The sequence below is a fragment of the Necator americanus genome, chromosome X, assembly GCF_031761385.1.
Source record: "Necator americanus strain Aroian chromosome X, whole genome shotgun sequence".
NCBI lineage: Eukaryota > Metazoa > Nematoda > Chromadorea > Rhabditida > Ancylostomatidae > Necator > Necator americanus.
The window spans coordinates 27,298,761-27,360,150 of NC_087376.1; the positions used below are offsets into that span (position 1 = coordinate 27,298,761).

The 61,390-nt window shown below is 36.4% G+C and overlaps 2 protein-coding genes across 4 annotated transcripts; both read left to right on the forward strand.

Moving 5' to 3' along the window:
- Positions 1–30,841: 30,841 nt before the first annotated feature.
- On the forward strand, positions 30,842–41,074 carry RB195_025677 (uncharacterized protein; the record flags this gene model as incomplete). The annotated part of the gene is made up of 6 exons (XM_064213920.1): positions 30,842–30,943; positions 38,104–38,178; positions 38,265–38,430; positions 40,523–40,659; positions 40,761–40,896; positions 40,962–41,074. The coding sequence occupies 6 exons, from the start codon at positions 30,842–30,844 to the stop codon at positions 41,072–41,074; spliced, it is 729 nt and encodes a 242-aa protein (XP_064069801.1).
- Positions 41,075–42,756: 1,682 nt separating this feature from the next.
- Positions 42,757–56,220, forward strand: RB195_025678 (uncharacterized protein; the record flags this gene model as incomplete). Of its 3 annotated transcripts, XM_064213923.1 has the most annotated exons (21): positions 42,757–42,901; positions 43,148–43,290; positions 44,858–44,920; positions 46,625–46,756; positions 47,566–47,667; positions 47,771–47,896; positions 48,025–48,196; positions 48,984–49,136; positions 49,198–49,325; positions 49,412–49,538; positions 52,842–52,987; positions 53,047–53,144; positions 53,201–53,336; positions 54,467–54,558; positions 54,623–54,747; positions 55,169–55,256; positions 55,332–55,407; positions 55,475–55,624; positions 55,678–55,788; positions 55,957–56,042; positions 56,106–56,220. In XM_064213923.1, 21 exons carry the CDS (start codon positions 42,757–42,759, stop codon positions 56,218–56,220), a joined length of 2,514 nt encoding a protein of 837 aa, XP_064069802.1. The 3 variants fall into 3 exon arrangements, with proteins under 3 accessions (XP_064069802.1, XP_064069803.1, XP_064069804.1); XM_064213922.1 differs by lacking the exons at positions 42,757–42,901; positions 43,148–43,290; positions 44,858–44,920; positions 49,412–49,538; positions 52,842–52,987 and adding exons at positions 45,311–45,455; positions 46,197–46,284; positions 46,402–46,510; XM_064213921.1 differs by lacking the exons at positions 46,625–46,756; positions 47,566–47,667; positions 47,771–47,896; ... (13 more) ...; positions 55,957–56,042; positions 56,106–56,220 and having other exon boundaries at positions 44,858–44,980.
- Between the last annotated feature and the right edge of the window lie 5,170 nt (positions 56,221–61,390).

Genomic DNA, 61,390 nt, shown 5'->3' on the forward strand with positions numbered 1-61,390 from the left:
TCCAGAAGGATTAAGAAAAACCACTTTACATCGTTCGTTTCTGTTAACCTCCAATGGTGTAAAGAGCTGCTTCGTTGGGTGAACTGTCCCTCTAAACAGTTTGGAGCCTCTGATCTATCGATTTCTCAAGAGTACTCCGAGTTTAGCTTTTGTATCTGAAAACTTCGTCCCGGATCCTAACTACTACCAAGGAGAACCTAAAATTAGGGTTTTTTCAAGCGCTGCCCTTAAAAAAAACTTTTCGCCGCTACTTTTGAGATGCGCTTCGTTTTCAAATTTAATTCAGTCAAGAAACCACACGAATCATATCCTTAAGTTTTGGTGGAGGAGCGAAGTTTTCCCAAAAGAAAACTTTTTACGTTGAACTCATATGCTCTTATGATTTCCTAACAATTATTTTTACGCCCAGAAAAGTTTTTTTTTCAAATTATTTCCAGCTATAACAGATTGTCAATAGAGGAAATGTTAAGGCAAGCACTAGCGCGAAGCGATTAGCAGTAGAGTTTCGATCTCTCCGGAATTAAAACTAAAATTAGTGCGAAAAAATACAGTACACCAGTCCTCGCCTGACGCCATAACTTACATAACTACCTCCTACATCATTCACATGTGTTTTAACGTTTGCTGCTGTTGTTAAAGTGCATAGTGGCAGAATGGCGGAACATGATATCCTCAACAAATCCATGGAAAATTACTACGTATCCACGAAGCTCGGTAGTGTGAGTTCGAAATAACCCGTGCACTTCCTTCATAGGAAAATATTAGTGATTTCGAACCTACATTTATTTTCAAAGGCAGGAGACTCCAATAAAAGTAATTATTAGTCTTTTGTTGGTTTGAGCAATCTTAAAAATATATGGACCCAATCCTGCAGAAATTATAAGCGGCAAAATGGGCCTTTTTAGAAATAAAAAAAAATAAAAGGAAAGAGTCTTACAATGAAGAAGCGAAGAGAAGCATACGTGCAAAAAAAAAATCAGGAGTGTTATTAAAAGAAAATATTTGAAAACGAAATGGGTGGATTTGTTCAATCGGATAACCATTAAGCCAAGGCGGAGAGAAAAGGAGGTGCGCGTCATGCGGACAAAGAACATGCGTTGTAAAAAAACGTCGCGTAAATTTCGTTGAACAGTCAGCTAGGTTTTTATTTTAGTCTGCAGAAAAAAAAGAAATCGAGAGTTCATTAATTGATTAAAGTTCGAATTTAACAGATACATAACGCAAATAATCTCATCTGATTAAAGTTCCGAAAAAAAAACATGGATCTGGAATGATTAAAAGGCTGACGGTAACGTGGGAGGAAAGGGAAATATCAAATTCTCTCCAATTCCTACTCATTAACTCGAACGTCGCTCCTCTAATCACATCATGACGGGCACCAATTAAAAATCTCACGTGGTTTCCCCGTTTTCGAACTAAATGGCGCCTAAAGGTGTACAGTATAGTGGGAATAGTGGGAAATAAAAAACTTCGAAAATTGAGAATCCACAGACAAATTCAAGAGAATGTCGGAGAATTTTGTAAAGCAAGCAAGAAAGTAAATGATGATGAATTTACCTTCTCGCAAAGTTCGTATTCAGAATTCTGGACCTGAAATCTAAAAATCCTTTCATGTCTTTGATTCCGTAATGAAGTCGGATGAATAACAACAAACAGAAGAAAAGAAATATAGATCACTGTTCCGCTCAAGGAATAGAATTTTTGACTACAAGCTATCAACTTTCCTCAGTACTTGTGTGTATACAATACTACTTTTTTCATTAAGAAATGTGCTTATCTATGCACACTTGAAATCTGAAAACTGCACTTTGCCATCCGGAAATCCATAATAACTGCAGTGCACTTCATTAAAAAAGCTATAAGCCATATGAAGAATTGCCATGTCTAACATGAAGGCGTGCGGTTAATTGCAGACAATACCTCATCAATCTTGCTAGGACCTTCAATTTCCATAATGTAAAAGGCAGCATAGAACAAAACAGACGATCACGAAAAGATAGGGGGTCTCAACAGTAAAAGATAGGGTTGCAAGTACAGATCACCAAAACAAGCGCCATCACGCTCAGTTCCTCTTTCTTGCCCTGAAGAAAAGCGACGTGGGAAACGGGCTTGATGATAAAAGTTCCCTGCGAGGCACTTAGCAACGCGTCACGTCTACAAACGCAGTCCCACGCGCCTCATTGGCGCGTTCAAAGTGTCTCGTATGGAAATTCGATAGCCAAAGTTGTTTTCCACGTCGTTTCTCAGGATACTTAGGGGGAACTGAGCGTTGCAACGCCAACCTCAGCCCATCTTTTTTGGAGAGATCCCAACACAGTCAATTTTGTGACGTGCTGTCTTTAATGAAAACTGTACGTGGATATATTCCATGGAACTTTTTTTGCTGACTCAGTGAAAACCTCTTCAGGTCATACATATATAATCTATAAGCAGATAGAAGGTAAAGTGTCTGGCGTTAGTCAGTCGCCTACGCGTTCACTCCAGTTGGGTTGGCTGACCCCAAGCGATTTCGAACAATCGAGTGAAGGTGCTCTCGCAACAGAACCGCTTACCAACTGCTCTACAGCCGTCCCTCCAAAATCTAGAGTTACGTAAAATGTATGTGAAAAAGCCGATGAAAACTTACCAATAAAAGCAGAGAGGCCGAGTTTATTTTGAAATATAAGGGAGTCTTATTTATCCAAATATTTAAGTGATTGCATAGGCCAACACGCGTTCCAAAACCTCATCGATTACGAATTCCAGTAAAAAGCGTTGGCGCATCCCAAGCGGATTGATACACCAGTGACGTTATCTTTTATCCTTTTATTTATCCAAATGAGTTAGTTTCGCAAATCTATTTCAAGTAATAGTAAATTCACCTCAATTGCAGACAAAAATCGAAAATACGATGTTTCTTTGAATGGTGTTCAACAGAACTTTTCAGTTTTTGTTCTTACAAAGTGTTAATAGACACCTGATAACTATGAAATTCAAGTTAGATTTGAAACAAACAAATATCTGTCAAAGTTCTAGAATAAATTACAGAAAATCAGGTTCGTAACTTCGTAATGCTCACGGCGATTTTAGTATGACTTTCTCAGTTAATTGCGAAAAGCAACAAAGAAATATGGATAAATAAGTGACACAGACATCCTGTGTCTATGCCTTTGAAAGAAGACTTTCCGGGATGAGAGCGAACAGATTTTCGCATTCATCTTTCTTTTTCAGCACGTCGTACAACAATTCCCTTGTTTTTCTCATTTAATTGCAGGAATTTTTTTCCTGATAATTGCATGTAATCGCTGCGCTTGAGGATTTGCAATATACTATTCGTAGTACATATTTAACATCATTTTTGACAAACGTAGTGAAGGCAGAATAGTATAGAAACATTTCTGTAGGACTTCAACAAAACTAGAGTATAAAGACCAACAAATAATGTATAAATGAGCTTTCGGGACCACGTATTCAAAGCTGATTGTCAACTGTTCGTGTTGGCCCTGCTTTCGCTGAACGCAATCAGGCATTTGAGTGAACCTGAAAAGTCAACTGCCTGAGAGGAGCATAGAATCTTTGACAATAACCATTCGTTTTGTCCTGTTGAACTTCCGAACACTGTCGAGTGAACTCCAAAAAAAAACCGCCTTGCCTGAGATTCTACGGTATCTCTGTGTGCCGTTTGCTGCGCTGTTGTGCAAACACACATCAGTAATCGGCTCGGTAGTATTGAGGACTACACTACGCACTGTGGCGATGCTGGTGAAAAGGCCTTAGGAGGCTACGCGGTAGCTGCGAGGAACGACTACAAGAAGTTCGTGGAGGGATTGGGCTCAACTTTGTCTGGAAATCTTTTTGTACGACTGTAAGATCGCAAAAGATGTAAACTCTGTGTCGTGAGTGCCCATGCACCTACAGAAACCGCGGAGGACAACAATAAGGACACCTTCCATGGTGAGCTCAATACTGATGTCGGAAATACTTAACGAGCAGGTGGTCATTGTCCGAATCGACGTGAATGCAAAGATGGGACTTGAACAATAATCCGATGTGATGGGAAAACGGTGTTATTCAGCGAAGCGCATGTCAGATAACGGTGACTCTTCCGGTTAACTCACGTGAATGGACGGGCCTCTTTGTCGCTTCCACTTTTAAAAGCACCATCCCGCAAACCTGAGGTGGTGCAGATTTCAGGTGGAGTATTTTCATAAGGGATAGTAGATTATGGAGAGGGGGATGATTCCGTCCATTTCTTCTTAATTGTCGTAAAAAACGGCCCGGAAGATGCGGCGCCGCACAAGGCTGTCGCGCTCCAGTCGAACTCCCTGTAGAAAATAGTGTGCCAGAACGCCTGAAGCCGTATCTTCCGGACCGTTTTTTTTACGGCAACTAAGAAGAAATGGACGGAATCACTCTCCTCCCCATAATCTACCAAGTCGTATACGAATACTCCACCTGAAATCTGTACCAACTCAGATTCGTGGAGTGATGCCTTTAAGGAGAATTATCGACGCCGTCAGCCTACGTGGCAAGGGTCAAACCCTTTGACGCCAGCAGAGCAGCGCAAGCGGAAGATGAAGAATCTCAAACTTCAGGTCGTCCACATTCTGACGAGGAGTGCTCCTCAGTCAGACACCCAAAAATCTAGAGCTGTTTGGGGCGCCGCGTTCGACACCATTCAGTTCTTCTCGGTTCAAGAAGCGGTTCCACAGGAAAACGGAGAAAAAATCCTGCTCAATCCAAAGTCGACATGGCAGATTTGGAAGGCGAAAATTGCAGAACGAAATTTCGCCAAGGTGTTATGTGTCTGTTTATGTTAGAGTAAATAGCAGGAAGGAAATTTGCGATGCTGATTCTTTCACAAAGTGCATCCAGGACGCTGCAGAGGAAACGTTCTCGGTTCAAGTGCCACGGAAGTAGCCTTTGCATCTACGGAAACAAAGTCCACATATAGCTCTGTATGTGCCACCCGCAGTACTGGCGATTTCAACCATGAAAGGTGTCTTAGAGCGAATTCAGTTTTCGGTTGCAGAAAGACAGCGAACACGAATGGATTTCAAGAACGAAGGAGTTTGAAAAAAACGTGGGAGGTCAGTAACCCAGAGAGGGCCTATGCCGTAGTAAAGCAGTATAGCTGGAGGCCAAAACGAAACGTTGCTCTCTTCAGCACTGCTAATGGAGTGGATGTCGGTGACTCCTTAACGGAATGCTTCTGGTCGACCTTCATCACCAAAGAAGTCATGCGGCGAGTCTTCTTATCCGGAATTCGCCCCACCATGATGTGCGCATAGGAGAGTTGGCAGCACCGTCTGCGGTGATGTAGAGGCTTGTTTGGACCGGAAGGAAGCTGTATTGATCTGACTGGCTACTTTTGGCCTGTGATATTCCACAATGAAGTCACAATGAACTTCACGCGGAAATCGTTGTGCTGCACCGACGGATGATATGTGGAAGGTACCAACACCTTGTATCATCATCGAGAGTAGTTACAGAAAATCGTCTTCGCCTTTTGTCGTATACTGAGAATACCAGTAGTCCGCCTTGTTTAACGTATCCTGAGAAGTTTATCAGGTCTAAACTGCCATCTGGCCGATAACGGAAGTTCTGAACTGTGGTTGTGAAAGAGGACCTGAGGATACTCAGCGTGGATAGGCAGTTTAGGCGAGACGTAAGATTTCGGGGGATGTAGAACAGCGACGAATGCCTTAATTCTATATCCCCTCCTACTGAAGAACGAGAAGGGTGGCTAGTGTTATGTCCAAGGACGGCAGACCTCAGCGAAAATGCGGGGATCACGACAAGGGATAGTATTATATCAGCCGCCGATAAAGTCAAGTAACTCAAATGAGCATCTAGTATAGAATTTCAAAAGTCAAATGTAGCCCAGAAATTCTGGAAAAATTCGAACTGGATGTTGGCAAAGCACAGTAATTCGTTTATCTTCGAAGGGCGTGCGTAGTTCAGTCGATAAAACGAGCTGTGACTGCACGATCGATGGTTCGAAACCGCCCATGTCTCGTCCAGGCCTTCCATCCCGCTGAGACCAACCTGGTACCAGGGTTGTGTGGAAGAACAATAACACTGATTTGATACATCGGCTAACCTCCACAAATTATTGTATATTCTACACGCGCATTTGTAAACTTGCAAATATTCTCAGTTGAAGTCAAACGGCGAACTTTAACAAAATAATAACTTTAACAGAATTTTAACAAAATAAGAATAATTGATAATTGCCTTATTGTTAGCGCTTGAACAAATTTATATTAGGCGGCTAATCTCTATAGGGATTGAGTGACGCCTTCCACTTTACTTATGTACACGCTTTATCTTTAAACTAAAGAACAGTTCATCAATAAAAGTGTCAGTTAATCGCGGTTCTCTCCTAATACATGGAGTACTCATTTACCCAGCTAATCTAAAGAACGTAAGCAATTAACCCTCTAGACACGACTTATTTGCTTACGCGTTCGAAAGAGTACTCAAAATAATTGGGGGAGTGTATTTTTGTTTTATTGTTCTACTAATTCTGGCTCTGATTCAAATTTATTATCAAATTTATCTATTTATTCATCAAATTAATTTGTTAATTTATATTTATCGTACCCCTAGTATAAGACAAAGAAGTACTGCTCTAAATGTTAAATGAGTGAAAATGAGCACAATGACCGAGGTAGCAGTGAGGTGAGCTCCAGTAGTTCGGAGTGATTTGAAAAAAAAAAGCATTTTTTGCACATCTACGTATTTATACACTTGACGCACAATGAGACATATTTGACGTTCATGGCGCGAGCCAGCTGCAACAAGACAACTGACAAAAATCGTTACGGTTCTATATATGGCATGAACTATTTCCAGAAACCAAAACATGAAAAAGATGTGACCAATAAAGATGATCTCCGGAATTACGAGAGAGAAATACATCCTGAATATTCAAAAATTTAGTGAATGGGAATTATCGTGGATAAGTTCAGGATTTTCACCTCAATCCATCAATTCAGAATTCAAACTCGCTACAATCATAACTCGTTTATCCCCTGCCAGGATTTTCCTCCCTGCGCACAAACAAAGCGCACGTCAAACAGTGGCGATCATTTCGAAAATGTTGTGCGCCATGTGATCTCTGAAAAGTTAACGTTTAATTTGTGATCGCACTGATCGTCCGGGTAGGGTACTGTAAGGTTAAAAGATTACTGTGGCCTCGGCGGTTGTCGATGGTTAAAACCCGCTCGAAATCATTTCGTTTTTCACCGTGCAGACGTTGGGAAGTTGACACTAGATTTATCCGAGTGGAGAAAAACACTGAACTGACACATCGGACGGATCCCATAAGTCATTTTATAGGTCAGATACGTGTATATTTACCGCTACAATTACAATTTTTGCAGTCGAATAATTTGGTGACTTCCGAGGCGAATGATCTACCCCAACCATTTCCCTTTTTTCCATTATTTTAGGAACTTTTAGTATCTTAGGCCCATTGACCTACTTACATCCTTTTTATCTTTTGCCCTTCATGTTAGGCTATCATTCGTAGTGCGTAGAAAAAGTGATGGGACCTCATTGGGTATCTAGCAGCGGCACTAGAGTTCTCCTACTCTCAAAGGATTATAATACCATCATGTCCACCTCAATTTAAAAAGGCAAGTACTAAGTCGTCACCACGCCGAGGTTCATTGGTAGTCTAAATGGAGGCTTTTGGGATCGTTGTAGATTCCCTTGCCTCCGTTAATTTTAGACTCCAGAGATCCCAAAAACGTTTATCTATATTTTAGCGCATTCTACTATTATGCAGTATTGGGAGGGTACACTTTTCATGTTTTTCATGTTGTAAGTCAAGGAGTTTTCTTATATACGACTATTTCTGAGATATGATTTTTTGTTATACTCTCTTAAAAGACAATTTTTATGTCTCTAACACGGATTTACAAGATTTTTGCGAACTTTTTTTTGAATAAAACTCATAGAATTAACTAAGCTCATATATTTTTTCTAAATTTTTGTTTTGTAAGTTTTTAATATTTATTTGAACAGATTTCACCACACATTATTAGACATTGATGATCGTATGAAATGTGAAATATAGTCCTGCTTTTTAGAGTAGGTGAAAAAAAGTGAACAAGTTTAGTTCAGCAAATGACCACGCTTGGTTTAATTGTAACTTACGGTAACGAACTCTTCCATTATTTCTTATTTTTTCGTATTAAAAGACAGTAGATCATAAATTAAAATAATTATTTGCGAGAATGTGTTGATATGACAGATATATGGAGCTCTCCATAAGCATATTGACATATTAGAACATACTTTCTAATCAATAAATTTTAGCATCTGAAAAAAGTGTACTCTACGCAATTCGAGAACGAATAGAGGCAAAGACGTCAGAAACCTCGCATTCCTGAAAGTTGTAGGAAAAAAACGACCATGCAACAATGTATCCGTATGTAAATGCAACGAATAGAATGCGAATAGATATTCCGTCTTAGTAATCAGATTTTGCGGGGAAGATGAGGATGTGGACGCGTTAAATATCTCCAATCTGATTACGAAAAAAAAGTGTTTTGGTCACGTAAAAAGAAATCCCCGGATTCATATTCCTCTAATTATTCGTATGAAATTATTCATCTTAGCCCCGTATTAATGCTATATATATGGAAGGATTCAGAGCCATAAAACTTCAATTACGCCTTAGAACATCTATGTAAAAAAGGTGTATGGAAATCTTATCTTTCGGGGGAAAAACTTTACCTCCATCTTGAAGGTAACACGAGTACGCTCCACAAACCTCTGCATAGGGTCAATTCAAGAATTCTCATTAGATTTTTAAAACAATAGAATAAAATAGCAAAATATTCCAAATGCTCTTTGTTCTCGTGAAGTGAGAAAGCACAAATAAAATGTTCAAAGTTATCAATTTTTCCTGAGAGTGTTTTGAAAAAAATTGCTTCAAAATTTTACAACTTTCAATAGATCGAGTAGTCCTATACGTTACTTGGGTATTACTAGTGATATTTCTATTTCTGAAAAAATAACATATGAAAACTGATCTCTCATATAACTCCAAGAAAATTGATCGTCAAATGATGTAACAATGACTAATCATTTAAATAAACGCTTACTATGATGGAAAACCGTTTAAAGGCATCACCCCACGAATCTGAGGTGGTACGGATTTCAGGTGGAGTATTCGTATACGGGATAGTAGATTACGGAGCGGGGTGTGAATCCGTCCATTCCTTCCTAATTGCCGTAAAAAAAAAACGGCCCGGAAGATGCGGCACCGCACAGGGCTGGCGTGCTCCGATCGAACCCCTTGAAGAAAATTGTGCGCCGGAACGCTTGAAGCCGTATCTCTCAGGCCGTTTTCTACGGCAATTGGGAAGAGATGAACGGAATCACCCTCCCTCGATAATCTGCGATCCCGTATACGATCCCTTATATTCACCTGAAATCAGTACCACTCCAGAGTCATGGGGTAATGCCTTTAAGTTACAGTATCAAAGAAAAACTCTTCAACTAAGGTTGTTTAGAAAGCCATAAAACCTACAGTAATTATATTTTTATTATATGTTTTGTAACATGCTTTTATAATACTTTTTACTAGTTATTACTATATTACTTGTGTTAAAAGCATAGCGATCAAGCAAGTATTAATTTCTTGATTATTTGTGCTATAGCTCCTCCATGATTCAGGAGCCACCGTCGGAATTCACTAAATTGAAGAAAGTTCGACATCTATAATTTTGGTATCTTTTATGGATAAAGCATCCACACTTGAAATGTAATAGATCTATGATTGTATAGAGGTCGAATTTCCTACGCCAATAAAAGAATCTAAGAGTTTCCCGCATAAAAACCGAATGGAAAATTAATAGGACGTCAAAAAAAGAGGTAGACTATTTCTAAATTCTCACGGGCATTTTATGAGAATTAGCTTAGCCAATTTTCTTAAAATACTTTCAGTACGGAAGCCCTTAAGAACGAAATAGTAGCCGGCAGCGAATAAAGCCGCATTCAGAAGGTTTTTTTTTTTCGTTTGCAGTGCGCTGTGCCATTAATAACACTTAAGTACGGTCAATTCTTTATGGGAATTCTGCATTTGCTGTGCCATTAATGTTCTGAACATATTTCAGCTTTTTTCATATCCTTTAGTAGGAGTCTGCTAAGCACTATTTTAATGATACCATGAACAAGCGTCAGCTGCAGCTTAAAATCAAATATCTAGCATTTTCCAAGAAAATTTATTCAACAAAAAAAGTTGGATTCCATGAAAATAACATTTCATAGACTATTTTGCAGCGAATTCATTTTCTATTCCAGTAAATCTCTTTTTTTTCGGCGCAAAATGCTTCATACGTGGTGAAGGGCCTGTCTTTCGTAAATAATCACCATTCAAACTTGGTTGCTAACTCATCCAGTATCGGATTATAAAGTGCTAGATTAGGGAATATCAAAATAATTAATAAAAAAAAATTGTTTAAAAACGCATAAATATTCCCATGTCATTTCTTTCGGCAAAAAATTCGTCGAGAATAACAGTTTCTCATCCTTTTTTTTTATTAATTGTAGATCATAATAAGATGTACCGCATTATCACAAAATTTTTTTAAACTAAAGTGCAGACAAATATTTCTTTAAGAAAAGAAAAGAAGGCGAAAACTTACGTTAGCAAAAAAAAAAAGAATCTAAATATCAAAATTAATAAAACTGGTCACAATTACTGTCTAAAACATTTCTTTTTAAAATTCGATAATTTTTCCAGAGAGAGGATCGATATTTGCTCTCGCTCAATCGAAAAACATTTTTATGGTGTAATATTTAACTGATTGATACTGTATAACTCTCAATATTGTTCACTTTCTGAATAACTTAGCTGAGAAAATTACATCTCACATTCACATCTTGCATTTAAAAAAATAAGAAACTAAAAATAAAACGTACGAGAAAGTTTTCTTTCAAAACGTGAAGATATTATCAAACATAAATGAAAACATGAGTTGAAAAGCCTCCATAGGAAAAAATATGTTTTTTAAAAAAAAGTTAAAAATTGCACGTAAACGTCGTGCTCAGAAAATTACTTGAAAAGCGTTAAATTTGAAAGAATGCTGGATGACGTTAAAAAGCTAAAAAAAGATCTGGAAGCAACATCAAAATAGTTCTGATGTATTCCGAACAGGAGCTCACTTCAAATCTTTAATGAAATTTTTTAAACAAAACATTCTAACAGGATCTAAGGTGTTTCTTTTTTTATTTTTCAAAGTTCAAAGCAGAAACGGCACTAATGACGTTTTGTTTTACTCAAATTTTACTTGTATTACTCTTTTCTTTATGGTGCTCCTTTGAAATGTTTGCTCACTACCGCGAATAAATCAAATCCAAAAGAACACTCATAAAATGTGGAAGACTCCAAGAACAAATTTAAAAAGATGTTTACAACAGGAAGAATTGTTAGAGAAGGTGAACTTAGAACAGCAGCTTATATAGAGAAATGCTTCATGTTTGCAATCATGTAGTCCGAATTTCGGTTACTAATTAAATCCAGATGTCAAACAAGAACTAAAGAGCAGTAGACCTCACAGGACCTCACGAAATACACACACAAAAATACTCGAGCACATGTGTTCACAGTATCTCTGCACCCAATTACATTTGCTTTTGCAAAAAAAATCAAATCATGAGCGAGTTTTCTGGATTTTTGAGTTGCCGGGCAGATTAAGTGATCGACAAGAAATCTAGGATAGTGTAGTGATTCACTTTAAGAAAAAATTGCAGCATAACCAACATTTGAATAATATATATTTCTTCAAAAACAGAGGAAGATAGCGGATCACAGTGCCTCTGCCAGCGACATCCACATGTGAGCTCGAAGCTAACCTAAAACTCATATCGAGAATTCATTTTCTACTTACTTGCTTGAATAACTAAAAAAAAATCCGCAAGGACTTAATCTGAAAATCCAGAAAAAGGCTAATGTCGGTTAGGAATATTGGATTTGAGAGAAATATAAAGCAGAATTAAGTACAGTTGAAATCCTCATAAGAGAAGAGGTTATTTGTTGACGGAGAACGCAAAAAAAAAACCCAAACTAATGCAGTGTTCCATCACTTCAGTTTTTTGTTCCAAAATTGTGAGCAAATTGTCATAAAAAGTAAGGAAAATGGATAAAGGGATTATTAATTGTAATGCGACAAAATATGCACGCAACAGGAATGATAACAGCAAGAAAAAACGGGATAAACTCAAGAATTTTATATTATAGTAGAAAATTACATGTAGAAACTTTTGAAGAAGAAAAGGTCAAAGAAGGTGAGGTCGAAGAGTGCAAGAAATCCCCTTTATTCATATTCCTCAGATGTAATAAAAACTATGACCATACAAGCGATAAATATTAGAAAATAAATCACTTTGTAACAGGTTCATTGATGTTTGATAGGCGCTTTTCGAAGTATACACATGAAAACTCATATAATTTCTTTGACGTTTATATCGTGTGAAAAATCTAAGAATGATTTTTATTCTGAATTTTCAGCAAAAGCGCACCGTCGGAGCATGCGTGAGCTTCCTATTTTCATGAGGAATATGGGTGACACGTCCGGGAAATCTTATTCTTAAACCTTCTCACTTTAAAAACGTTTTGGAAGCTTTAAAACTCTTGTATTTGTTCCATAGCTATGAAATTGTTTTGGAAATGCTTCTTCAGAATCTTTCAAACTTTCAACTTCTTCCTTGAGAAGACAGAAGTGAAGGTTGTAGAATGTTTCCAGTTAAGGAAAAATTTATTTTTTCTTAGTTTATGTCGAAAATTTCTTTGATGAGTATTTGTTTATAAGAAGGAAAACTTTTTAAGATCACAGCAAGGAGATCAGCAACCTGATCCACAGATTTATTCACAACTACTTTCAGTAGAAATATTTTTAGCAGAAACGAATGCGTGAGTATCGCACGTGCATGAAGAGTCAACTGAAGATAAGGAAGGCGAGGGAGATGGAACACTTATTATTATTTCAGCTGATTATAACAATTCAGACAAGAACTGGATCTGAGAGGATCAGAATGAGGCAAACATGTTGTCGTCTGTGATATTTCTACTGCTAAAAGTTTTCGGGAAGTGTTTCGGTCCTGATGGTTTCAAAAAAAAAAACAGAAAAAAGTCAGAAATATATATTCAGTTCATCCGATTAGAAGGATATGAAGTCGAGACCATTTTTTTTAGGAAGGTGACTGCCATGCTTTCGCCACAGCACTAAATGTCTGTTCTGTTTGGGAAACACTCCCTCCTACCTCCACTACATGTGACTCAAACGAACAGCTATCGCAACCATCCGAAAAAAAGAATTTGTTCATCAACAGCACTAAACAGTCCAATTCGGGTTTTCATTGAGAATTTTTACACGGTCGATATGAATGTGTTGTCCTGGATTTGCAAAAAAAGAGCACGAGCAAGCTGTGGAAGTATGGCCACAAGGTAAGTGGAAGCATTTTCAGTTCAGTCAGTTCCCGAGAAAGGAACCACAATCAGAATGGGATGAACATAACTATGTAATTATATACAAAACGAAACGATATAAATGTAATTATGCGTACAAAAAGTGGAACTATGCCAGCAATGTGTGGACAATTTTCCATTGAAACCATTGAAACGACTATTTTTCATATTTGATCATCGGTAACACGATAATGTTTGCATTGGAGCGAAAAAACATCTTAAGGATTATGAGTGCGTCTAGGTCATGTGACGCTATTTGGATGATCACAAGGCAAAGGATGTAGCGGTGGCGATCATAATTCCTTTTTTTTTTCGAAGAAGAGTAACATTAACAAAATATTTTTTTAAATTTTGCTGGTTTAATTTTTTATTTCGTTCAAATAACTACGTTTTTCTTTACAAACAGTAAAAAGGAAAATAAATACAGTAGAGGCGATGAAATTGTTGAAAACCTCTCAAATAGAACCCGGATAAATTTATACTTTTGTCTTTTGGGGCGGGTAAAAATGAATGGGAAAGCGAAACGAAAGAAAAACCTGACATATGTACCGTGATAAACGAACAACATGACATTTTCCAGAAAATGAATGTCCACAGGGTTTTAATGCAATTTGCAATTAGGAATCGTATTGATGACAACAGAACCACCAAAGTTAATGTTCCTTAGTGTTAAGTTCCTGAATCTGTTTTTCTGTTTATGTCGATTAAAAGAAGTATAGAAAAATAAATAAATAACAACGAATTCCATCAACATGCTATCACAGCTTAGAGACATTAAGAAGACAATAATTGTCAATGTTGTTTACTTTTTCTACTTACCTGAAATAACATTATAGTGAGGAAAACAAGCCGTGAATCACAGCATTCAACGATGTCGCATGTTCTATAAGTGTTTACAGTTGGATGCACGACAATAGCGACAATTACTGAAAATAACGGTTCTCGAGGAGCATCTAAGAGGGCAAAATTTATTGTTCACTGGAATATTTGCATACTGCAAAATTCTCAGCTCCCAGCTCACCTTAAATTCTTGAGACAACCATAATTCCTAAGAAGATATGTCCTCTTGACTTAATTTAGGGCCAAAGTTTTGAGGAAATTGTTATTGAAATTGTAACTTATTATCGGTAACCGGTTTCGGTGGAGAAAAAAAATATCTTGTAATCCAGAATATGTTTTTCCAATTGCAGTTATCTTTTATTAAGTGAAGAAAGTACTGGAAACAACGAGAAATTCCCTATTTACCCTTGGTTCAATGAGCATTTCGTGCTTGTTCTTCGTGCCAGGAAACACTTCATAACGGTGTGAAGATGACTATTATTGCACAGGAGATCAGAAAAAAGAAAAATTTGCTCCCTCAACATTCATCGACAATGGACACATTTAAAATAGTTGATGGGATAATATAAAAAGATGAAAAAGTAACTGTGCAAAAAGTGAACGATGAATATACGCTTTTCTGAAGCTTAAAGAAATTTCTAGATTAGATTAAGACTTGATTATATGAAATTTTTTTACATATATGCTATACATGTCACTTTAGATATAAATAATATTCTCCTGTTTTCATATGTTATTCATTTTTCGTATATTTTCTATTTTCCGACTCCCCGACTAAATGATACTCTGCTCTGGCCGCACGATCGATGGTTCGAAACCGCTGAAGTGTCAACTAAGCCTTCCACCCTCTGGGATCGATAAATTGGTGCCAGACGTGTCTGGGAGAATAAAAACACTGACTTGACACATCGGCTAGCCCCCGCAGGTCATTGTATAAGCCAACAGGTTTTCCAAAATCTCAGAAAAAAATCAAAAAATACGAATTACAGTAAAACGCGTGCGCATCCAAAGTGGATTGATCCGCGAGTGACTTTATCCTTCTTTTTTTTAGGAATGATACTCATTACTGATGATGAGATAACTTAACATTTTTCACAAATGCTTTGATTTTATATGAACTAGTATTGATCGCGGTCTTCGTTAGAGAATTGATTATCCTCAGCATTTTGAAACCAAGGATTTAACGGAGCACAAAAGAAACGCTTTAAAATGATCAATCGATTAAGATCAATTTGAATCCAGTTTTCCTATTTTCCTATCCAACACGCTTCGACAAAAAAACATGATCCAAAACAACAACAATATCAATAACAATGTCAACAATGATGCAAAATGACAACCTCATGTTCACATCTTGCTATAAAATTATAGTATGTCAAGATATATTAGTCATCCTGAAGACACTTGTTGCCAAACCTACTACAACTTAGGGGATTTTTATCTTCGTTTCGATTTTTTTTTCACCACCCGATCTCTTTTTAGCACCTATCGCCAAGCAAAAAAACAAACAAAAGGAAGAAAAATACTTTTCTAAATACGACCTTTATAGTTTCAACTTTTTGAAGAAAATTCCCTTTCAGAGATTTAATCTGATAATAAAAAGGGCTGTTTATAGGCTGTGATGGCCGCAGAATCAAATTTCTTTCGAAAATTCATCTCCCAATTTGTCTCAGCTTTCAACAATTTATTCTTATGGAGTGTTTATCTTAGAAAATCGTCGCGAATGTGCATGGGATCTGGCCTAATACTGTGCTAGGTTTTTCTTCCAACGAGGCGAGGGAAATGGACCGAAATATCGAAATATCGCGAAAAATGAGTCCAAACATGAAAGAGAGAATATTTGTTAGATAAACGAACAAATTCGGGATTACGTTTGATTCAAATTTCCCTTAGAAGCCGGAAAAAAAGAAAATTTCTGACTGTTCGGTTGAACTCACTAATTCATTAGGAAAAGAGCAGCATTTTAAGTGAAGCATTAAATTCTCGTTCAAATCTGCAGGGATGAGTCCTGAATAATCGGTAAAATAAGGATTGGACACGTTTGGAGACCGTTATAAACAAGTAAGACGAACGAGTTAATGAAGCATTCATAAGGTGGATTCATAGATGCTAACGAGAATGTGAATTAACAAACTGAAACATGGATGGATTCCCTTAACAGTACCACAAAAAGCGGTGTTGATTTGTGACAAAACAACAACATTCTTCCACTTCGGTTTCTCTATTCGTAAACATATATCCAGAAAATTTCATTGATCTGAACTCAACGAACTCAATCGTGCAAAGGAAAACAGCAAGATAGAAATTATTCCTATTAAATGAAACCAAATAATTTTCAAAAGAAATGATAGGTGAGTAAATGAAAGGTTAAGGAAAAAACTCCTAGAGTGAAAATGAATGGAGAAGAGAAACATTATTTCCAGGTATCAATTAGTTAATTAGTTTGTTTATTCCAAAGCGCCCAAGGAAAAGAGAGTGTTAAAAAATGAGGTCAACAGAGTGTAGCACTCTGATACACGATTTATATTTGAAAAAAACAAGTAAGTCAGTTTTCCCAATAATTTCTGGATGATTTTTCTGCTCGCTTTCCACCGGAAACCACGTTCTATGGTCCCAAACGTGTGGTTTGGAACAAAAAATATCATTGAAAACAGGGAATTCAGCTTGAAATTATTACTTATAAACTATAATAATAAAAACAATATAGTGATAATTTTCTTGTTAAAAAAATACCCGCTAACAAGTGCATGTCATTATGGAAATATTTAAAGTAATTATACTTAGATTTCGAACGTTCCTAGGTAGATTTATGTAGATAAAAGGGCATACATAAAAGTGATAGAGGAGAAGAATCAAATCCATGACCCTCAATGAATGTTCCAGGGAAAAAACCGTTTACCCAGGTGTCATAATAAAACATTTAAGAGCTTAACGAATTTTCTATATTTCTACTTCATTAAAATACATTACCTGTAATGATTGGAAACTGTTAACAATGGAAAAAAGTTTCTTTCAATGATTTTGAAGAGATTATCAATTAACATAATCAATTTTTACCTTCAGATTGACTTATTTTCAAGTGTTAGCTATCCAGATTTGCTTTAACCAGATGAAATACTTTGTACAATTGTCTATATAATTATGAGCTTCCCCCTAATTTGAGAATGTTCGAAAAAAAGGATCAGCAGTTTAAGGACAAATTTCAACAGATGCGCGGAAATGGACTCGAGATTTGCTGAAATATATTCGCACTTGCTAGTCAAAGTTCAAAAGTTCTTCCTTGGAATTTCCAGTTTTCCCGAACAGCTGTCGCGTTCCCGACCCATTTGTTCACGAAAATCTGAATATCAAACATCAATTATGAATTATTGTTATTATGAATTATTATATGAATTATATTACTGAATATTATATGAATTATGAATTATTATATATTATTTTTCTCTAACAGTTATAAAACCCATAATTCTTCCGGATTTTTCCGCAACTTGGCAAGCGGAAAATTTCTAACATGCTATCGATTTTTCTGCAAACGAAGTTTATGCACATTTCTTTCCGACTAGGTCGATGTTATAAAATTCTGCTCATCATTTGTGCACTTCTAGGATCTTCACATTTCAAATATTCATAATACGATAGCCATACGATGTCAGAGGATTATTCATACGATAAATAAGTTACTTATGAGTACACAATATTCCATGATTATATTCGTAATCCAGTTTAGTCTGATTAAAGTTAGCAAGTTCTTTTTGATTTACCCGAAGAACAAAAGACTTAAGAGCAGAATAGCACGAAATTGACGATGTTAGAAAATATTCAAGAGAACATGGAGTCAGGAGTCTAGATTACAAACAAACCCCCTAATCCTCAAAAAAAAACGACCAAAACGTTCTGGTAAATGGGCATAGGGTACGAATTTTCCTACGAGACACCCTGGTAACGTTGTCCTTATGCACGCAACGGTTCCCTCAACAGCCTATCCATTAGTTTTACTTAAATAGGAAACTGGTGAAGCCTCATCGATTACACTGATTGATTCGATCACAAATACGGGTGATGTTCAGAAGTGGCGCGTCATAAGGTGCCTCGAAGAAAAATATGTACGGGAATGTTTTTTTTAGGATGATTAGCGGAATTGTACGTGAACACACGTGATCCTCATCTCTAACCCCATATTTTTCTGGAAAGAAGAATTCTTAAGTTATGTCGTATGTGGGAAAATAGGATTTAGTCTTATCCGATGTGAAATCAGTGGTAAATAGGGTCACTGGAATCACTGCACCTCTCTATACAAATCGATCGCTCAAATATTTATTACGCACAAATTCTATTATTTATTTATTTTTATTACACGTTATTAAGATTATGTTATTTTTATAGTATTAGTATTTTATTTTTGCATTTCTTTACTTATTTAACTCAAAATTGCAAGGAACTATGAAAAAAAATGACTCCACAGATTCAGATCAAATTGTGTATATAATGTAAATTTCCACACATTTCGTCGCACACGGCTTAGAACTCGTTCGTAGTGGTTAATTTTCGGTGATACGGGAGTATATCAACGAAAAAAAGTCAGTAGAACTACCATCCTTCTAACTTCACCCTCATTTTGTCCCATTTCAACCATCGCATTGAATTCCCGATAATCACTCGATGACGACCCCATTGAAGAAATGGCGAAGCTTCGATCGCAAAGATCCTTCATGACTTAAGAAAAACTTTTTATTTGATGAAAGGGACGCCATGGTCATCCACGACGTCCACGATCTTCTGTTTCAATCAAATCGGATGGGTAAATTTAAGTTGAGAATCGCCAAAATGCATCTTCTCATCACTCATTATTTCTGGGATTCTTCAAAAAAAAGTATGTAAATATATGTGCATTAATGGTGATTCTTTTACTAAATCCTGCTTTCTATCACTTTCTCATTTCTATCACACAATATCCCTTCAATTCTGTTCAAGTTACCGTTTACCACGAATGTGGTAACAAATAGACAGTAAACAAACAGATCGGATACAAAGTTGATGATGTGATGCGGATCCGCTTCTCTTTTCAACAACACCTTATCTTGATTTGTCTGGAGAGACCTTAGATTCAAACAAGTACCGTATAAAGAGCCTTCGAAAGATGTGAAAAGGTACGGTCGCTAGATCCACGAAGTATGGGTATTTGACCCTGTTCAGACCTTGTGGCGTAGAATTAAAATGTGGTTCACAGACAATTAATACAGTTGCTTGTACAAGCCGAAAAAAAAAAAATAAAATTTGGGGAAAAAGGAGTTGGTGTTGGCCTTCACAAAAGTCCTCCAATCCCTACTTAAACACGTTTCTTGTGATCTGACCCATTAAAGAGGGTTGGTTGATTTAGTTATTACATTAATTAGCATAATTATTTCACACGGGCGGATGTGGTGTAGCGGTTAGATGTTCCGCTTCCTGCATGATCGATCGGAGGTTCGAATCCGACGTAGTGCTCACCAAACCTTTCATCCCTCCGCGGTCGACACATTTTTACCAGACTTGTCTGGGAGGATAAAAACACTCAACTGACACATCGGCTAACCCCCGCAAGTCATTAAATAGGCCAGTTACACGTTCGTGAACCTCAAACGATTCTGAATTGAAGTGAACGTGGGGGCGCATCCCAAGCGGATTGATTAACGCCAGAAACTTTAAACTTTTTAAACTTTATTTCACACAGGCGTTTGCAACATTCGAAAATCCAGCGCGCAACTAAGCCGTTCCCCTTTGCCTGATTCGTGATCTTACGTGGATTTTTACTGCTGGGGCGCAACATTCACAGCAATCCACGACCAACAAGGCACCCGTCAAACTCTTTTCTGGAATTCGATGCAAGATCCAGTCACATAGTAATCAGTTTAAAATCACTAAGAGTCAGCAAGTTAGCAGGTGATTTTTTTTGCCCTTTTGCAAATGAATGATAATTTTCGCCAATTTGCAAACATATACTGGGATTTTCGAGAATATTTCGCAGTTAACCTGAGACCAACAGGAAGCCGCAACGGATTTTGAACAATCTTTTTAGCTTTTACACTTCCAGACAGAGACCTAGGAAGCATAAAGGAAGAATTTTGACAGAATGTGATGACTGGTCAATTGAGGCAGTTGTGGTAATTAGAGTAAATACTAAATCAACAAAACCTATTTAGTGGTTCAAACATCGAAACGTCAGCTGAGGCAGAGATTAGAGCACTTTTCGGGGTGTCTCTCCCCTCTCCCTTCTCAAAAAATTTTCCAAATTTCTTGTCCACCGCAAGGAATTTTTAACGAAAATTGGGAAGGGACCAAAGTTAAGCACATAACTCTAGGAGTAAGATTCGTCATCCACCTTTGCTTTAGCAGTTCACCATAATCAATAACGGAAAAACTGGGGTGACTGACGCATTCCAGAAGAAATCCCTGTAAAACGAATATGATCGTCATCAGCGATAACAAAGACGTTTCAGGAAAAAAGTGATGGTTCTCCGGATGAAGTATGAGTTGCATCAGGATGATCGTCATCCATAAAAAGACGTTTCATCTTTGCTGTCTCATATCATTGCTAGATAATTAAGTAATAGTACTAGTGAAATTAGTAATAGTAGTAGTGAAAAAGTACGAATGGTGACTATCGGTGCGAGCCTATTTCCCGGATTAAGAAAGTGCCAACCAAACCTCTAATCCACTAAAAAATACATCATTTGGGGTGGTCTTAAAGATTTTCAGAGATTGGTTGGTGTTACCCTAAAAGTGGTCTATCGCAAATTTTCTGACAAATCTGACAGAGAAAATAAAAGTGAATTTCGGAAGTATTCAGAGAGATATTTTCGGGATGAAATTTTGGTTGCATCTTTTTGTCATTCATTAAACACATTCTGTAAGATCCATACACATAGCACTGATACTGATTTAGAGCAATGAAACGGTGAGAAATCGGGTGGCGAAGTGGTGGAATGGATCAAAGATCCTATCATAATCCACGGATCGACGTCTGTCTAGTAGACTTCTGCAAATAAAGGTGGATCGACACTGAACTAATAGAGAAATCCACGAGACCACGATAACGTTTTGGAAAATTTCAAAACATCAATAGAACATTAATGGAGGGTAATCTCCAAAATGCAGGACTCTCTCTCGTGTTCAAATTTGAAAAGGATAAAAGTTACAGTAACTGAATGCGAGAAGGTTTTAAAAATAGTGAACAGTTTTCAAAGAACTTCCATAGCTTGGGTCGAAATAGCTGTTATCGTAGAATTGCCGCGGACTCAACGTATTTGATACGATAAAATTAAGTGAAAAGGTTGAGCGCGTGAAATTATTAGCCGATTTTTTTTTCTATACGTACTTGAGCTCTCTGATTACGTGTGGACAGTTAACGAAGTAAATTGTCCGATAGAAAATTTTTCACTCAATTATGGTAACTTGTTGTGGCCTGGATAGTTTGAAAATTTTCTTTTTGATTTTTTGAGGAAAAAAAAGAGAAAAAAACGTTGAAGGAGTTAGGCAATTATCGACATAAATAATTAGTTCACTTTTTTTCAAAAACAAAAGAATTAGAAATGAAAGATTTGAAAAACTCTATTATATGTCTCTGGTTTCAGTTATTAATTTTTTTCAAAACTACCAAAAAAAAACAAATAAAATACGTAGTAAATGAACTGTGATGTAAGTCACAGAAGGCAGATGGATTACACTAAGAACTATATTATAGACACTGGCAAGCTATTTGATGAAACCTTGGCCTAACATTCAGCATCCAGAAATCCTAATTTGGACTGATCAGTAAAACTAGTAGTATTGTACTCGATTTTGCAATTTTGCGAATATCGAAAATCAAAAAATCGAAGAAAAACCGAAAAAGAAGGAGAATACACTTTTGGCGATGAAAACCTATTATCAGTATGATTTTTGAAATTATTTCCCAGCCATTATCAAGGCAAATATTCCTATACTAGAAAAAAAGTAGACACTTATACTAAAATTTCAGCTGAAACGTCGCAAAAACTTTTTGAAAAATCGATCCTTTTCGTTCAAAAAACGTAGCAAATAGGAGCTGAATAGCGTGTTCTCTGAACACTGTGAGAATCGAATGCAGCGAATTTCAATGAAACTCTATACATTTATGCTGTAGCAAGAATGGGGATAAACATTGATTCACAATAATAGTTTGCAAAAATTGACGGCTGATCAAAAATGACGGGAAACGAGTTGGATACGTTTCAACCAATGCGAAAATTATCGAACAAAACGACTAAAATCGTGCTAATATATAAAGTTGTGCGATGGGACCCTCTTACATGAACACTGCTTGCAAAGACAATATTCACTGAGTAAAGTCAGCGTTTCAAGGCATAGGCGTACCACAAAATCAACGATGTTCCTAACAACGTCTGCCGATATCTATTCATGGGTCCCTCCACAAATAAATTGTGGGAGAGGTGTACATAGTTCACAAGTATGAGCATGATCACGATCAATTCCTACCAATGATCTAGAAGAAGACGTCTGGAATAACTTTTTCCATCTCTCTAACGATGCAACTTATTACGGTTAACAGAACGAGTACAGTTTGCAACGCGTCCGCGATTCTGCACGTTGGAGGATCTTCAGCTGGATATTTGAGGTGTGAGAGTTGAAATATGCTTTGTTGGACGACGACAACGTTGATTCTAGCAGTTCTGGATTGCTGGGAGAGGATTGAGAGTGATCTCATGAACTCTACACCCTATCTGTTCCACGAAAAAAATCCAACATCGTCATCAGTTTTGTGGTACTCGGCCTTTAAAGAGATTCACCGAGTTTAACCGCATAACAATACCAACAACTATCTAAACCACTACGAAAACCAGCTACCTAAAGAAAAGGACAAGAATTTGAAAGAAGTGATGGATAAAGTATTTATTTCTATTTAGGACAACTACAAATAATTCAAAAAAAAAAAAACGAAAAGGTACCAAAGACAGGAACTAAATAACTACCTCCACAAAAATGAAAGAATTAGAATCTGAAAAAAAAAGTATTTTGACTTAAAAAAAGGATGTCATGTGATAGTTGCAACATACTAACTCACAGAAGAACGAGAATAAATCCCATTTCATGAAAATATACTATGAAATGAGTTATCTAACGAAAAGAACAAAGATTCGGAAGAATTGACAGATAAAATATTGTTCTATATTTAAGACCATAAATAAATATTTCAAAGAATAATAACGAAAAAAACAAGTTAAAGAAACTATGTACCTCACCACATAATGCTTTTTATTATCTAAAAAAAATTACATTCTTGCGATGTCACCGGTTGGAGCAGATGTTTCACAGATACAGGAAAGAGGAGACGTTCAGAGATGGATTTTGATAAAGCTTCTCCAGGATCACTTTTGCTGAACACACGTATTATATCACTAAACACGTACATCTTACACCGTTAGAGGTTTTGAGGAGGCATCCGCTGAAACAAGTGATCCGCATATTCGTAGCTGAGTTGAAAACACTTTCCTCATATCACTTCTAAGGTGATCAGCAAAAACATATGCACTATTTTTAGATCTAGGAACCACCATTTCCTGCTTAAAAATTCACCACATTCACCGTTGAAGTTTAAAAAATTGAGCTATCCAATTTTCTAGGGGTTACTAGAAAAATTTCAGCGATCGTCTAGAAGAATAATCGAAGAAAGAAGCGGTTCAATCGTACCAAACAATTCTAAGAACATAAACATAATTTAAAAAATTAAGTAAGTAGAAGACTCCGTTGGCTTCATATGGGGAATCAAAATACGCAAATGAATGTGAATGACCGCCCAAACGATGATGGTACCAGAAATTCATCAAAATCCGAAGAAGATCACTATCGAAACAAAAACGGATGAACTGAACACATGGTTCGTTTTCGACTCGAGGGACTTTTTAAGTTAGAACGTTCATCATACGATGGCTCTTATCTCAATTTCCATCCATGAAAATATGCTGTTCCTTAGCAATTTTATGTTTGGCGATAAGAGTTCACCCTGAAGAAGAAAAGATTCATCATGTTCTTTCTATATAGGATCTAGACTATTTTCAATGAGTTTTGTTCAACTTTGAGGTACGATATCATATCAGACAGTTGAAGTACTCTTATTAAGGAAACTTAGACCTATCTGTGGATTCGGCTAATGTACAATTGTAGTTGTCATGTTGTCGTTTTCCTTAACTTTTTCCAGATCATCTACATCATTTTTCATTCAAATCATAACTAGGAAATAAACAAAAAGTAAACGAAAAATAAGTTTGAAACATAAGTAAAAATTAGGATGAGTGAACAAATAAATGTATGTTGTTATTAATAAAAATAAATTGCGACGAATATATAAATAATAAAATCCAATGAACAACGTGTTGCAAGAATAAAAGATGAATGTTGACCTTCTTTTTCTCAAGTATATCGCCATAACTTGCGAACAAAAAAGTTTTAGAAAAAAACCTGGTTTATTTAAATAAACGAAAAATAAAGGCCTTCAATGTTTAAAAAAAGTAGAAAAAAGCCAAACCCAATTCAGCAAGGTTTGTATCATTTTTTTTCTCGGGATTAACTTCCTTCGTAACCCTATTTCGATACGGAATTCTTAATTTTCTCTTCGCACTCTCATAAATTTTTTTGAGCATGGAGAATATACCTAAGAAGTTTTTCTAAGAACTCAAGCAGCACATTTTCGAAATTGTCGTAAAAAATTCGTTTTGTCCATGCAGTACCGTCCAGATCTGATGACTTTGTTTACCAGTGATGTTTGTGCACAATGTGCCCAACTAAGGATGTAATAAACCTTCGCAAGCCCTCTTATGCTTGCATTTATAAATAATAAATAAAGATAACACATCTTTACGCGAAAAAAGCAATCTTTGGTCTGGATTATTGGCAAACATCTTATTTTTTTCTAAGGTATAATTAATAAAATAAATCCATCGAGAAGTGTTATTTTGAAAGAGGAAGAAAATCGCGCTTATATGGCACCTCTGGAGTTCTCAACCCTATTCAATAACAAATATTTAAGCTCTTCGTTCATAAAGAGTAATCTGCTGTTATTGTCAATTTTTTACGGACAAAAAAAAAAACAACAGTCATGCAGCCTATAAGAAATATTTATTTGAAAACAAGTTGGCAAATATTTATTTCTATCTCCCTGTTCACCTTTTTAAACCTTGCATTCTAACTTGTAAAAAAGAAAACAGTATTTTTCCCCTCAGATGATAAAAATAACGCTACCTAAAGGTCACTCCAAAGTGTTGAAGGATAAAGGGCAAAAAAATAAAGTCACTGGCGCCGACTGTGCCACACCCGCCTAGTATTCATCGAAAAGATCACAAATGGATGTTCGGACAAAAATATCCGATCTCCATGCTCCTATTAATTTTCGGGTGTATGTCCTAGACACGTGGTGGACACTCAAAACGCAAACTCCGATAATCCGCTGTGAGAGAAGTAGCTTCATAAAAGCGCAATAGTGAAAAATTCAACGATAGTCATGAAAAAGCGCGACTAGAAACTGTTTTCGTAACTAATTTAGCACATAATTATTTCCGCTTTTTTCGCGACACTTTTTATCTTTCAAAAAAAATCTTAATTTCCGTACAAAATTAATATACTCTTTCCAATTAATGAAAGTGCTTATCAAATGACTTATCAACATTTGCAATAATTTGTTCTACCATTTCTGGAAAAGAATGGAATCCAGTGCAGTTATTTCGTGACTACAATGAACTTTTTAGCGAGGGAACAATCAGCAGCGGCCAAGTTAAAGGCAACACAATTCGAATCTGAGGTGGCACTGATTTCAGGTGGAGTATTCGTATACGGGATAGTAGATTATTGAGAGGGGGTGATTCCGTCCATTTCTTCCTAATTGCCGTAAAAAACGGCCCGGAAGATACGGCTTCGAGCGTTCCAGCGCGGTATTTCCTACAAGGAGTTCGATTTGAGCGCGCTAACCTTGTGCACGCGCCGCATCTTCAGGGCCATTTTTACGGCAATTAGGAAGAAATGGACGAGATCACCCTCCTCCCCATAATCTACGACCCCGTATAGGAACTCTCCACCTGTAATCCGCACCACCCCAGATTTGTGGGGTAATGCCCTTAAAATGGATGGCATTAGGACGGCTTCGAACCATCGATCGATTTGGGGGCACAGCAGAACATCTTCCCAATTACCCTGCACTCGGTTATAAGGTAAAATATGGTTCAAGAACCTCAAATCTGATGCATAAAACCTCACAGATGAGGAAGAAAGGAATCGGACAAACAGTTTTTGCAGCCGTTGGGAAAGGAGGGGAGCTTAACAACTAAAATGTTGGCTGGACACCTCCATGTGAACCACGACAAAGCTGGATTTTTACCGATTTGCTTAATTGCTAATAAGGAAGTTGGGGACTGCTTCCTGATCCGTCGCATTCTCTCACAGAAAAAAGAAAAAGGAAAATCACGTCAATTGATCGCTTAAAAATTGGCAAGCGATCAAATTTTACAACGACTTGGATGATGTATTGGCCGACATGAAACGGTGGATTGCCTCTAAGTACACCAACCTCCTCATAAATGTAATCAAATGGGAAGCAATCATTGAATTAGAAGTTCAGTACGTTCCGGAATAATTGCTTTAATATATTAATGTTGAATGATGAATGTGGATACTGTTTTTGTTGAATAAAATTTGTTTGAAAAAAATAAATCCTAATAACATCTTGCTGTAAGAACCTCCTCCGCAAATACTTCGTTTACTTCATAAACAATTATATGTAATGAGAAAAACAACAAAAATTAACTTCTGAATAGTGTAAGTAAAGAAATCCGAAATTTGATTCTCGAGGGAGGCTGGAGCAATCGATAGTGTCATTCTTTGCGTGGTACTGACCGCAGCCACTCTATGGATTATATATTGTGGGTCAAACTGATTCAATTAAATATTACAGGGTAAAAAAAATAGCAAAGATTATGATTAATAAGACATTTGTATACCTTATTAAAATATAATACAAAAGCTCCGCTCACGGAAACCACACAGCATGCATTTCTCACCTTGTAGATAAACAAATGTGATAAATATCCGTTAATAAACATGTGGTGATCCTCAAACGCTAATAAAGAACTGAGGTTATTGAAAGGATTATCCTCAGAAATAACCACTGTTTCAGGTTTCCATAATCTGTAATATCTTGGATTACGTTGAGAAATTGTCCTGAAAGGAACAACCACAACTTAGCTTCAAGGTGATTGTTTTTACGTTGGATAATTTTTTGTACAAACTTTCTTCCTCTGATTTCTGATAAATGAGAAGAATAAGAAATAAATAGTCATTATAACAACGAATCTCTCATCCTGGAAAATTATTGACCGATTATTCTACGAGCAGAAACTAAATCAGAAACTAAAAAACAATTTCCAAACGAATGAACGAATGAACGGGGTTGATAACAGTTACATATGTAGATCAAAACTAGTCAGTTATTAGACCACAGTGATCGTTGACAACTTTTCGTAAATATTTCCTGGATTTAGCGGATACCACGAGTTTATTATAGTGCATGTGAGAGTGCTATGCTGCTGCATTAATTCTGTAAGTGGTTTCATGAATTTTACTTACATCTTTTTGATGAGCTTACTGTGAATTTCATTACAATTCCGTGTGGTGTCCTCGTTTTATTTTCATTTTATGTTTCCCTCATTAGTTTAATACTTCTTGTATTATAGAACGCATTTTTGCACACTTTATACAAGAACATGTGGATCAAATTTTTAAAAAGACCCTGCAATATTTGAAGAAAAGCTTAGGTATAGGGCACTTGTTTTCTAGTTTGTTTGTTGTTGTTGTTGTTTGTTTGTTTGTTTTGTCCAATATTTGAATTATTCCAACGACCGTTGAGTAGTCGACTTATAACTTTACTCGAACTTTTGTCTTAAGAACTCTTTAAATTTACTTTAATTTCGGCTCTAAACCTCGAATAGTTTTTTTCTTTTCCGTATTCTTCAATGCTGATAATTTATTTCTCTTATCGAGATGTGTTCTTGTTGTGTTTTCACACGATCCTTGAATTACCTTCAAGATGTTCTCTTTTTGCAGATAGAACGGACCATAATGTTTGTGTATTACATCTCAACACCGCCCGTTCTTGTGAGTTCCAGGTCCATTACCAGCAAAAGTAATCGTTTCGGATTTTAGTAAGCATGAAAATTTATCTATTTATTTATAGTGAACTCAAGGTGTTCCGAAAAAATCTCAAAATGGAATTATAGGCACTAAAATAGAATTGATTAATTAAAAACCAATAGAAATGTCTTAATATCATTGTATTCCAGTTTTAGTGCAAAAATTATCGATTCTGATGTATTTCATGTCCTCCCATCAACGAAAAGTCCACACTTTTGGGGTAAATTCGATATTTGTGATGACTTGAAAGAAGAATCGTAAAGGAAATGCGGATACATTTCATCCTTCAGACTGGATTTCATCCACTTCGATCAGTATCATTTTGGAAATTATCTGTTCTGCAGTTTCATATAAATTAATCTATCCGGTAGCACAAAAATCGATTCTAGTTGTTTCTATTGTCTCAGTGACATCTTCGATAACCATAATTACTAGTATATATTGATATGAGTTGTTTATATATAAATAGATAATTATTGCTAAAATATTACAAAAAGGTTGTTACTAATAATTGTTACCATATGAAACTTTGATTCACGATATTTGACTAGTCGGTAGATAGGATGAACATTAACAGGTTTTTTCCACAATTCCCATTGTTACGTATCCATGGCTTCATTGGGACTGTGTACTTTGTAGTCCAAAACTATGTCGTTACCTATTGCTTTCGTTGAAGATTGGATTTTTATGACTATTTTGTTTCATTCACTTTGTACGTAATGATTTCAGTTTCTTATTCTACCAATAAATAAATATGATCCTATAAATATTCCATAAACATTGAAGGCCAAGTTTCACTGTAAATCACTTCACATTACCTAAGAATCTACTTACTAGAAGTTCTTTAATAAAATTCAAGTAGAGAGAATGGGCATTTTTCATAAGTGCTAGTCAGATCTGTGACTCAAACATTGAATCCTTGAATCTCACCTCCTTTAGTTCGCAACGACCGTAAGGATTGTTCTATACAATCATATCTGTTGTTTACCTCGTTAAAATCTGTTTTGTTATGAACGTTAATTCCTCTGAGTAGCACGGCAGTGGCCTTTAAAACAGGAACATTCAGTACTCCGATTAAAAAAAAAGCAGCAAGAAAAAATTAATTTGAATTTTAATCATTAATTGCTTGTTTTTTTTTTCGTATTCTTTGACTTTGGAATACCATATCAAAATTCTAAACTTCATACAGTTAGAGGCAAATAGAGTGCGTGTAGGTCGTTGTGGTCAACCAAATATTATTGTAATATTAAACGTTGTTACGGAATGTTTTTCTTTTTTGCAGTGGTTCTGGATAGAAGAAATGTTTCTGCTTGATGTCCTTAATGATATATAAAGAATCAGAGAAAATAAATCTTTCCACTATCTACGTAGCCAACTTAGAAAACACTCTTTGCTTTGTAAATTTCAAAATTCATTAAAAAACAAAGAAGTTTGTCGAGCAGTTGAAAACTTGTTCTTCAATTGTGGAAATTTCACAACTTAGCATGTTGTAAAAATTGTCCGAAATGGCTATCCTGAAACGATTAGACGATGAGTTTCGCCATGAGCAAAATTTTCTTCGAACGTTTTCCGTAGAGATTCCGATGGAAGGAGACTCAGAGATGTTTTCCTGAGCCGAGCACGTAACTTCGTAACGATGAGCGCGCCACGAAAATCCGACGAGCGCTGACCGAGGTGATGGTTGCAGCTGGCGCTGCCTGCTCGCCGTGTCCGCTAATCGTCCTCGTGCATCTAAATAGACTCGACCGCCTTCAGGCATCGGATTCAGTGTCGGGATTTTCAGGCGAGAGAGAGAGGGAGAGTGCGGAGAGGGAATGAGGGAGCTAGATCGATAGTAAGCTGCCTTCGCTCTTCCACCACTTCCCCTTTCAAATCGCAAACGTTGTCCGGCGGTGCTTCGGCGTGTATTGTGTAGTGCGCCTAGGCGGTGAAAAGCGCTCCTAGACGTCATCCTCGATGTTGGCCTGGGCGGATGTCACTCATTCATCGCCACGATTGTTCTATTCGTGAATCCAGTAATCGACGCCGCTTTTTTTTTGTTACATCCCGATGCAATTAATGCTGCTGCCTAGTGATTTGTGCGCCTACCCGCCACGAATGTTTCATTAATGAGCCTTGTTCTGATCAGACGTTCACCCGATCAGCCGCATTTAGTTCTGGATTTGAATGTCTGTCAATCTATTCATATTCGTTCGAACGTTCATTATTTTATTTCCTTGACTTAATCCATCATCCCTCATCTTGTTCAATATGCATATTTTTACGATTTCTGACACTGATTCCTTATTTTAAGGTCTCCGTTCCCATCATCAGAAGCTGGAACAATTCTAGCTCTGGAAAAGCAGGATGGAGAACATCCGAGCGTATGGCGTCGGATTAGCAGGCGGTCAGTTCGACGCCAATGCGTTCCTCAAAAAACCTACAGTCATCTTCAGAGGAATTGCTTTGGTAAGTTTCCTGCAACTCTATTTCCGTTTTTAATTCGTTCTTCAATTCTCTTCGTATGTCTCCATTAAAAATAAGAAAAAATTTGCAAATGTGGTTCACAGAGGTCTTAATGTGGGTTACTGTGGCGACTAATTTTTGCTGTGTCCCCTCTTTATGGGCAGTTCTCAAAACAACTGAATGCAGAATATGTTCATTCAGTTCTTTGAGAGGAACTGAAGTTTTTTTTTTCTTTTTATACACTTTTTCATAAGTTTCATTCTCTTTCTTTGACATCAGCTGAAATAGAGGAGAAAAATTGAGAGATCTTTTCTGTTTTGGAAGCTGAGACAACTTTCTGAAAGTGAGTAATGAGCAAGAAAGGTAATCTTTGTTGTTGGATATCAAGGTCGAAACGTTTCAGATAAATACTGAGGTTTGTTCCTAAGCATCCTCATAGAGGTCTAATAGCAATGCAGCACGCAAGTCCTTCTTTTAGCTTAGCTTAAATCTGTGCTTCGAAAATAGTCTCAAACTCCTTCTTTAGCGTTTAGGTTATTCTGTATAGGTATTTTTCTCCCTAGATTCCCATTTCGCTAGTTATATAAAAGATAGCATCCAGTCCACCATAGTGAATATTTTTCTCCTCTATTCTCATTTCTCTAACTACGACTAGAAAGGAATGAAGAGACGATCCGTGAAAAAGATATTGGATCTCTTTTCTATTCTCGGACATTTGAAGTACTAAGTCTTATAGTAATTTTGCCATTCTCAGGATTCAATTGTGATTCATGAGGACAGACCAGATCTCTTTGTCTTGTTCATGTGAGGCGACTTTTTATTCCTAATAAATTGCTGTGAAAATAAGTGCACCAGGAAAATGTTCTTTCTGTTTTTTTTTCCTAGAGCGCTGGATTATTGATATAACAGATTCCTTGTCGGTGAGGTTTGAAGTGAGGATTTCAGGGTGAATACGATGACTTTCTCTAAAATCCTTGTATTGCTGGAGCACTTACAGTTATTATAATTTTAACAATCAATAACTACAATTATTATTACGACTTACATCTTCAAATCCATGGTTAAAACAATGGTTTCTTCTTCTTTCCTTCACTCCAACTTTAATAGCAATTTATCGATCAAAAAGAGGTCATTTAGATCTAAGAAAAGTACTATTTGGGTTTGTTGAGACTCGCCCAGTATCAACGATGTATCTTAAAGGCATCACCCCACGAATCTGAGGTGGTGCAGATTTCAGGTGGAGTATTCGCATACGGTATGGGAGACTACGGAGAGGGGGGTGATTCCGTCCATTTCTTCCTAATTGCCGTAAAAAACGGCCCGGAAGATACGGCTTCATTCGTTTTGGCGCACCATTTTGTACAAGAGGTTCGATTGGAGCGCGCCAGTCTTGTGCGGCGCCGCATCTTCCGGGCCCTTTTCTACGGCAATTAGGAAGAAATGGACGGAATCACCCCCTTCTCCATAGTCTCCTATCCCGTATACGAATACTCCACCTAAAATCTGCACCACCTCAGATTCGTGGGGTGATGCCTTTAAATTTCTGAGGTTTTTTCTGGATACAGTATTTGGTAAAATTTTATGTTCAGTTCACTGAGGTGAGCAGGCAGCTGACTCTAATTCTTATCGTTAGTAATTATCCTTAAGCAAATTTGGAAACGGAAGGATTAAGTAGACCCTAATCGTTATTTCTCTCCTCCAAAATCCATAGTTTTGCTTCAATACAAAGACAATAAATTACGTATGATGCGCTTTTTGTTAAAATTCTCTTTAAAAATGGAAAAATCCTTGTTTGCATGGGTTCAACTTAAATGAGAATTATTTCTTAATTGTCAGTTGATAACGTTTCTGAGATAAGTGGTTCTCGAAAACTTTTTTTGCAACTATACTTCCGAAGCTTATATCCAATAATCCGTATTATCCTTAGAAATTCTCCCAACGCGCCAAACGCTGATATGACTCAAATTCATCATTCGCGCTTAACATAATTCACGTCCGTCTCGTGGGACTCTGTTGGGACACATCGATTGTTGTACGAATCTCGAATAGTAGTGAAAATGTTTTGCGTGATGCTTTATGCTTGAATTGTTTGAAATAGTGGCAGTAATTCTCCTCACGTCTTCTCCATCAACCTCACTTCCTCAACGGCACGCAATTGATTTTATGGTGAGATGGCTAACACAGAACACGTAAGAATGTTCCCATGAAACACCTTTGGCGCACCTTTAGCGTAAATGAACCGCGTAAAAAACACATCATCCGGAAAGTGTGTCCAAAATCCTCTAAATCTCTAAATCCGAACATAAATTCAAAATCAGAATATTCAAATCCACAATGGGTGCTCTTTTTTCTACGAAACCACGTCGAGCGTCTATCCTCTCCTATAACGATGTTTTTTTCAACGACGAGGTCCTAACTGGAATCTTCCGCCGTTTCTAAAAATGCGCTTATAACAGGGTATTCTTAGCAAAGAATACTTTGAGAAACTAATGACATAGAGAAAAAATATTTCGATCTTTGTTGAGCTTTCAGTTGCTCGTTGAAACTTCAAATTATCATCCACAAGAGAATTGTCCGGAAGTTTTTCGGAAAATAAAGAAAAATAGAGATAAAAATTAAGGTTGTCGTGAATTATTCTTTAATGTGTTCACTGAGTTCCTAGGGATTTTGCTTAGGTTTCTAAGAAAATCCATTTTTTGAGATTAAATTAGGCAGAGTAACTCTTTTTGATCGAAAAGAAATATAAAATAGTATATAAACAATAATAATAACATAAGAAACTGAGTCCATGTCTGGAACGTCTGAAAGCAACAAGAAGAAGAACCTCACAAAAAAGCATTTAAAAAGTAGGAAGAAAACTAAGAACCGATGCAAAGTATACGGCTGTAAATTATTACTTTTGCGTGAAGTTTAAATCTTATTGTTTCTAATGTGAGATGGAGATTTAGACCAAAGAAATTATACATGTTACTGGAAACTCATTATTTAATCATGGCAAAAGTAATAGCGATTATGTTAAACGAATAATGGAAAAGAAGTGACGGAAGTTTTTATCAAATCTCCCAAATTTTCTTGTGGTTCCATATTGTTGCAATCAATGTTTCACACAAACTGAGATACATTCATTGTAAATTTCTGTCTTTTAGCTTCCATAACACACGAGACGTATTCATGTATAGGGATATGATGAATGACTTACTTGACTTGACTTAATCGGAAGACTGATGTCATCGCCTGACCGATTTTGTGATTTTTGATAATTTATTTTCACATGTCTCGTTGTTATTCATTAAACTTATCTCAAAATACATTGTTAGGGATATGATGAATGACTTACTTGACTTGACTTAATCGGAATACCGATGTCATCGCCTGACGCGATCTTCACCGAGGTGTTCCGTCCTTGAACATAGCTCTCCCACCCTTCTCGATCTTCTGCGAGAGCTTGCACAGAATCAATCCATTCGTCGCTATTCCATCTCTTGCGGAGCTTCACGTTTTGCCTGAACCACCTACTGATGCCGATCGTACTCATGCCCTCCTTCACCACCTCAATTAAGAACTTTCGTTTTCAGCCAGGTGCTCTTTTAAAGGTTGAACCCGACAAAGACAAACTCCTCAGAAAACGCGGAACAAGGCGACTTCCTGGTCCCCTTGATATATGACCAAAGAAGCGAAGATGATTTCCTTTAGCCAATTCCTTTTTCCTTCGATGCCGATGGAAGATGTTCATATCTTCCACGTGTCTTCCGCCGGTTTACCACCTTGATTTCCGCTTAAGGATCTTCAGGGGTGTCACATACCCTAGGCCAAAAGAAGCCAAGCAAACTCTGAGCGGCTTCCTTTCCATGCAATAAACACTCTTCATTACCGTGGATGGTGGTGCACAAGTCTCTGATCCGTACATCATGATGGGGCGAATTGCAAGTAGGTATATTCCAGGTTGACATCATTAGTGATGAGTGTCGTCTATTGGTATTTCTTCAAAGGACCACAAAAATCGCGTTATGAAGTGCCCCGTGGAAAAATGCATACAAGAAGGCCGTTTTCCTCACTCTTTTCAGAGCAATCAGGAAAATTTGCTCATAAACACGCTCACATTCGTGACCTACGCCTCTAACGTCATTTTTTCCTGGAGAAATGAAAATAGTTAATCAAATTCATGGTAAGCTATTTGCAAATTCTTCATTTGTAGGTCACAACCATAATCATTAATCCATTTCAGTGATTCTCTGTAGTAGTGTAAATCAGTGATAGTTACATCTTTTTTTCCTTTTGACCTAATTAAAGCAAAATAAATAACTAAATAAATATCAAAAAATATATAAGATAAGTATAGATACAAAAAGGTGCACATGAATTTCAATATCCATTTAGAAAATAATAGCAAAATATGTCTATGCACTATTTGTGCACATTTATTTAATGTTACCAATTAAATGCACTTGTGTTACTCTACGAATTTATACACCTAAATATCTGCATTTGATGTACTGCCGAAAAAAATCAAATTTTAATTCATTCGAAATTCTACGAATCAGCTATCTATTCTCTAAACATTACGAAATCGTAGCAAAATTCTTCTTGGGCTACGCAAAAAAAAATCAATTTGTATTTTCCGCACAAAGCACCTAAACAGGAGACTTTGCTCCAATAATCAAGTTTGCAATCCTGCCTTGTCGCTGTGATTGAGTTTCGATGTAAGTTCTGCACCACAATTTTTTTTTAACGCTCCACGAGAGAATGCTCGGAGAGTGGCTGGACGAATTTTTATGATGTCGTCGAGTTGATTGAAATGTTGCGCTTTTGGGAGGAAACGGACGGATCCCGCTCTCAATTTTCTCACCTCGATGGTAATTCTACACTATGCAAACAATGGATCTGAAATGCTCAAGTACAGGAAGAGGAGCCTTCACAGGGAACAGAACAAAAGAACAAAGATAATCAAGGAGGGCATTTAAAAGGACCACTGACATTTGATTTTTTTTGCGTCCAAGACATCCTGATTTTTCCTACAAAAACGCTGCAACGGCACCAAAAAAATGAGAAAAGTATTTGAAAGTTAACGCGCTGATTATTCCAAATCCACTTTTTACGGCAACTTTGTGCTTGTACCAATATTTTTAATAGCAAGTTTTTTTTTTAGCAGAATTTCTACTGAGGATACCTTCTTAAATGAGCCTCTGACTGAAGTTCACCGATAAAATGTTTAACCTACGAGAGGATGCTTGGGAAAATGAGTTTTGGAAACTCCACAAAAGTTTAACTTGTGCACTGCATAATAAATATAAAAATTTTATTCACCTCAAAACATTGACACCTTATCAGTCACATTCTTCCTCAAATACTCACTTTTCGACCTGCTTATCCATCAAATTCATTTGAGGGATCCGATTAATACTTTCTACGTAGAAATAACCGGTTTCATTCTTTTTCTGTTAGGGAATTCTAGAAACGTAAGAGTTAGAAGGCAAAAAAACTGAACGCAGGAAAGAATTCCGAGACTCTTCTCATTCTTTGCCTTGAACTGAAAAATGAACCATTGTCAAGATTATTTCTTCTCCCAGGAACGAGAATTTCCAGTTCCACGACACTCCTCTCTGCTGAACATTGGTGCTGAAACAATTAGTCGCAAATAAAAAAAAACATCAAAACAGTTTTGGTTCAAACAATTTTTTTTTACTTCAATCTTAAAGGTATCTTTGTGAAAAAATATTTTTGGTGGAGTTGATAGACTTCATGTTAAATCTTGAGACATTCCAAATATCGTCCACACAATTTTGGAAAAAAACAAGATTAATTGAAATTTCTGAGAAGAGTTCATTTAGCTTTAGTCTACAAGAATTAATATAGATCCATCAAATTACGACAATCGTATAAAAGAGCTCACCATAAAAACTTAATGGGATGAAATTAATGAACCAATAAATCCATCTTCACTGGGATTTCGTGATTTATAAGCTCTTTTCCCTGTCGCTGTCTTTTCGAACTGAATCCCCAAACTCCTGCCTCCGTTAAGTTACCCAACCCATTACTCTAGCTGCATAAAACTCTGTGCGAGCTCATTAAATTGTCCTTTTTTTATCCGTATACAAATGAATATCCTGAAAAACGCGACTTTTTGAAAGTTTCAATTTTCTGAGGTTAAGCCGGACGAGACGGGCTGTTCAGGACAGTTTTTCTCATTTTTCCCTTTTTCATGATTCTTAGAGCTGAAAGCGTTTCATCCATGATTTTCACATTAAAGCCTCCAGAACTCAAATATGCATGTATTCGTTGTATTTTCATTGTATTCTTTCAGCAGGGCATATGTAATTCCATATTCCCAATGTCGGAAAAGGGATGACGTTACCAGGATTTCGAAAAAGTGGTAGAACTCTCAGTTTTCGGAGAATTTCTGGACGATCTTCATTTTGAATAAGGAGGTGTCATTCTCAGCGATGAGGGATATATAAGGACGGACACAGAAAATTTCACATCTACCTCAATCCAATAATTAAAAAAAAACAATTTGCTTATCTGAATCTGTCTTTTGTTCAATTCAAATGGTAACTCATTAGGTGTTGAGGTTTTTTTTTTTTAAAGTTTCATCTACTTAAGTAGTTATTGTTATTGTAAGTTATCCCTGCTCTTCTAAAGAACAAAGAAAGTCAAGACAGTTGCTAGTTACTGCTTAGTAACACTGAGCTTTATCATGTTCCTATAGCTTACCTACGGTATTCAAATCCACGAGAACACCTTTGTTTTATTTGAGGACGAATGGCTAGTAAATTGCTTGAGGAAGCACTGAAAAACTTTCCATTTGCAATTTTGGATCAAACATTGCTACGAAAAAGCCGTAATAATAATAATAATAATAATAATAGTAATAATAATAATAATAATAATAATAATAATAATAATAATAATAATAATAATAGCGATAATAATAATAACAATAATAGCAAATAACAACAATTATAACAAAAATAAAAGCAATAAAAATAGTGCAAACAAATATAACAATACGAAAAATAATAATAGTTTTAATAACAAATATAGTAACTGTAACAATGAGCATAAATAAACACAAATACATATGCAAATCTGACTCATTATTATCACTCTATACTTGAGTTACTACTGCTACTACTTAGCAGTAACAAATTTACAATTATTTTAAGGTTCTCGCTGGTATTCTATGGTTTAGCATATCAAAAGGTGGATGGCATCGACTTAATGGAAGTTCACATCATCAGGTAAGACATGGTCATAGACTGCTGAAAATCAGTAAACGATTTTTCCTGGATTTTTCTATGAATATCGTTCAAATTGTATAATTTAGATATGCCTTTATGGTAGTAGCGCTTCCACGTGTTCGTTCGCATCGGCTCTTGGATTTTTTTCGCTTGTTGGTGCTGGCGCATTGCTGTTATCAGACGCACGACTTGAGCGGATATCGTCAATCCCAACGAGAAAACGTGTTGTTACTGGAGATTTAGCAGTATCCGGTTCGTTCGTATCCTTTGAACCTGTCCATAGGAAAAGATTACATTTGTAATTAATTCCATGCAAAAATAGTTGAATTTTTTTCATTTAATTCTATGCAAAAATAATTGAATTTTTTTTTCATTTTCATTGCTGCTGACTACAATAACTTTAGCTGATCAGAAACTGCAATTTTTTAAACTGAGATGTCAAAGATCCCACGTTACGCCAGTGCTTGTGCTTATTTTTTTTTTCGGAGCAATAGTAATTAAGCAGAAATTATTGGTCAACCTTAAAGCTCACCTAGAACAATCGATTTCTTAGTGAATTACTCTGACCCCTCATTTTTCCACAACAAAATAATGCTTATTGATTGTTTTTCATCGTAAAGCGTTTTATGCTTCCAGTTTTCAGAATTAAAAGGGGGTAGTGAAAATGGTGAACGAATGAGTGGATTGCTGCTGAAGCGAGAATATCCGAGGGAAAAATTAGCAGATAATATAAGGAAAAAAAATAAAAGCTGATAAAACAGTTTTTGAGATGACGAGATGGATCATTAAGCATTTCAAAACTCCTTATTTATTCATTTGTTTTAAAAAAAAACGTTTGAAAATTCCTTCTAGTACTTTTTAGTGGCGTCATTTGTCAAAGCGTTCTCCAGTCTTTTAATGGAAGCTGAAGTTCAACAGTCATTAATCATTTAATGTTATATGAATAGAAAATGACCACGAAATGTTTCAGTTATCCTTTACCTCCAAAATCCATAATGTTTAGCGAAATACGTGGAATTAAATGTCTACAGAAAAGTCGTTCTGAGACAACTATAAGTAAATATTCTTATGGACCTTATATTCAGCGCAAAAGTAAGAAAACGGAAGTGTAAACTACGAAACTAAAAAATCAACATTTCTAATTTCTAATTAACAAAAGGAATATTTTAATAGTTATTTCACGTAGGTGGATGTTCGTTCTAAAGCTCATTTCTGAGGACAAGCAAAAATTAGCAAGTTCTTTTCTGTCATCCTCAAGGATACAGGCAAAAGTTTCTGGCGTTAATCAATCCGCTTGGAATGCGCCCCACGTTCACTTCAATTCACAATCGTTTGAGGTTTACGAACAAGTGGCGTAAACAATGACTTGCGGTGGCTAGCCGATGGGTTAAGTCAGTGTTTTTATCCTCCCAGACAAGTCTGGTACCAATTTATCGACCCTGAAGGGATGAAAGGCTTGGTGAGCACTAGGGCAGATCCGAACCTCCGATAGATCGTGCAGGAAGCGGAACCTCTAACCTCTACAGTACACCCACCCACGTCATCCTCCAATAGATTCTAAATAGAAGATTGCATTCTTGCATATTCATTTTTCAAAAAAAAAATAGGAAAACTCGAGCTCATCAAATCGTTCGGATTTTTTGCCACTTTTCTGCAGCGCATAAATGGAAGTGCATAAAGTCCAGTTTCATCCTATTTGTTGTTGCAAAATTGAGTCTTCTGGGAATCATCCGAGGGATACTTTTTATCGTCCCGTTGATTTTAACGATTTCTTTTTCCTCCTGGCAATATCTAGTCGGCTAGAATTTGAAATGATATTGGAATCTATGGAAATAATTCATCAGAACTGTATTCTTGCTATTTTAAGGAACCTTGTAGAAGTAAAACAGCTGCCTAAAGAATTCAAGCGTTTTGATGAGCTGACGTCATTTAAATTTTTTCTATAAAATTTAGAAATGCATTCTCCCACTCGAGGTCTATCCAGGGATAACGGGGAAGGATTTACACACGTTTGCTGATTTTGTGTACCCATTTCTTTCAAGGAAGAAGTAGGACTTCAAATTACAAACTGTACATTTCAATCGTTTATAGTACATTTTCTATCTATTTTACTTCTTGTTAATTGCTGAATTTCTGGGAAAAAATTAGTATATGAGAGTAACCTATGTTTGCTACTAAATACTGTACTAGAAGGATTTCTTGCAGATTTAATCGCCAATGTTTCCTCGATTTGTATGTGAAGACACTACTCTCTACCTAAAAGTAGATTCAAACATTAAAATTTAACATGGCGCATGACGTTTTTATCCAGTTATTCTGTAAAATTTTTACAAGTATTTTTTAGCCATATTTACCGTCATATTTCTCGTCGCTTTCTTCACATTCTGGAGCAAATTCTCATCATTCGAGATTGACGAACCGTATTCCTCTGGTTATGCAAAACTTGGCATACTTGTCTCATTTCTATCAGCGTTGGCCTGGGTAATTACCTAAGACTATAGTTTTAGCTTTTTACTTTTTTTTTAATTAAGTTACCAAATCAATAATATAGTATAAATCTGCATAAACAAAATATTTTCTAGGGTGGTGCCGCATTCTTCGCTTGGAGACGATATGAAGAAGGAGCGATAACAGCGCTAGGTACAAACTTCGACAATGAATTTAGCGGAATAGATGGGGATGTTCAAGATGGTTATGGATACGGTGGAAGTTCTGATGGTAATTTTTACAGATGTTACATATTTTCGACAATTTTATTCCTTCGAATAAACTTTGTTTTTTAGGTATTGGTGCTGTCGGTGTATCAAATACTTCCTACCAAGCAGGAGCACCACCGACGATGCCACCACCGACTAATCCTAATCCATTTGTGGGCACCGATGGATATGGCTATTAAAGACGAAAAAAACGCTGCAAACGCAGAAAATTAGGGAAATCTAGCTATATGCCAAAGCTCAGCAGTCTCATTTTATCCGCAAAATCATATTTATTCTGTATTTTATTTATAGTAATAGAAAATCAGGTTTTTAGTTCAGGATTTCGTTGTATTTTTGATGCGCGGTAGTGATTGCACATAATAATAAGTAGGCGAGTTGCTTATACCCTGAGTTACGTAAAAATTTGTCCATAATTAGCTCTTCAACTTAAAATTAAGCAAAAAATTTCACTTGTTGCTGCCGCTATGCTAGCGAACATGTGCAGCCATTTCAAATTATTCCATAAATATTCTTCGTGATTAGCAGTTACAGTAACCCATTGTTTCATCAAATTTCAGATCTCAGTTGTATAGATTTACTGCTTGACTTAATTGTGAACAATTTGAAGTGTAGTCTTTGATAGTAGTGCTAGCTTTATTCTTGTCATTTTTAATTATTAAAATTTTATCGGTATAAATATGATGCATTCCTTAGTGTCGCTGAAGTAGTGAATTTTACGAAGTTGAAAAAATTCCATCCGGTTGAATATAACTCATCGAGGATCATTTGAGTAATCATTTTTAATAGAGAAATATAATCATTAAGTTGAATTAAGGCTGTAAATCCTATGTAAATCCTATGCGGATTTATAGACAGCGGTGAATATGTTCAACCGAGTGACTGCGACGCGTCATCGATTGCGGCAGAGTCGAGAGAAGAGGGTTCTACGTCAAACTGAAAAAGGGCATGCGGCGAATGCGTTGCGGTCGTCCATTTAAAGAAATTTTGCGCCGAAAAAACGTGATGATCTTACAAGATTTACGTCTCTTCATTACCTTTTCTATCCATATTACGTACCAATCCATTTTTTCCATGCATTGGTTTTCCATACATATTTTAAAACACTGGTAGCTCAGTGTTAAAAAAAATGCTTCAAAACCAGGCTAACCACAAAAATTTTCTCGATTGTCACCCTTTTCTACGAGATTGTGTTTGAAAGGTCGCTTCCTCTTGGGTTCGTGAATCAATCATAGAATGAAGCACGCAAGAATTATAAATACGTATGCACTAGTACGTGGATGCATTTTCAATTCAGGAATAGCTGTCAGGATTGCTACTTAGAAAATAGAATTTCTAAAATATGGAATACGCATTGGTGAAGAAGAGAGAAGTTTGTCTCCCTACCAGAAAGTTAACAGATAAATTTTTTGGGATTATTGCGCTAAAATGTTTATTTCGTTTAGGAGATACGGATTATCTAGTTCGTTTATGGTTCGTTTAAACAAAAAAGTAAAGTGCAGAGGGATATAAAAATGATTTGTTCATTAATAGGGTAGAAATCTCCCGAGGATATCAATAAAACTACAGATGATTGGCATTTCCGTCGCTATGATCCCATATATCCAACCTGTCCTAAAACGTTTAGTAGGGATGAGTCAACCGAGGGCAAATTGCTCATAACTCCCGTCATCGTTCATATTTGTTTCAGTCATGATCTGTGCCTCATCATTCCTTCTCGTTTTTTTTCCCCTTTTCTTGAGCAGAATTTTAGACATTTTAGTCAAAATCTCAGTGCTCACCATTTGCAACTAAAACTCAGATCCCTAAATAAATGTGTCTTTTTCCCTTCCTGCTGCACTACATACGGCCTAAGGATTTTAGGATGATTCCCATCATCTTAGCATCCGGAATTTTCGCTATCTTGCAAATCACAAATGCTGGAGAAGGAACAGTGAACGTTTTTGGATGTGTTTATTGCAAAGGAAGATCACTCAGAAATATTACCGTCAAAATGTACGACGTTGATTGTAAGTGACATACTCTAAAAACATATAAATGAAAAAAAAACTTTAAAAACACCAAAAATTTCGAAAATGTCTCAATAAATGACAGAATTTCTCTTTGGTTGTATTTTAACCAACGACGAACAATGTATTCATAGACGGTAAAAATGGAACCAAAAAATGTTCCTTCGAAATATTTGATCTAAATCAACAAAATATCAGTTATATTTGTAATCCTTGATCATTGGGATTAATTGCGACGGTTTTCAGTTATTTTCGATTCTTTCATGGGGAAAACGAGAACAGACAGCGATGGATGCTTCTTCGTGAATGGTACTGCGATTGATCTAAGCAGCGATATCGATCCAGTGATCAATTTTTATCACAAATGTGATATGGGTATAGATTATGGGGTAGGTGTTTTTTTTTTTCTGCTCAAAAATTGGGTTGTAGGGGAAATTCACGTCGTACTTTTTTATATTTCTTTTCAAGGGTTACTTATTCACATAAAGACCAAAAATCAATACATCACGAATTTCCCTTTTCTTCGATAACCTTTTGCCATCTCTCAGTGAGCTTCATAATTCCGTTCGTTTAAAGAAGGATCTGTCCTTATAGGTGAAAAAAGGGTAAAGTGCTGATTAACAGCCTCTTATGAATTAAATCTTTTATCATCCAAAGCGTTTTGAGGTGAAATCAGCAGAAATCTAATCAGGCTCAAGCTCAGGCGAGCATGATGGGTGTAGCAGCACACCCCATCCGAACTCCAATAATTTTTGACAGGTGATCAGACTTTATTTATGACCACGCGCGGTCGTGATGGAACACAACTCTTTTACGATTAACGAGCTTTGAACGTTTCCGAATGACGAATTCCTTCAAATCGTGCAATTCCCGACATTACACACTCTAAGTGGTTATTTGGTTCCTTGGAAGGAACTCGAAAAACAAAAAAAAAACACGTTCAAAACCCCTTTAGGAGCATAATTTTCCTCTGATCAGTGCGGTCTGCTTCCGATATCGTTTGGGATGAATAATCGTGTCGGGACCAAAACCATTTGCAGACCATATTGTTGTAAATACTCTACTCCCTATCACAAATTATCAGTTGTTCGAAGAAAAGATCGATTTAGTCAAGTTAAATGAGCACATCCTAGATGTCCATGCACGAAATCAAACGAACTTCTTTAAGTTCATGAGGAGCACAAATATCGTGCTTCTTCACACATCTCAGTCTCCTCAGGTCCTGGTAAACGCGCAAAAAATGAATGTTTAATGTTTTTGTGAACTCCCGTATCGCTTAATGTGCGTTTTACTCGCACAGTGCTTTTATTTTATCGTCATCAACCTCGATTGGCCTCCTTGAATGTGGTTCATCGTTAAGATCAAAACCACCAACACGGAATTTTGTACACCTTCATTGGCACTGACTTTTTTGTAGAACATTGTCACCGTGAACTTTATGCGACCTTTCACAAACTTGACGAGGAAACCTTTAAACCCGGAATAAAAAAGTAAAATACCGTCAAAATACACAGTTTGATCTTCGGTCTTCAACATGTTGCAAAATCTGCAAAATTCAACCGAACCACTTTACTTTTTTTTCAAAACGAAAAAAAATCATTAGCCATTAGATGATATATTATTAAAATAAAGGCAATTAACTCTGGTGTCTCCAAAAATGAGCTAGCATTATTGTTGCAAAAAATGTATCATAACTTTTCCGACAACTCAATAGTTTCATTCCGGTTAAGAGGAAATTTACTAGTGAGTATTTGCCAATAATATCATAGTGCTTTCTAAATGCAGGATCTGATTCAAAACTTATGAAATCTTACCATCTGTTCGAAAATCAGAAGGTTTTTGAATAAATTCCAAACTAATCTCTAGATATTGAAAATTGGATGCATGAATAATTAGTAAAAATTAGCTGTTAAATATTTTCATCTAACCGTTGTCCTGAGATAGTCTTTTTTGTAGCGTTGCCTGCTTAAATCTCGTCTATTTCTGAAATCGACGGAGACAGTAAACACTGCGAATCCGGTGAACTTCACTTACATCGATGTCACATCACTTCCAACAAGGAAAGATTGTATTCACTGATCGAAGACGTTTCATATCAAGCTGTTCCTATTCGTTCAATCATCTTATTCACATATTTTCCTCTAAGATCGTATATTTTATGGTAAGATTTAATAAATATCTCCGTATTTGTTATTTCGAGAATTTAAGTTACTGATAAAATATTTCTTTTGAGTTGAACTAAATAAAATGGTCAGGAGTTCGCTTCAGTACTGGAATAGCCGGCTGAACTATAACAGTTTTTAGACATTGACCAGTTTGTGAAAGTAGTTAACGAGTAATTCGATAAAATCAACTACGAACAGCACTGGAAAGCGTGTCATTGCATTTCTAGTGTTCACAAGTTTGTCGATGCGATCTCGGCCTTCTTCATGGCTCGCGCGTATTCGATCGTTCCCTTCTACCGGATGCGAAAACGGATCCATATTATTACCTATTTTATCACTATCATCGTTATATGGTATAAATGTCATGGACCATCGACAAGCGATAGAAAGTATGTATTTTTTGTAACAAAACTAGACACGTTTCCGTTGATTTCTGTAGGAGTTCAAAAAACACTATAATGTTTACATTTTATAGCATTTCAAATGTAACTTGTGCCCATTTCCGCTGATTGTTCATTTAGTCGGAGAAAATTAAAGGTTATACCTTCTAACTGGCAAACTTTTATGGAGTCGAACATATTATCGCCGTGTTCCTTGGAGGTCTCAACATAACATCCCTATTCTACATTTCCGCCATAGAACTAGAATGTGATTTCCTAAAGTTTTTGTCTCCTACAGAATTTTCCTCAAAATTCTATTCCATGAACTCTGGACAATCACGTTATGAGTACAATGAGTACAACCTGTTAAATACGCCTCACTTCCGGCCTCCAACGTTTCCCGCTAGAAGCATTTCCGAAACTTCTAACAAGAATAAATTCTCAGATTTACTCTGTTTAAATAAATTAATATATTTGTCAAATATTATGAACATATGATATTTGCAAAAAATAATGGAAAATAGCGAAATAGAAGTGCGTCGCAAAAAAGAAAAAAACATGCATAATAAAATTTAGTTTTTGTGAAAATTCTAGTGTCAAAACATCATAAAAGAATCCTTCAAAATAATGTTTCGCCAGAAAATAAGGTTGAGAAACAAATATTTGAGTAAAAATCCATAAGTACATTATTTTTCAGCGCCATTGGAACCAAATATATAGAATCAGCGAATCTTAGCTGTGATTCTATAGTTAACAACACAGTTGAAATCGTCAAATATCGAAATTGGAAGTACGACTTCCAATTTTTCGAAAATGAAATTTACAAGTCAGCTAATGTGTAAGTTCGAACATTTGTATTCTCATCTAATTCGCTATTCTATGTAAATTTTCTCATTCTTCCATAAATTCCTTAAACGATCCACCGCGATTGAAATTTTCCTGTTGCTCATTTCAGTTGTGAAACGATCAACAAATATTTTTTCTTTGAAAGGAAACCGCTATCCTTAGAAGAAGAAAAATATCCGTTGTCATTTGGTTTTGTTTTGTACAAAGATATTGTTCAGGTAACGAAATGGTTTTTATTTTTGAAATAATATATGTTTAAATGTAATGTCATAGTATTTTTCAGAATTTTTATCCAGGATTCTGCAGCCATTTTATTTTATTTTTTCATTCAGGTTTTATTAGAATTGAGCATATTTTATCATCCACAAAATGCTTATTGTATCACAGTCGATGGGACTGCTAGCAGACGGTTCAAGAACGTTATTATGGCATTGCCGAAATGTTTTAAAAATATGGCCGCATTTGTGAGTTTAATTCAAGCTGGATTTTAGCAGATGAAGATCAGGAAAGGGAAATAAAAAACAAGATTCCTTTTCCTTTCAAAAATAAGGGTTCATCCTAATGAAAGAGAAAATCTTTAACGTAGTCTTTTTTTTTGAATAGGACTTGTGATCAATTCTACCTAGAAAGATTTTTCATTGTTACGGTTCTCATGGTACTGTAGATTTTGTTGATACCAATCTAAGAGTTGAGGAACTGATTTTTCTGCCTCTTTCTCTAGTCCATCGGCAAAAAACCTCAGAAAAACTATCAACTAACAAACAAATACTGTAGCATTTGATCATTTGTCCAAATAGTTCGTGGAAACCCCTCCCTTACTATCGTTTGTTAACAGCTTCATCTGGAAAAATGTTATGCCTTTTTTGAGTTAAGCATATTTCGTTTTTTCATGTAGCTCTTTCTGTTGTGTTCTAAATTTCGTTTAAAAGTGCTGTTTAACCAGTGAATTAATTTTTTTCTCATCACTTCTAATAATTTCCAACCAAAGGTAGCATCCAATGAGAAGCAGATAAGAAATATTTTTTCTTGCGAATTTTTGAGCATTTCATAAACTTTGATGCGGAATATCGTTTTTTCTCAGCCTCTTTAAATTTCTGACGAGAAAAGGCAAGCAAAGAACAGCTAAATTATACCTAATAGAAATTTTTTATTAAATTCGCTAAAGATGAGCGCAAAGTTTGAGAAAAATCGCATTCAAAGTAAAAAATATTGAGCAAAAATATAGAGCGAATCGAAAAAAATACTGAGCATATTGATATTGTTTTGAATTCAGATCGGAAAACGTTCACAGTGGGGAAGTTACGGTATCCTCGATAACGTATATAATTGTTTCCACTATCTCACCAATCTTAAACACGGCTGGAAATACTATCAAGTAAGTAATTGTAACTTGTTACCATATTTTTTTCATTAGGAAAAAGTTTCACTGTTTCATTTATATCTCTCAAAGATACACATCCGTCTCCTCTTATGTACAGTACTTATCCGGCTCGGATCTACCAATACGAACAAATCTTGAAATGGTTCGCATAATGAAGGCTTTGAATGGATCGATCAACTCCGACATTGAAGAATATGAAATGGATCGCTATCGAACTATGGAAGTAAGGGATTTTTCGAATATAAAACCCCATTTTATATTTCTTCAAATATAAGATAACCAAGTAGAGAAAAAAAAAAACAATCTCATGGATGATTCCAGAAAAATCAGGTAGTATCGTTTCATTCCTAGGGGATTCATCCACCAGTTCCTCTCTACAAATCGGCTATGTCGGTCGCTGTACCTCGTGAAGCCGCCAATTACATTGTCAGAAGTCAAAAAGTGAAAAGACTTCTACGATATCTCAGTCATACATGGATTCCGGATGAATCATTCTGGACATCGGTTGCTGGTAATGCTCCATGTAAGATCCAATTGTTATTGTTCTTGAATTTCTCTGCCATATATATTAAAGTGACTAAAGTTTGAAAATCTTGATGCTTTTTGGATGAATCCTTCTCTGAGTAACGCTTCGAAAGCAGCAATTCTCAATCGAATAAAAAAAAATGTAAAAAATCAAATTATCGGCGTACCTACGGAAAAACAATACTGTATTCGAATAAAATATATACACATATTATATGCATTATATATATATAATGTGATATTATTTTATAGTATAATGTAGATTAAATCTGTAAAATAAGCAAAAAATTATTAGTGAATATCTGTTACTACAGTTTGTTGTGTTTACTTCATTGCTCGTTTAGCTGCATTTGTTTTTAATTTTTCTATTTGTATGAACAAGTTTTCGATTACGAGTCTTACAGCATTACTACATTTGATAATTTTTATTTTTTATGTGTTCAAAATTATAAAAGTGAGAATTTGGAAAAAGATTTTCTCTTATCACCTCATTTCAATTATTATTATTATTATTATTATTATTATTATTATTATTATTATTATTATTATTATTATTATTATTATTATTATTATTATTATTATTATTATTATTATTATTTCAATTATTATTCAAGGGTTGTAACTGCTTTTTTTCTTGATAACAGAATCATATACAGTACCTACGCAGGGTTATCCTTATCTTATATTTTCAATTAATGTCAATTAGTGTTTGCTTCAAAAACGAGTTGGTGAATATTTGTCTTGTTTCCTTTTTTCGAACCATCAACAAGAAATTGTTTGTTAAGTGCTCCGAGTTCCCGGCTCATTTCGCGCAAGAGACATTATTTGGCTACGAAAATACATGAAAATGAATCCACCATGGGAAAAAACAACGAGTTCAGTAGGTACCACATATATCGGACGATATCAAGTTTGGGAATGGCAAAAACCATGTGGAGGTATGTACTAAAAACAATTTTTTCTTAATCAAGCAATTAAATTATGGTGAATTGGTTTCAGGACAAATAAGGAGTTGGTCATGCGTTTTTGGAGTCCTTGATGTTCCGGATATTATTCAAAGACCTGAATTAATTGCACACAAACTTAGTCTCGGTGTTGAACCTGCAGCATTTATGTGTATTATGAAGGTGATTTTTAATGCGTCATCCTTTTTTCGTACAATACCATCATCGCCTGGGCGGAATGAAAGATTTTCATGTGCAATTATATCCAGGAAATCCGCTACCGAAGTCACAATCCAGTCGAATTCGATGCTTCAAGTTATGGCGAGATGCCAACTGTAGAACTCTACAGCGGAAAAAGAATTACAGAATTAAGACATCCGGATTGGTTGTTACAAAGTTCTTTTTATAGAGGATAATAATTTACCGTTCAAAACTTGTTTTTATTGTGCTAGGATAAATAAACGTACCTATTCGTTGAAATGGAAAAAGTAAAGGAAAGTATAGATTCGTTGCCACTATTTTTTAGGACATTTTTTTTTCTTGAAGGAAACCGAGTAGTATTTGTTGATCTTCAATGTTCAATGTAAAATGTCCTACAAATCAATTATGTGCAAGGTCCCATTCACAAAATGTAACTCACAATTTAATAAATCGTGACAGAAGAAAATTTATGAATATAAATGTGTATTTATTTCTGTTTTGTGAATCATACTGTGATGTGATATTTATTTATATTTTATTGTATTTATTATTTACTTGGTGATAAAGAAGAATCGACCTCATCAAGGGAGGACAGAAAAAAGAATATGACACAAATGTCCTCTACTTGTAGGATTCCGGATCCAAGAATACGAATACCAGTAAGCACATCATTTTCGTCAGTTCATCTTGCAATAGAATCGCTTCGTTACCATGTCGACCGTCTATAACGATGATGAACGATAGCTACGCGTTATTCTTGGACTTTTAAGAGTTCTGATATAAGAGTTCATGATAAATAATATGGAAACATTTGATACCGTTCCCGAGATACCTCTCAAAATCCGTTCTCGACCGATCAATCCACGGAAAACCCGTCAGAATCGATGCAAATGACAAAATAAATTTTTAAGAAGTCTACTCGGATATACTTGAGCATTTAGCAGATGCATTGAGAAGGTAGAACAGAAGAAACGCATTCATATTAACGAATCCTCACCTTAGTTCCTTGACAGCATGAGGTTTTTGGGAACACGCAGACAATTCCGCTGTCACATGTTGCGGAATTAAGATCGGTGCTATTTCCTCTGGAAGAAGGCACAAGATTCCGCAAAACACCGTGCAGGAAAAAAGCAAAAAGAAACTGAAGATACAGCGAAAATCGCTTACTCGCATGTAGGTGTGGGGCATCCAGCAGCATTTGTGCATTCCCGTAATCTCGTGTATTTCCCACATAATCCACAATCATCTGAACACACTGTTCCCTCACTCCATTCGTTCCAGTGGCCAGTACAATCTATACACAACTCTTCTTCCAGGCGAGATCCACTAGAATTGAAAATTGTTAGATCCTCCTGACTCTCTCACGTTCAAAATGAAGAGTTGAAATTTTTGAGGTACCTGCACAAAGTTAAATCATCTCCTGGGATACATACTCTTGAACGACCGCGTGATATTGCACCAGAGCATTCCTGGAACAGTTTTCTTTTAGCAGTTCTCAAAAAAAATTGCTAGAAACTGGATACCTACAGTGCAAACCGCTCCCCATTCACCCCATGCACTCCACGTTGGACTAGCTGCTTCAATAGTCACGGAAAGAGCAAGGAAAAGAAGCGTCAGTCGATGCATTCCTGAAAAATAAACCTATCAATAAATTTATCAAGTATACCCTGTTCGCTTACTACTGCAGAAAACGTATATCCAGCTAAACAGTTACTGTACTTTAAGGTAGATCCAAGGGGATTTCACTTCTAAGGATTCTGTTGAACTTCTTGGGTTTTTTCGTTTAAAATTAGTAAAATATTTTCCTCAAATTTTGCTCATTTCCGTGACATTTGACATCTCTTTGATTTTGTCGAAATTTGTTGTTTTTTGGAAAAAACTTCGAAAAGTTTTCAGGAACTGTTCACGTTTCAATTACCTTAGAAAAATTAAAAATCCTATAACCCTCTAATCCTAAATATCACCTAGGAGAAAATGAATGGTCTGTTGTGCGGCTAACATAGTGCCTAAAGTCATATTTTATATGGAATGCAGCGTCGGAATGTGCACATGTGATTCCATGACAGCTACGAACACAGAAATTAAATCGCACTGATCCATGCTCATTCTCTTATTTACGATAAGTGCTTCTCTGCAAAATGAATTCTTTGTTCTGTACATACATACGTGTACAGAGCGAAAAGAAAAATATTCCGGAACCCAGCACAAATGTTTCAATGATCATGAATAGATCAGAAATCGTTCTCGAATTGGTATGAATAGAACTAGGAAGTTTCAGATTGAAAAAAATCATTCTCGGGATTACTTTGGTGCATACATACTAGTAAAAGCTACACTAACTGTAATTAGTAGCACAATCTTTGATAACACTTCATTAATTTATTTTACAGTAACCACAGTAACCTGTTTCCAGTTCATCTTACAGTAATCATTTTAGATAGCTGCTTTTTTTTCAAACAAGTAGAGTTTTCTTTCACTTTCTCTGACACAGGGCAGCTATTAGTTAGTTATTATTATTATTTATGCTTGGTTATTAGTTTCTGATGTGAAGAAAGAACCTTAGAATATAAAGAATAGGTAGGCATAGTTAGAACTTCTCATTTTCGAGTGATTTTTTTTTGAGTAACAAACGACACTTCAATCTAAACTCAGAGAAGGCGACTAATTACGCTTTCAAAACCATGTCCTACTCATCGAGATTATTTACGGGCAACTGAGAATAAGGAATATCGTCCGAATAAGATATCCAGCTACTTCAGTACGTAAATGATAGAGACCACGAAAATCATCATAAAACATCATCTGATCCTTTCTCTTCGGTTTCCTCTTCATTTCTCTTCCATTCACTTCACTTCCGTTCATCCCTGTAGTTCACTCATCTTTGTCGACCAGGGTCTATGTTCCTCACAAACAAAACGCTACTTGAAAAATGTATGGAGTTTGTAGTGCAACCATACCATCAAGGACACGTGTTGCTATAAATACTCCTACAAGAAGCGAAATTTTAAGGTCAGCGAGCAAACCCCTTTTCGGATCGAGCAGAGACAGAGATCCGGAATGGCAGCTAAATAAAAAAACGGCGACGTCGCAAACCGAATATAATCCGCCCGCTGACAGCTGAGCACAGTGCATAGCAGTGGGCTTCCTCGATGCTACCGTATCCCGTAGTGATTTGTCTGGTTTGCATGTTTTCAACATTCACAATTTTACTGATAGGTTGAGAAAATACCACAAAGCTCTCTCAAATTCGTATTTCAAAAAACCACATAATATCGAGATGTTTGAGGGAGCCACGTTTGGGCAGATCCAGAAAACAACAACGATATCTTTAGATGAGCCAAAAGACCAAAATTCATCTTATTTTTCAGGTGGCAGTTGCTTCCTTCGTACATTCAGCAGGAGTTCGAAGGAAACGTCAATGCAAGTTTCCTCTCCTATTACTTCACCTTTTTCAACAATTTCTTCTCAAAAAAAAAATCCCTCTACGTAATTTTTTAGCATTCGGATGCACTAACTCCGAAATCACCGACACCGCAAGACTTTTGTTTCTCAATGCTCATAATGAAGCACGCTTAAGCGTTGCTAAAGGCTTAGAACCAAACAAATGCGGATTTCTGGGTCCTGCAAAGAATATGTATAAATTGGTGCGGTTTAATTTGACATCAGTAAAAATTTCACCACATTTAAAAAGTTTTCATTTTAGCAATGGGATTGTACATTAGAACAACAGGCTCAGGATTACATTGCTAACTGCCCGTCATCTATGGGAACGTTTAGTGGATATTCACAGAATATTATCAAGTGTGCTTAATTCTGGATTTTTCTTGGCTGTAATTTAATACAGCGATCTCTTCTAGATATACTGGAACATTCTCAAATCCTCTAACAAACGTAGCAACAGCTCTAACCAAATGGTGGAGTGTTGTTCGTCAGAACGGGAACACTGATCCAGAGAACAAATACGTGAACACAAATCTTTATTCTTTCGCAAATGTGAGTACATAGGAAAATTTTACCTCTTTACAAGGTTTCCATAAGATTTATTCAGTTGTTACATGCAGAATTTTTTAGTTGCGCTGAACTTAAACATAAAGATCGTATTTTGTTTTGAATTGAACTACACTGTTTTGCCTGAATTTTGAAAAAAAAATCGCATTCTGAGAATTACTCTTTCTCCTCCTTATGTAGGAATACCGCACTATGAATATAATCCGTTCCAACTGTGTTCAACCGGGTGAGCGCAGCGCATATGCCATGACGGACATTCATTAGCTGCTCAACATGCACACACTCCTCTATCTGCCCGACCTCAGTTGAAGTCTTGCACTTTAACACATTCGAAACTAACACTTTAAAATTTGAATACTGTTTGACGGAAACCCACTAATTGAAGATTTGGAGCTAACTTGCTTGTTAAGCTGAACGCTACTATCTTTCTGGATTCAGCTTTCAAGGAGCAGCTAATAGAGTTTAATAGTAGTTTAGGTTAATAGAGTCTTTGGTTGCAAGCGCTTAGATGAAGCCTGTAATCAATTCATATTTGAATTCTAACTTTATCTACCTATTGGTTGTATAACTTATTATTCAGAAGAAACGAACAGTCCCATCAATGGATTCCCCGTTTCTGAAAACCAAGAGATGCCAGGGAATAAAACCTTTTACCTGACAATAGTTTCGATTTCATAGCGTTCGAAAGTTTCTTTCTGGAAAATGATCCTCTTTAAGCGGTCCCAAAACGGAATAATCGCTACAAATTGACTGTTTACGTGTTTGAATCCGGATTCTTGGTTGTCAAATGAGAATCAGAACAACTCTTTTGAAAGAGAAGTTGAGGAATATTAGAAGATTTCACCATAGTTAATGTCACACTTACAGTAGTGGAAGAACACATTTTTGACCTGTTATCCGCTCTTGAAAAAAAAAACTGCGAAAAGTTCCACTGATAATAAATTGGTTACCAGTTTTTTAAAAACGTTCCAACTCAGACAGAGTGTGTGTTCTTTTCTCTTTTTTTTCCTGGTGCACCAATGGTGTAGGTGAATAGATAAATAAAAATTGTTTTAAATAACACATTGTTCAACAGGTTTTCCTATAGGTTGTGATCAGTCACAATAACTTTTCAGATGGTCCATGGAAAAATGACAGGTATCGGTTGCGCTTACAAGGTCTGCTCAGCTAGTAGTGCATTGACTGTTACTTGTCTCTACAATAAAATGTAAGTAATTTCACTATATTTTCCACATAATGGTCTCTCTCCTTGGCCATTTTATCACTATTAGTGGTTACTATACGAATGGTGTAATGTGGGAGAATGGCGCAGCTTGTACATCGGCAGCAGATTGTACAACTTATCCTGGATCAACGTGTTCAGGAGGACTCTGTGTTGAAGAGATTGAAGAGAGTGGTGAGTTTGTGCGGATTTATTTTCGGATTCTAGAGTTTCAAATCCTTCGATAACTTTTAATGTCAAAATTGCGGCTACCAGATAAGCAACTTATTAGGCTTAAAAATTGAATTTTTATGGCTATAAATGGAAAAGAGCGTATAAATTGTTCGTTATATTAAAAAGAACGCTACTTTTTTCAGTTTGAATAGATTGAGAATATGTTCCTGGAACTTTTTAGTACTAGTGCGAATACTCTTTCTGCGGATTCTCTCTTTTTTTTTTTGTGTGTGTGTGTTTTTGCACTATTTTGACACAAATAGCGATTTTCAATTGAAAATGAAATATTGAAAATCTCTTTTCTACGCAACTTTCGCTTGCTTCCTTCTCTCAAGCAAATTTTGTTAAAGTTTTTTTCGTTTAAAGTTTTATCAAAATTCAGATACTGGAGCTAACACTATGTGCCCATCGAATTCGAACATGACAGATGCGAGTCGAAAGAAATTCCTAGAGGTGCACAACTATTTGAGGTGAAACTGCAGGGAATCATAAGGATGTAGTGTATTTTTTATTTTTTGAAATCAAATTGTCCTTTTCTGTTACAGATCTCGAGTTCCTAAAGGCCTTGAACCTGATGCATTAGGCGGAAATGCACCGAAAGCGTCAAAAATGCTTAAGATGGTAGGATAATCCTAGCATTCACCGCCTACAGAACCATTTATCTTTGCGGATTTCACTATTTTTATAGGTTTATGACTGTAACGTGGAAGCATCAGCAATAACACACAGTCAAAAATGTGTATATCAACATTCAACATCAGCAGAAAGGCCAGGATTAGGCGAGAACCTTTATAGGACAAGTGCACTAAACGTTGATCGTGTAACAACAGCCGCTGAGGTAATGAACTCATAAATTTCATCGTTGACAACTAGATAAGCCTCAAGTTCTAGTCCTCACAATTATGGTGGGATGAACTTAAAAAATATGGTGTTGGACAAGAGAATATGCTAACTGATGCTTTATGGAATAGACCAGGAATGGCGGTTGGACATTATACTCAGGTATATGGATGTGTTATATATGGATGGGAATGAGTTAAGAAGTTTCTACCCGAAATTACTTTATTACATTATTTATTGTTATATCATCCTTTTTAGAAGAAGTTTTGCTCACCTTTTGCTGGTAAATTCGTATTCACTTGACTTTTGCCAAATTAATTATTCTTCCAGATGGCCTGGGAAACCACTTACAAGCTCGGCTGCTCCATCCAACACTGCCCAACATTCACCTATTCTGTTTGTCAATATGGGCCAGCGTAAGGATTTCTTTTTGCAAAGATTGTAAATTTTTAACTAACTTAAGGATGCCCTCATTTCAGTGGAAACTACATGAACCAAATGATATACACCATTGGAAATCCATGTACAGATGATTCCGGATGTCCAGGATCCTATACATGTAGCGTTACTGAAGGTCTCTGTAATGTTGTCTAGTGAAACAGGGTGTTTTATGTAGTTAATGATAATGTTAGTGCATTCAATAAAAGCTGTCATTGCACATTCACTCCTATTATTAGGTTGGTGCGTAATTAATTTCGGGAACGGTCCGCGTACTTCAAATTGCTATAACACAGCTCAAAGGCATCCACGAATCTGAAATGGTACGAATTTCAGGTGGAGCATTCGTATTCGGGATAGTAGATTATGGAGAGGGGGTGAGATGGAGTGACTCCTTACATTTCTTCCTAATTGCAGTAAAAAACGGCCCGGAATATGCGGCCCGTGCGCAAGGCTGGCGTGCTCCAATCGAACTCGTTGTAGAAAATAGAGCGCCGGAACGCCCGAAGCCGTATCTTCCGAGCCGTTTTTTAAGGCAACTACAAGGGAGTAGACGGGATCACCCTTCTCTTCATAATCTACGATTCCGTACACGAATACTCCACATGAAATCCGTACCACCTCATATTCCTGGGGTGATACCTTTAACTCAGAAATCTCAGCTGACTAGTGCTCACAATCCACAAATCTCCAAAAAGAACCGTAGAAGTATTTTTTGAGCAGCCACATACATATTTGTACGTGCACTCCACAATAAGTTTCCTGTCCAACAAACAAAAAACAAGGACATGCAGGACAAAAATAATTGGCTATTAGTTATTTACATGTGAGACTACGTAATGACCCACATAATCTACTATCCCGTATACGAATACTCCACCTGAAATCCGTACCACCTCAGATTCGTGGAGTGATGCCTTTAAACACAACTTTATTAATCGATATAGAAACCACCAGAATCTACACATCTTTTCCTACGAATTGGTAGTAAGAAAGCACTTTCAACGTCGTATGAATTAGTGGACTGTCGCTGGGGCAAATGTGAATAGAGAACTCGAAAAAAGTGATAGTCTATTGGGGAATGGTATGGGGAATACGGTGGGTGAGGGAGAACTGCTATATCTAGATGGAATAATTTTTGCCGGGTGACTTGTGTGGTATATGGCCTTGCGTTGTCTTGAAGCAGAATCGGCCCACCTCTATTCACCATTGCCAGCCACAATTTTTGCAACTTTCCATACATATGCTCTAAATCACAGCAGTAGCACTCTGCTGTAATTGTCTGGCCTGGTTACATGAAGCTGTAGTGGATCAAACACTTACAGCACCACCAAACTGTAAGCATGACTTTTTTGGGGTGAAGATCTGGTTTACGAAAAGTGTTTGGAGGGGCATCCTTATCTACCCACACAAATCCACGTTTCCTATTATCGTGAAAAACCCACTTTTCATCTACGGTTATAATATGACTAAGAATGGACTTATTTTTAACCGAATCAAATAGTTAGAACACGTGCCATAACTTGCCAGACACTGCTCTTCGGTCAGCTCCTGAGGCATCCTCTTTGACATCTTCTTTATCTTGCGAATTTCCGCCAAATGTCGAACTATCCTAGTATGATGTACGCCCAGGTCTTCTGCTAACGTCCGTTTCTTAGTCTCCGGGTTTTCTTCTACGGCTCTCTCCAGATCTTCATTACCAAGCTACGATCTGCGAGGGCGACCCGGTTTTCCTTCGAGATCAAAATCGCTAGAAGCGAATTTTTTAAACAAGAACTCCAATGTCCGCTCGTAAGGACAGTCTGACCCAAAAGCCCTCCTAAGGTTCCGAGAAGCTTCTGCTGCGGAGTGCCCCAATTTAAAATCGTAGAGCATGATGGCTCGATAGTCGCGTCGGTTCATGATTTTCCAGAGCCCTGGAAAATACCAGCTGAAAAAATTAAAGCAAGAGCTAGATATGTATTTGAAAGGGCAAATAAAGACCTACAAAACAACATTATATTTTTATATTTTTATAAAATATATTATTTAATTTATTATTTATTATTTATTATTTATATTATTATATTATATTATTTTTATTTAATTTATTTTATATTATTTTAACAACATTTTTAAACAACAATATTTTTACCGTAAATTATTTCGTCTCAAGGCAAACAACACCTATGTGTTGTTTGCCTTGAGACGAAATAATTTACGGTAAAAATTGTTTTATTTAGACTTACTTCGAAACCGAAATTAATTTTGCACCAACCTAATATTATGGTTTCAATTTTGAAAATAAAGGCACAAAAATGAGATCCAAACAATTGTGTTTTGTTCATGTTATTACAGTAATGAACTCTGAAGTAAACTAGTTGAGATCTTTTCTTTTTTGAATAGTCAATATATAACGATTTTTTGAATGCAATATTTTCTTACAACTGCAGACGAACTTGAAAGAGTCTTCCATAATATAAATTACAGTGAGTGGGAAATTGGATGGTGCTGACAATTTATTAATTTCTTCACATTTTCCAGCTTTAAACCATACTAAAGGCAGCGTACCACGAATCTGACGTGGTGAAGGAACCCGCAAGAAAAGCTAGAAATGGATCGATAGATTGCAGGATCCGGGGAGGTTCTGCTAATTCCACTTGCAACGCGCCACCTTTGTGCACGCGCCGCGTCCACGAGCGAGCAGTCGGAGATCAGTGATGTCTTCTTAGCAGCCTATTCAAGTAACCAAAGAATAAGCTGCTGAACGAATCGGAAAGTGTACAGAGAAGAGTGTGCTAACTTATCTCGTAGGAACTAAAGCGGTTCCAACGACGATTAGGGAGAGGTGAGCGCAACAACCATGGATACCTCATCTCTAGTTTTTCCGCGAATTCCCTCACTAGGTACAGATTCGTGGTGTGCTGCCTTTAATTACTTACTGGGGAATTCTAATCATTTGCACATGAAGAAAGCTCCTTTTTCTTCACTACTGATATTCGAAGAAGGTGACTAAAATTGCTGTCCAATTTTTGTACAAAGTTTATGCATGCCATGAGACAAAAAGGGTATGTTTCAACAAATTATTTTGATGAAATTTATAATTATTACACTCTGAATGACTTTTATTCCAAGTGACTTACTCTGAACAGCTCATATCTTTTTACTTTATGGGTGCAGGAACAATTGTTATAAAAATTAGCACAGAACATAAAACACGATTCTGCATTCCTGCACTTTTATGAAATATGAAGATGCTACCGGATCCTTTGCATGAACGTGAAAGCCCTAATAAAAATCAAACATCTGAAAAAGTATTAAAAATGCAGAAACATGATTTAAGAAATGCAAGACTCGTTCTAACTCTCTTTATTTCCTCATTCAGAAGAATGTGTACTGTTGAAGCTCGATACAAATTTTCAAATGTGGGACATTGTACCGATTCAATGTAGTGCTTCATCCGAAATTTCTGTCACTACTGGTTTGAGGATAACGAGGCAGAATTTGTTGAAACATTGACAATAATCCGACAAGAGAACAATAAGCACCTTTTCATGTTGGTTATAATCTAGTGATGGAACATTTCGCTATTTTTTTCAGTTGAGGATTTACGACACCCAATGTAAAATCACTGTAGCCAGTCCACACAGTCGCATCGCTATTGCTACCACCATCTCGTTGTACAATACATCCGCTCTGTTCGATTTCAATTCCTCAATTCGGCTAAGATCAACTGAGCTCAGCTATCCAGTGAGAAGCACACTTGAGAGGTCATTGATATGTGTGCGGTGTGTATAGAAGACCACTCGGCGCACCTCTCTCCGGTTCATCCTCACACTCACACCACAACTTGGCGGCAGCTTTTTCTACCATTATTGCCACCAGCACTTCCTGTCACTTCCTGACTATTGCCACAACTACGACCACTGGCCCCACTCTAATATATGAGAAACAGTTTTAAGTAGTGATGCCAATGTAACGGTATTTTGGTTACATTCGGTTCGCTACTTAGCACTGTACTCATGTAAATTCATGCACTTTGGTTATTAAACTCAAGGAACACGACGATTTGTTGAGTTCGAACAGAAACATTACGACCAAAAGGTAAGAAAATCGTGAGAGATTCACCAGTTTCCAACTTTAAAAAGTGCCAAAAATCTGAACCAAACCTTTAAACAAGTGACATATGGTGGATCAAGGAGGGAAAATCATTCTTACAACCATGTATTAGTCCTCAATTCATAAATTTCCTACAGGGACCTCAATGACAATAGAAATTCAGCCTGTAACTGGCAAAAAGCAAACTACTCACGATCCTCAGATATCTTCGTCATCTGCTTAAATTAGTGAGAATGTCAAGTCTAACGTAGATTAAAATTCAACGTTTTGTTTATTGAATACCCCGGAGAATCAAAATTTCTTGAAGAACTATAGTTCGATCATTGTATCAGTTACAGCAAAAATAAGTTGAGTTCCTGATGTTTCTATAAATAATAAGGTGTGCTCAATCAAAGTTTAACGTCTCTTCACTTAAAAAAAAGCCTTTTTTCTGCGCACTTAAAAAATGTCCCTCGATAGAAAAATGTATATTTAACTCACAAAAAATAAAAATGATTGATTTGACTAGTAATTCTGTCAACCGTGCCCAATAAGAATAAAAATGAGGTCTAACCCTAGTCAAGATTATAACCTTTAGTTAATGACTCGACCTCCAATGGTGTTCAGAAGCCATTGGAATTATATTCCTCATAAAAATTACATGTTTACTTCAGATTAGCCTCATGATATGGGACGGGTGTAGCGGAGTCGGTGGAGGGATCCATAGTGGCCGCACCCGGCGATGGTTCGAAGCCGCCGAAGTGCCAACCAAACCTTTCACCCCAGGAGGTCGATAAATTAGTAAAAGACTTGTCTAGGAGGATGAAAACGCCAACTGGATCATCGGCTAGCCCCTGCAAGTCATTGTATAGGACAACAAGTCTTCCAAAATCTCAACGATTATGAAGTACAGTAAAACGAGTTGGCGCATCCCGAGTGGATTGATACGGCGGAGACCTTTAATATTGTAATGAGCAATTTATGAGAATTTTATGGTGATTCCTCCGTCTTATTTTGAGTCTGAAATTAATCAGATTTTTTAGCACTGCTAGCTAAAAACGTCTGCACAACTCGCTCAGTTATCTGATAAGTTGAGAAGACATTTTCAGGTATAAACGGTACGACGTTTGATTTTATTTCTGGTTCAAAACAAGATGAACGGTAAACGTCTACTGAGCTATTCCGAGAAAATTCGGGAACTTATTTTCGATCACTAATGCAATCGCAAAAAGAAATTTTCATTTCTTCA